Source organism: Crinia signifera, chromosome 7, assembly GCF_055691185.1.
Source record: "Crinia signifera chromosome 7, ASM5569118v1, whole genome shotgun sequence".
Taxonomy (NCBI): domain Eukaryota; kingdom Metazoa; phylum Chordata; class Amphibia; order Anura; family Myobatrachidae; genus Crinia; species Crinia signifera.
In genome coordinates, this window is record NC_139223.1 from 93,200,730 (window position 1) to 93,272,818 (window position 72,089).

The following is a 72,089-nucleotide window of genomic DNA, read 5'->3' on the forward strand; positions in this document are numbered from 1 at the left end:
CTCTTTGTCCATTTTAAACACCGCTAAGTTGAAGGCTACAGTATGTCTTTGTCTAGGGATTTCCTCCTGGTATATGCTAAAAAAAAAAACAGTAATTGACAATGATAAACAGAAGTTGCCGTGGGTCAATCATTTTTGAACAGTTAGCACAGGTATCAATAGAGCTGCAAAAAATCATTGGAAGATGATTCAAACTGATAAAACACTTCATTTGGGGAACACTGATATTATGCCATGCTATACGTGTGGTCGTAATATACGTGATTTAGTCATGAAGACCGATGTTGCTAAATTGCGTTCAACTGGAAGTGAGCAACTTCTGGGGTTAAAACCGGGTTGCTTTCGCTGTCTGCATTGCACAACTTGCAGTGCATTAACTGCTGTGGATTCATTCTGCCATCCCTTTAGTAGTAAACATTACCAGATTAGACATAGGGTAACGTGTACAACGCACTTTATTATCTATATGATTACGTGTCCCTGCGGATTACATTATATTGGGAAGACAGAGAGAACGTTGAGGGAGAGGATGTCGGGTCACAGGTCGGCTATTAAGAAAGCACTGGAAATGGGGCAGGGTGATCAGCCCATGGCCCGCCATTTCCTTCAAGTTAAGCATACAATTCCCATGTTAAAGTACATTATAATTGACCACATACCCAAAGATATCAGGAGGGGCAATCGTCCTTTATGACTGGTTAGACGTGAAGCAGAGTGGATACAGAGAATGAATACATTGGCACCACGGGGACTCAATGAGTCAGCCGGGTTACATGTATTCCTGTAATTTTCTGAATCCCCTTTCAGAGAGGATCTGGTGGTATCTGGTATGATGTATATTTATTATAGAGCTTTCTATAATTATACTTTGACTCCTGTCTTTCCTTTTATGTATTAATATGCTTGGTTCAATTGCTATAAAGTCACGAGTGCTATAATATAAGATAACACTAGCAGTCTCTGGGAGTATTTGACCCCATCAGTGAGCCTTCATTGATGTTGTTACTAATGGTTGTCTGCACTGCATGGATATTTGTTATTGTAACATTGTAAAATATTTAGTATTTTCTGTATTTTGCCAGCACATTACTTTAGCCCGTGATACGGGAATTCAGGGCAGCTTCGGTTTATTTTTGTTGTTGCCGAGGTAACGGCGTGGACTCGGCGGGGCGACGTATGGATGTCATTTTATGATGCCAGTCACCTGCGCCAAGGCGTGCACGTGGGATTCCCGGGACACACGCTGTGGTGGGTATGTATAAATATTTTTTATGTGTGTATGTATACTTTTATGTCCTGATGAAGAAGCGAATATAATAAAGGCTTCGAAAAGTTGACTTATCAGATTGGACCCACAGAGCATTATTTATGTGAGTGCAGCCTATGATAGAGGAGTGTATTTGATCCCTATGCCTGGGAATACCTATGGATGGCACCAGCAATTTGTAATTGGTGAGGAGTGCTGTTAATATGGGACATTATATATATATATATATATATATATATATATATATATATATATATATATATATATGCATGCACGCAGGTCAGCCTGGCACTTTTCTACAGGGGTTCAACTGCCCCGGTGCCCTCTCACACAAATAGTATAGTAGAGATCAGAAAACACCACCTTGACAAAGGGGTTTGCTAACCCCGAAACGTTGGGACACTAAAGATTGATTTTTTTCACCTAAGACCTCTGGAGTGCCTCTGTTTGTTTCTGATCTCTACTATATATATATATATATATATATATATATATATATATATATATATATATATATATATATATATATATATATATATATGTTGAGAGGGGGTGACCTTATTGAGGAAAGAGGTTAAGTGGATCTTTAGGCTGGATACTGTAGCCCCAAAGGGCCTTAATGAATACAATTCTCTGTCTGTGTTTCTATGACTGATGTTATGAAAAATGAGGGATGGTCTGAGCAACGCTGATAACAGTGTTCTATTTTTGTATATATAATCATTTGACACACTATATGTGTGTAGATTTTTTTTTATGTATATGTCCTTGTAGATTTTTTTGTATATATTATGAGTGTTTGTGTTGTTGCATAATAATTATGGGCACTAGGTGGCAGTATTACCATGTAAGCCTATATGTATGCTTGATAATTGACCTACATTTAAATTTTACAGCTGTGATGGCTTTAGGTGACTGAAAGTTCCAGCCCTACCATGCTGCGCTATAACGAGGTGGCCCTTAGTGGTTTTAACAGTGTTATTCGCATTCTTTTATTTGATTTTTACTGTCATTAGTGATCAGCGCCGCTGTGGAGCGCACACTTCCGGGTTGTGTGCTCCACCGGCAGGAGGTGACATAGCGGTGACGCACTTCCACTGCTGGGTGCACCTTCGTGTTGGGTGCTGTCAGTAGAGTTTAGCGCCGCAGTGGAGCGCACACTTTTGGGCTGTGCGTTCCGCCGCCGGATGCACTGGTGTGTTATGTATAATGAAGCAGGAAGTGAACCTGCGTGACTAGCGCTCCATAAAGGTGTGTATTTGTTTGATTACCCGGTGTGGCAGGCGGGAATATAGGTGCAAGTATGCACTGTAAACTGGAGTAAGGCAATAGACTCTTGTATGTATATGCATTGTGACATACTTAAACTCCGGGTTTTACATGTATGGTTGGGTGCGTGACTAGACGCTGGCTGGGCTCATATAAGGCTTACATGGTATACTGCAGGTTATGCACTTTAGGAGGAGATAGTGGGGGCCTTGAAAAAGGTCTGGTGGCAGACCAAAACGTTGGCCCGTGGCCCACTGTCATGCACTTTGCACTTTTTTTTGGTGAGATGGATTAATTAAAAAGAACTTTTTGTGCTTAAGAAGACCAGTGAGTGTCCTCATTCTTGGTGGCTGTATTGGTGGACTTGACTTGTCCAGGATCTCCTGAGGTGACACCCCGGCAGTCGACTGTGGTTGGAGGAGAGTGTGATCCCTACCTCTGGATATATATATATATATATATATATATATATATATATATATATATATATATATAGGAGCAGGGGGTTAGCACTCCAACGAGCCCAAGCAAAGTAATGGCTTGATGCAAGAATCCCATAAATCCGGTGCCTTCCTAATCATGAGAGACCAGCGGGGGCCTCTCAGATGCAATAGTCAGGATGGGGGGCGGCGGCACTCAGGTAAAAGAAAACACACGAGCAGGCGGTGTTTAAACCAACGTTTCAAAACCCAGCGGGTTTTTTTATCAAGGTGTAGTGTATATATTTATATATAAACAAAAGGAGCGCTTCATGGTGCTATATAATTTTTTAATAAATCTAAATAAAAGTATCCAAAATGATTAAATATGTCTCATACCCCACTGTTCATCAGTGTGGGCTAAAATACCACATGATTTAAAATATAATAGGCCGGTGGACGTGTCCTTCTATCTCCCGTTTTTGGACTAGGATAGCTCTGCTCCTGAAGTCTAGCTCAGGTATCCCACTCCCCCTAGACCCATGGTCGTTCCTACTCGCTCATCCTTTTCCAGACTTAGACTCTTCCTTGAATAAGCTACTATCCCATATTCTAACCGCGGCCAAGTCCCTTATTGCTAAAAACTGGAAGTCCCCTGCCCCCCCCACAGAATCCGCCCTAATTAATTATGTCTGGTCCATAGCTGCAATGGAAAAGATCACCTATTACCTCCACGATTGTCCCCATACGGTATTGTCTGGGGTCCTTGGCTTCTACATATGGCCCCTGGACCTCTTCCACCTGTAACCTCTGTCCACTCCTAGTGCGTTTCTATGGCTGGAGTAGATGTCTCTGCTGTATCGAGCCGCCCATGTGCCTCCGCGGGCCTATACCTCTTTTTATACAGTAAGTTTTTCCCTTTGCTTTTGTATCCTCAAACAACTGCAATTTGTATTCTCGTCATATATACAAGGAACTGTGGTATATCTGTATCTGTCCCTAACCCTCTTCTCCCCCTTTTTCTTTCACCCCTGTCTTTCCCTTCTCCCCCCTTTCCTCCTCTTACTCCTCCCATTCCCTGTCTGTGCCCTCCCTCATGGTTTCCTACTTATTTGTTCTTGTTCTTGTTCTAATGTGAAAAAAAAGAGAATGGTATTATGTTTATATCTAATGTGATTATACTTTGTATTGATTCTCTTAGAAAATAAAGCGTTACATTTTTTTTTAATATATATATAATAGGCCACCGGCAATCAGCTAGCGTGTATCCACAGGGCCCTGCTGCGGTGTCTGTGTTAAGCTGAACACTCCCGGCACCAGCAAGCAGCTCTCCTCTCCTACACTTCCAGCTAGTCAATGCGTCTGGTGGGTGTCACACACATACTTGACTGTGACATCAGCCACCCGACTCCTGCAGACATCCTTCTGCCCGTGTACCCATGGGAATGCCTAGCATTCCCATGGGTAATTCCCGTACTCACCGTCATCCGCCCCTGACCCGCCCCGATGTTTGCAAATAGCTTGGGGACTATGCAAGTCACCAAAGCCATTCGCAAAGGAGGCCTGAATATTATACCATGCACATATGCACTACCAAAAAACATTGGGAAGGGGCCGAACTCGCAGTATTGCAAGTCAAACAGAATCACTCCACAAGTTCAGTTTCTGAGGTGACCACAGCCACAGGTGAGAGAGACAGCTGTTCCGGACTGACAATGCTGGAAGTAAGGTCACCCTCTTTGGTCTGGCACCCAACGGCATGTTGTAGGACGGAGGGCAGTGGACTGCAAACACTGGTATTTCCATCTATGGTTATAGCCCTCCCACCTCCCTGCATGGCAGCACTGGAACACATCCAATAAATATCATTGTGGCTTGTGAGTTATACAAACTTTCAGTGGATACATTTCTTTAATACATTTGCTACATTCAATAAGCAATGGATACATTGAGCTGGCTTTAATAGTGTGGACACTCATAAATATCAATAGTGGAGGATAAGTGCACGTAAATCCTTGGGTCCAATTCTTTTTAGTTTATTTCTTCCGTTTATTATAATTGTTTCTAATTTATTTGATACTTACATTTTTTATATTCATATTTGGAATTTTACGATAGGTGGCCACCGATTATCAAATATTGTGATTTATAGTCATAAATAATACATATTTTATTAAAAATGTATTAATTAAAATGTAATTGTGTCCAGTATTATTTCAGACATTCATGCACCTTTATTACAAGCGCAGTCTTATGGAATAATTTTCTGGGATTTTATTGTGTGACAAGTCTACGCAATATTGGTTTCCTCTCTTTCTTCATACATAATCAACTTTGGATGAGAAAATCACAAAGAATGAAAAAGCGTTTTGAATAATTTCAATATAAGTATATGTACATTTAGTAGACAGCGCTTTTGTATTCTACCCTCTTAGGTTCTTGTTTCTCTGTTCTCCTGTTTCTCTATTATAAAGTAATAGGCTTGGTTCAATAAACAATAAATCACATACATTTCAATAACTACTACCATTTTTCTGATTAATTATTCCCTATACTAAATTAGCAATGTCCTGAAAGCCAGATGCACACTAGAGCGATGAGAACCCAACCAACATCGCAGATGATAAACAACTGCCAATGGAGGAAGGTGACAGAGCAGCAGGTACTTTCTGCAGCATGGCATCGCTAACAATGCCTTCTACTTGTACCTGTAGTAGGGCCAACTGGAAGACATAGCTAGCAGCAGCCCATAGAAGCTTGATCATGGTCCTGCAGATAAAGCAGCCCATAGAGGCATCCTGGGGGAAGGGAAAACCTCCCAATGGGACTGCCTTATGTCGGCAAGTCCGAATTCCAATAGGAAGTCACAGCCAGTCTCAGTGAAGCCAGTGTAGTCTCATAGACAGTGGCAGATTTTACCCTGGGGGCTGCAGTCCTGCAGCCCATAGGTAAAAACCGCTGTTGGTCAGAATGATATTGAGTGAATCAGGTGATACAGTATTTCATCTAGATAGAACAGATACAGGTGCAGTTCCAGTGGACTGGAAAAGAGCAAATGTAGTTCCACTGCACAAAAGCAGAAGCAAAGAAGAAGCAAGTAACTACAGACCAGTGAGCCTTACACCAGTAGTAGGGTAATTAATGGAAATACTATTAAAAGAAAGAATAGTGGAATGTCTTAAATTAAACAATTTACAGGATCCAAAACAGCATGGTTTTACTGCAGGGAGATCATGCCAAACAAATCTTATTGACTTTTTTGACTCCGTGACCAAAATAATAGATGATGGGGGGGCTGTAGATGTGGCATATCTACACTTTAGTAAGGCATTTGACACTGTCCCTCATTGCAGACTGCTAAATAAACTTGGGTGGAAAGAGTGGAATTGGATTATAAAACAATTATATGCATAAGAACCTGGTTGCAGGATAGGAAACCGACAGTTGCAGTAAATGGAGTGCATTCTTTGGAGAGGCATGTTACCAGTGGAGTACCCCAGGGATCTGTACTGTGACCAGTGCTCTTTAATATCTTTGTTAGTGACATTGCAAATGGTATTGAAGGGGAAGTATGCCTTTTTGCAGATGACACAAAGATATGCAACATATTTACCCCTCCCCAGGAGGGAGGGGTAAATCAAATGACTGATGATCTAGGTAAACTTGAGAATTGGTCAAGAGCATGGCAACTACAGTTTAATGCTAAAAAATGCAAAATTATGCACTTGGGACACAAAACCCAAAAGCTCGATATAGTATCAAGGGTACTATAATGGAAACTACTGAGGAGAAAAGGGATCTAGGAGTCACTATTTCAAGTGACTTAAAGGCAGGAAAGCAATGTAGCAAAGCAATGAGGAAGGCTAGTCAGATGCTTGGTTGCATAGGGAGAGGAATCAGTAGCAGAAAAAATAAGTAGTAATGCCACTTTATAGGTCATTGGTATGGCCTCATCTGGAATACTGTGTCCAGTTCTGGAGACCATATCTTCAGAAGGATATAAATACATTGGAGACAAAGAAGGGCAACTAAAATGGTGCATGGCCTAAATCACAAAACTTACCTGGAAAGACTAAAAGATCTTAACATGTATAGTTTGGAGCAGAGAAGGGAAAGGGGGACATGATAGAAATCTTCAAATATATCAAGGGTTTTAACATAGCACAGGAGGGAAATTTTCTTCAAAGGAAAAGAAGTAATACAACACGAGGACATGCACTGAAACTGGAGGGAGGTAGGTTCAGGGGAAATGTTAGAAAAAATTACTTCACAGAACGGGTAGTGGATAAGTGGAATAGTCTCCCATCAGAGGTGGTAGAGGCTACGACAGTAGAACAATTTAAACATGCTTGGGATAGGCATATGAATATCCTTACAAAGAAATAATGATTAAAAACAGTTGAGATTCCCTGAAGGATAAAAATGGGCAGCCTAGATGGGCCAAATGGTTCTTATCTGCTGTCAAATTCTATGTTTCTATGTTTCTATCTAGTGTGTACCCAGCTTTACACATTAGCAGACTGTTCCAATAACGTAATACAGGTGACATATGGGGTGAAATTTAATAGGATGAGAGATTCAGAAAGTGAGAGATTTGGTAAGAAATCTCCAGGTTTTTTTTAAGTGGCAATCATTTACACTGCAAAACCAGTTTAAATGATTGCCGCTTTAAAAAAAAACTGGAGATTTCTTACCAAATCTCTCACTTTCTGAATCTCTCATCCTATTAAATCTCACCCATGATATGTCACATATCAGGAGAATGTCCCATGGAAATCAGGACAATTGAGGGGTAAGGTTTCACTGTTTTTTGCATGTAGTGCCATAGCTGATAGATTGTACCATAATCATAAACTGTGCACATATTCTATACATTTGTGGCCATTTTGCCGACAGATATGCAATAAATAGAATGCAATTCTACCACTAAGCACTTATAATGTCACTTAGACATTATTATTATTATTATTATTATTATTATTATTATTATTATTATTATTATTATGTTTTGAACCAAACAAATTTTTGGCAAAATGCTTTGTGCTTTAAAGTTGCATAATTGGGAAGGTGTAAAATTGATGGAGACTTGAAATATGCACTTTGACACTGGAGCTATAACCGGTAATATTTAATTGTCCTTCTTACTACAATTCCAAAGGTACAGTAAATTGTATTTTTTTTAAGTATAAAGACTAAATACTGTATTACAATGGTATCATAGCAACAACTCCTCGAAGTAAGCAACACTTACCTTTGTCTGTAATGTGTTTTAACTCACAAACTACTTATATCCAAGCTTTTCAATCATATAAATATCCTGCTATGCTCAATAGCTCAAGTGTTACATTTACCATAATTGTTTTAATGGCACATAATCGCTTGAAGTAGCTGTAAAGCAATTATGGGTTCATTTGTCTCTTCTAGTCTGTTGATGCATTTTATGTGTCACAAAGACAAATGGTTAAACATTAATATCAAGTATAATTCAGTTGGTAGCTGTTTACTCTCACTAATGAACAATGCAGCGAGAACATTCTTCTTTTGAATTCTTGATGGTTGTTTTTAATTTCTGTATAGACCACTGATAATCAACATATACTACCCATTAAACTGCAATGTGATTGATGTAGGAAAATTGAAGCAGAGCTACTATAAAATATGTATTTTAAGTATATAATGTAGAGAAACGGGGAGGGGGGGGGGGGATTCATAAAAATAAGTCTTTGACTTATGAGACAACAGAAGAAATTTTGCCCACAGAGGCAGCATGAATGATAGTATCAGGGATTGGCAGTGACCGCAAATAGAAAAAAAGTGTGATAGGAATTGGAACGAAGTGGTAAAGATAATCACACACTAGACCTGCTTTTCTGGTGCTGAATTGTCTGGCGCATCCAAGAAGCTCCCTTCAAACCTAAGGCATTTTAATTCGCAAACACAATCTGAAGCTATGAGATAATCAATCCAACAAATAAAGAGGCAGATGCTTCACTATCTAATGTTAGAGTGAGGAGGGCAGTGTTGCATATATAATCTTTTTAGCAGAATATAGAATCGGAGACATCTAGCAAGCCAGAGGACATTAATCAAAGTCAAATAACATTGGTCACATAAACCCATCATGAAAAACAAATGGCTGAGAAACAAAGAGAAGAGAATTGTATAGTAGATACTATAGATTTTGTGAAAGATTTTCGGAGTGGGAGTCAATCACAGGAGTATGTGCACACCTGTTAAGAATAGCCTAGTTCATTCAGAAAAGATTGATAAAAATACAATAATCTACAATAAAAAGTATTGTGAAATGACAGGCTATCACATTAAATTTAGAACCTAAAGTACAGTGTATAGAAAATGTATATCAGAAAAATATATTCTGTGATGACAACAGGGATTGGGAGCAGTTAACATGTAATACAAATATTAAAATAAAATGAATTATGCTGAGCTTAGCATTCAGAAACCTAAGTTTGAAATTAAATTTTGTTGTTTGTTCACCACAGATTTGCCGACTTTTAGGCTGTCCTCTCCGGGAGAGGACAGCAAGCAAACAGAAGCAGGGGGTGGGACCGAGCAGTCATGACAAGAAAGAGGTGGGGCGTGAGGCGGGGCTAACATACAGATGCTTGTTTTGGGGCATGTCATTGTGATTGCATCATTGTGGTCACACCCCCCACTGTGAAATGCAGGTATTATAGACATTGCACAGCAGGCCACAATGATGTGATTTGCATCATTAGGTCCCTGAAGACCCCCCCCCCCCGCTGAGTGGGTATTGCGGGAGGCTGGGGGGATTGCAGGGGACTTGCCCACCTTCCCGGGTGAAGGGGGGAAGGAGGGCAAGTCCTCTGCATTCCCCCCAGGCAAGTATGGTTCACCATAAACTAGTTTTGAACTAGAAGATTGTATGGTTCAGACAGAAAAGGCAACCAGATAAGATCTTTGTGATGGGACTGCAGTGCAAGAAAAATTATAATATTTGAGGTAACTATTACATATATTACATTTCTTACCTATGGATGCACCCCTTTTTAAAAATAAATAATGGGGCAAACAGATATTTTTGGAGTATATTTTAGTGCTACTGCACATACTCCATTTTGGCTTCTTTAGGGAGACTTCAGTCTCTGACCAAGAAGACCACTGTCTGCGTTTTTCATTGTGTTGGAGACAGATAACTCCAGAGATAACCTGCTATTACTACTAGCAGGGCTGCTATCAGAAATTGTGGTGTCGGGAATAACAAAATAGGCAGGGCCCCCCTTCCCTTTCTCGAACATCTGGAATGCCTGGTGAGTCCTGTGTCTGCACCACTGGCTGCACTACTCAACCTCTATATTGCTTCATGGGAAATGTGAACTTTATTTATGTCAAATTATACAATAGAAACTCCAGTCCTGTGCCCCTTTTCTGTCTGCACACTTTTATAAATTGAATATATGTATTTTTATGGATAGCAGTTGTAAGTTGGCGCTCTTTTTTAGGCCTTTAAGTACTAGGTCTCTATTAGCCTTTGATGAATTGTAACATGGCTAAAAGTAAAGTCCAAACTTTGTAAATATTTATTAAAAAGTCTTTAAAACAACTTGGCAGTGGTGAATATTCCAGATCATAAAAAGTTTTTCACATTAGCAAACAGATGTTTCCAACGCGTTTCGTCCCTGCAAGGGACTTCATCAGGGGTTTGCGAACTGTTTAGAAACAATTTACACGAATCTCATATGTGGGATAAATCCCCAACCAGGAATAGATAGATACACTCTTATTGGAAGACTCTCATCGAGTAGTCAATTCTGGATCAAGGACTCTGTTTCTTGTGAAGGTTATGTAGGTGAATTTGCAGCCAGATAGCAATAAAATTGATACTTCTTCAGCATCATCTGTGCTTCTTCAGCTCCTTCGTTATTCTTAATTGATATCTACCATTGGTGATTCACGTACAACATTTCTGACTTTCCAGTTTTATTGATGATCCTCAGAACTATCGATGTATATATGTATATATCCCCAGTGAGTTTTTATTAAAAAAAAAAAAAAAAAAATTTCTTCACTGTGTGGAATGTATGGTTTTCGGAATAATTCGGATAACGGATATTCGGATACGGGATACTCGACCTGTATATAATTCCAGTGTGCTGTTGCCCCTGGCTACCAGTACCTATCACAGTATATAATTCCAGTTTGCTGTTACCACTGGCAGTGTCTACCAGTATTTTATTTATTGCAGTATATAATTCTAGTCTGCTGTTGCCACTGGCTACCAGTATTTATCGCAGTATATGATTCCAGTCTGCTGTTGCCGCTGGCTAACTGGATTTATATACTGTGATAAATAATACTGTCTGCTGTTTCCACTGGCTACCAGTATTTATCGCAGTATATAATTCCAGTCTGCTGTTGCCGCTGGCTACCAGTATTATTTATCACAGTATATAAAAATCCAGTCTGCTGTTTCCACTGGCTACCAGTATTTATCGCAGTATATAATTCCAGTCTGCTGTTGCCGCTGGCTACCAGTATTATTTATCACAGTATATAAAAATCCAGTCTGCTGTTTCCACTGGCTACCAGTATTTATCGCAGTATATAATTCCAGTCTGTTGCCACTGGCTACCAGTAGTTATTGCAGTATATAATTCCAATCTGCTGTTTCCACTGGCTACCAGTACTATCAGTCCAGGGGTGCCCACATGTGTGCTGTATCCATCCAGGGGTGCACACATGTGTGCTGTATTTGTCCAGGGGTGCCCCCATGTGTCCTGTATCAGTCCTGGGGTGCCCGCATGTGTGCCGTATAATTCCAGGGGTGCCCCATGTGTCCCATATCAGACCATGGGAGCTGCCCCTTTTTTTTAACGAAAATAAAATTAAGGTGTTTTTTTTTTTTTTTACTGCAAGGGCTGTTAAATGTAATCCGCGTCCCCTCGCGGGGTGGGCTGCGCTCGCCACACTATATAAAATCAACTCCATGCCGACATGGATAGCAGGGGTATGAAAAGGTCGGAGGACGCATACCGCCGCCCCTCACGGGCTCGCTGCGCTCGCCACGCTTTGGGTTCACGTTCATAGTGGGGGTGGCGTGGGGGTGCATTTAACATTGTAAGCCCCCATTAGGGTGCTTATGCAATTTAAAATCTCATCGCATCGCATTGTATGGCATTGTATGCCATATACAATGGTATACAATTTTAAATTGTATACCATCTGGTGCCAATCGCGTCGCATCGCAGCGCATACCATCGCATGCCTTATGGTCTGCGATGCGATGGGCGCCGTGATAGTACACAAGTACCATATTTGTATATGAATGCTAGGTGTATATGTGTTTATTTACCTATAAAAGTTATAAATAAAGCACATATCATCATGAAAATATATTTAGCCAGTTAAGTATGTAAGTAAACCCCACTAGGACAGTGGTTTGGGAACCAGGGTAAATTACCCGAAATGGGGAAAAAATGGATGGTCGGGCTGCCAAGACACAGCCTGGCATGATGTGTCTCGGCAGCTGCGCTCGCCACGCTTCGGGTTCACGTTCATAGTGGGGGTGGCGTGGGGGTGTATTTAACATTGTAAGCCCCCATTAGGGTGCTTATACAATTTAAAATCACACAGCATCGCATTGTATGCCATATACAATGGTATACAATTTTTAATTGTATATCATCGGGTGCCAATCACGTCGCGTTGCATCGCATACCATCGCATGCCTTATGGTCTGTGATGCGATGGGCGCCGTGATAGTACACAAGTACCATATTTGTATATGAACGCTAGCAGGGGCGGATCCAGGAAAAAATGAAAGGGGGGGCACCATGATAGGGGAGGGGGGGGGGGTGATAGTGGTGCCAATGTGCCCTGTCAGAGAGTGGAGAGTGAGATAGAGGAGGAGAGCAGAGAGATGGTGGGAATGGGATTATAAATAGGCCCTGGCCTTTTAAGTACACAGGCCCACCTTGGCATGAAACATGAAGGGAGCAGTTGTGCGCGCGCGGTTTGAAAAAGGGGGGTGTCCTCAAGTGTAGTGTATTACACCATAGACCACTTCTACACATTATGCAAAAAATAGCATACGCAATTATAGGAAATGCCACATGGATTGAGCCAAAATTCACATAATGCCACATGAATTGAGCCAAAATTCACATAATGCCACATGGATTGAGCCAAAATTCACATAATGCCACATGAATGGAGCCAAAATTCACATAATTCCACATGGATTGAGCCAAAATTCACATAATGCCACACAGATTACATGAAAATTCATAACATGCGCAACAAAGAAGGACAATGTTCATATTCTGACACCGAGAATAAGCCAAAATTCACAATCTGACACAGAGAATATGCCAAAATTCACATTGTGACACAGAGAATAGGCCAAAATTCACATTGTGACACAGAGAATAAGCCAAAATTCACATTCTGACAGAGGCAATGAGTAAAAATTCACATTCTGACCCACGGTACCAGATAAAACACATGCCCCACAGTGCCAGATAACACACATGCCCCTACGGTGCCAGATAACACACATGCCCCCACGGTGCCAGATAACACACATGCCCCCACGGTGCCAGATAACACACATGCCCCCACGGTGCCAGATAACACACATGCCCCCACAGTGCCAGATAACACACATTCCCCCACGGTGCCAGATAACACACATGCCCCCACGGTGCCAGATAACACACATGCCCCCACGGTGCCAGATAACACACATGCCCCCACGGTGCCAGATAACACACATGCCCCCACGGTGCCAGATAACACACATGCCCGCACGGTGACAGATAACACACATGCCCCCACGGTGACAGATAACACACATGCCCCCACGGTGCCGATAACACACATACCCCCACGGTGCCAGATAATACATATGCCCCACAGTGCCAGATAACACATATGCCCCTACGGTGCCAGATAATACATATGCCCCACAGTGCCAGATAACACATATGCCCCTACGGTGCCAGATAATACATATGCCCCACAGTGCCAGATAACACATATGCCCCCATAAGATAACACACATGCCCCCACGGTGCCAGATAACATATATGCCCCCATAAGATAACACACATGCCCCCACAGTGTCAGATAACACACAGAAAAAAGCATCTTACCGCTGACAGGCACATGGAGGGTTACTTCATGCACTAGCACTGCTCCCTGATGCTGGTAACTGCAGGCCGCTCTGCCCCCTCACAGCAGCCGCTCGCCTCCCTCTGCCACCTCACAGCATGTAGCCACGCTCCCTTCCTCCCTTTTCCCACCTCCGCCGCCGCGGCCAAACCCCTTATCCCTGCACTGTGCGGGTGCGCGGTGACGTCACACGTGCACCCGCGCAATGCACTATTGGGAACGCTGAAGCCAGGAGAGGCTTCAGAAGAAAATGTGCAGTATTACCCACATTTTCTTCTGAAGCCTCTCCTGGCTTCAGCATTCGGAACGGGGGGCAGGAGGACCGGCGGCAACTTAAAAGAGAAAAAAAAAATTGTCAGAAATGACATTGAACGCTAGGTGTATATGTGTTTATTTACCTATAAAAGTTATAAATAAAGCACATATCATCATGAAAATATATTTAGCCAGTTAAGTATGTAAGTAAACCCCACCAGGACAGTGGTTTGGAAACCAGAGTAAATGACCCGAAATGGGGAAAAAATGGATGGTCGGGCTGCCAAGACACAGCCGGGCATGATGTGTCTCGGCAGCGAGACCATCCATTGCCCCAAGGAATTTAATTTAATTGCACAGAGAATCTATAGCTAAATTCTATATGTATAATCAGGGTGCCAAACTGGGGGGCAGTGACAGAACTCGGGCCGGTTGCTGCAGTGGCTGGTCGTACTGCAGCATGTAGTTCACCTCCCTGTCCCTGGGAGGAAGGCATGCTCAGCTCCCACAAGGACACTCAGTCACTCTTCCTCCATAGGAGCACTGAGTTCCTCGTGACCTGCCCAGCTCACTGAGCAGTCTGGGCCACCGACGGCTCCCTCCAATCCAGAGGTGAGGAGCCTGATGCCACATCTCTTGACCTGGAGCAGCCATTCCCTCACCCGGAACTCCAGGCTCCTGTAGAAGTAGTTTGCAGACCATCAGCAGGAAATCTGAGGACACCCAGGCTGCCTGGTCTCCCTATAGTCCCATTGTACAATGTAAGTGTGTGTATGCTCTGCATGTCTGTATATGTATGTACTGTATGTACAGTATGCTGTGTGTTTATTGTATGATATGTGTTTATAGTATGTATGTATGTATGTATGGGGAAAGAAATGTTTGTAATATAGCGGCGACCTACAGTGCCATGCAATAGTTAAAATGAGGTCTATAAATAAATCTAAAAGGTAAAAAATCTCATCAACGCTGTCTTTGGATCATGCAGACACCATTTATTTGATAGGTACAGTAGTGCCATTTTACGAGAGATTATTGTACATTGTTGATCTGGTTTCATCAAGGGGGTAACATCGGCGTATGCCGCGTATCTAAATATATTTTGGGGTAAAGGTAAAAATGTTCCCTGACCCGTGCACCAGGGTTTAGTATATTAATAGAGTTATCACTATATAATTTTTTATTTTCTATACATCATATAATAGTATATTATGCTCCTCCTATTTGCAGAATAGTATAGAGCAGACATAGGCCCTTATTGTGGTTGGTGCGGTAATATCCGCGTGCCGCCGATGTTTTGTGTCTCCGCATGTGCAGAGGCGTCTCTGCGCATGTGCGAGCGGGGCGTACGGCCAAATCCTGCATGAAATGTGAACACTCCGAACAGGGGGTGGAGAGGGGCGTGAAGGGCTATTTGGGCTCATTACCATATGCATACGCCCCGCGTTTCATGGGCGTTCCCATGCAAACGCGGGGCGTACGTATGGTAATGCAGTCGTGACGCACGTGTGGGGGGCGGACATATGACATCGCCGGATGTCAGCTGCCCGCCCAGATCCCTGCTTTTGCACGGAAACATGTCCGTGTGGTCTGGGGTTGCTGGAGCTGGTGGAGCACTCGGTCCTGCATTCGATGGTGTGCGACCATCGAATGATGGGGGAGGTTCCCTGAGATGGAGGAGGCGTATTCCATGAAAAATACACGTGCGGTCCGTTCGGCCAGCTTCTTACCGCGTGCGGACGGAGTGGGCGATCCGTATGGAAGGCAGGGTTTCGCACGCACGGTCCTGGCCGCATATTCGGATCCGGCCGCACCGATCAGAATAAGGCCCATAGTGTGCTAAACATTTTATTTTTCAATACTTCTTTGTTCTTACTAATTCTGTGACCATTACTGTACAAGACAAATCATGTATAGTGTAGATAGTGCCTGTGCCTTCAGTATGAGCTCACTGCCACTCAAATATTTAGATCTGTCATGCAAAAATAAACGGAAACATATGTGTATTTCTCTTCTAGCATCACACAGGGAAAACATACAATCATTCATTTGTTATCTGCACCACATTAGCGTAACGATTATATCAGGAAGGGGTCAGCACTTTAAGAATTTATTTATGATGTTTATCCTTTTGATCCCTGTTCCTAACTAAGCCTGATCTCCCATCTAAGGAGCAGAAGCCAGGACAATAGAGCTGTAGATCACTTCATGTGTGCTGTGGCACCTCTCTCGTTCTTTAAAGAGACTCCATTAGGAACGATCGATTGGCTCAGACGTTAGCAGCATCAGAGAATCACTTTCACTTTCTAGACAGAGCTGCTAAATCTGCTTAGAAATAGCCATTAACTGTAACTATCATCCCTAAGCACCCCACCAGCACATCAAAGGCACATAAGGCTAAATTCAGCAGCTGCTATTCAGTTTGAAAGCATTTACACAACAATGGATCTTATTACAGCCACCAATATTCATTTTTAATGAAATTGTGTGATATTTGTCATATATTGTGTATGGAATATCTATCTATCTATCTATCTATCTATCTATAGTATATAATATAATATATAAAAAGGTAAGTTTATAAATAATTATGTCCTATTTATGAAAGAAAAAAGCCATTTTCCTAAAACCTGCCCAGGTGAAGTCATTGGCAAAATGGTGCAATCGCCAAATTCCTGGAGATCTATGCATGCGCATTAAACTCTGGAACAGTGCTAAAGTCTAGTGCTAAAGTCTGTTGAGAAAAATGTGCGTCTTTCTTATCTGTCTCTTCTCTCTTTCTTTTTGCTCTGTGCACACTCTTTTAGTCATCTTTTTTCTCCCTCTCCATCTCTTTCTTTCTCCTCTCTTTTTCTGCCATCTCTCTTCTCTGTCTCCGTCTTTCTTTCTCCTCTCCTTTTCTGTAATCTCTTGTCTCCCTATCCATCTTTCTTCCTCCTCTCTTTTCTGTCATCTCTCTTCACCCTCACTGTCTCCGTGTCTCACCTCTCTTTTTCTCTATCACTGTGCATCTCTTTCTCTGTCTTTTTCTTTAGGAAATTATGGAAAGTACATATTTATCATTGATGTGTAAGTAGAATAGACCGTCTAATAACCTGGCTAACCTCTAGACTTCACTATTCACTGCTTCTTTTGTTTAATTTCTGCACAGATAAATGAATAAGATCTCTCTTGAGCCACTATGTGTAATGCTACAGATCTTGACATGGCTATTTGTCACATTACAGCAGTGTATATCCCCCTCCTAAGACATAACCACAGAGCAAGTCATTGCTGGTAAATAATATTACATCCATCAATGTTTATTTTTTAAATTATTCAGGAGCCTAAGAAATGTCAACCCAATGTGAAATGCTGAGGGAAGATGCTGTTTTCTGTGCTAATGCAGCAGACAAGCTTGTGTGTAAATTGACTGTACCAGACACCACCATGTGGCAGAAGATCAGTTTAAGGAAAATAAAAAATATAATCAAAAGTAATGTTTTTTCATTTTTGTGTTTCAAAAACTTTGTAAATTAAGATTTAGTGTAAATGTGACAGTGCTACAAAGAAACACACACACATATATATATATATATATATATATATATATATATATATATATGTAATCACATTTTTATGCGAAGAACTCAATAACATATTCAAAAGTAGTGTATTGTGCACTTTTATTAAGAACTGCTATAGGAGCAACAGTGCAATAACATTTGGTTTGCAAACACTTAGTAGAATGTGCTTATTCACAGCAGTATTTACTATTACTGTAGCATTTAAAATAATAAATTATTATTGCCATTACTTGTTTTGAACAGGTTAGATCTAAGACTGGTGCTTCACCACAGATGATGGTAATCATAAATTAAGAGGAAAGCCCAGGAATAGAGCATTGTGTCCCTACAGGAGAGGGTCATGTTGGTAGGTATGCTTTATCATCAACATTAGCATGAAATATTATATTTCTTTAGCATGTATGTAAAATAAATAGTAAAATCTAAATGTAAAACCAAAGATATTTGCCACTGGCATGGCATTAATGTTTTCTAGCTTTTTAGAGAAATGTTACCCTCCGAGTCCAGAGTCCTTGATCATAACGTAGCAGTATAAACAGTGTATGGAGCAGATGTATTAAGCCTGGAGAAGGGGCTAAAGCATACCTCCCAACATGCCCCTCTCCCGGAGGAACAGAATGCTCTATTTCTGGACTTTACTCTTAATTAATGATTGCCATCATCTGTTGTGGAACACCTTTCTTATCCATTATTAACCTGTTTAAAACTGTCACGGCTAAAGGGCTGGATGGAGTCGTGCGGTGCACAGGAACCGGAGACGGACCAGGAGGAGTAGGATTGAAACGTGCAGGTTTAATAACTGATTTCATAAATGATAAACTTCACTCAAATACTTCTTTAAGTGACAGTTGGAATAAATTAAATAGAGTCCAGCACAATACTAATAACGGGCAGGGAAATCTGGAAACGTATACTTGGTGAGCCAGAGTACATAGATGAGGATCCGGAAGGAGGTTGATTTGATGACAGAAGAAATGGATCCGGATGACTGAAAGATGATGGAATGAATGAGTTGTATGAAGGAGGACAGCGGAAAGCTGTGCAGGGTAATTCTGGGACACAAGCAGGAACAAGCACTAGGTAGGACTTGCAGCATTGGTGTCAGGAGAAAACTTCCTTGTAGCAAGATGCAGGGAGCAAGGCACCAGAGTCAGGAGAGAAAGAGCCAGGATCCGGGAATCAGCTAGGAGTTGTGAATGACTCCAAAGACTCATTGCACTGACACTGAACAGCCTAGGCAGATCCCCTATATCCCCAGGGGATGGCTGCCATTGGCTGTCAGCACAGGATGAGGAGGGAACCTCCACTCTGGGCCAATCTGTCTCCTGCCCTCAACCAAGATGGCGACGCTGGCCTCCAGGCACACTACTGCTGCCATCCCTACCCAGAGCTGCCGCTACCCGCACACCGCAGACCGGAGCCTGCACACGCTAGCCGGCGGCGGGCGCGGACGGGTGAGTACTGTACCCGCCGCGCTCCGTCGCGGCTACGTGTGACAGTACCCCCCCTTTTCAGGGTGACCCCAGGGCGCCTATGGGCCTTGTGCGGATTTCTCTGGAGAAATTGCTTTACCAGTTTTGGAGCGTGCAAATCAATGGAATCCACCCAAGAGTTCTCTTCGGGACCAAACCCAACCCATTCCACCAGATACTGGGTACGAGAATTGCGGCAACGAGAGTCTATAATGCGTCTTACCTCGAATTCAGCCCCACTTTCGGAGTTAATCTTGGGCGGTTTGGGAATCTTCTTTTGATAAGAGTTCAACCTTAAAGGCTTGAGGAGGGACACATGGAAGGAATTCGAAATCCTTAGGGAAGGAGGAAGTTGAAGTCTATAAGCGACAGGATTAATGACTTGGATGATAGGGTATGGCCCAATGAACCGGGGAGCCAGCTTCATAGAGGGCAGACGGAGGCGTATATGGCGGGTAGACAGCCATACCCGGTCTCCGACTTTTAATCTGGGCGCTGCCCTTCTTTTCCTGTCTGCCATCCTCTTGTATCGGGCGGAAGATTTAAGAAGAGCGGTGTGGACATCCGACCAGATTTTAGCAAAGCGTTGTAATGAAGTGGTTGCTGCAGGAACTTCGGAAGAGGATAATTCTGAGAAATCCGGAGATCGTGGATGTTTGCCGAATACTGTAAAGAAGGGGGTGGTTCCGGAGGAAGAGTGATAGGAGTTGTTATGCATATATTCTGCCCACGGGAGAAGATCCACCCAGTCATCTTGGGACGACGAGACAAACAGTCGGATAAAGGCCTCCAAGTCTTGATTCACCCGTTCTGTCTGGCCATTGGTCTGGGGATGAAAGGCAGTGGAAAACTTGAGTTTGACCTGTACCGCGGCACAGAGAGCTCTCCAGAACTTTGCAACGAACTGTACTCCGCGGTCGGATACAATCTCTTTGGGCAGTCCGTGAAGTTTAAAAATGATTGAGATAAATAGCTGAGCCAGTACTGGAGCAGAGGGGAGACCTTTTAGTGGGAAAAAATGGACCATTTTCGAGAATCGGTCGACCACTACCCAGATTGCGGTATGACCTTTTGAGGGAGGTAGTTCGCAAATGAAGTCCATTGACAGATGGGTCCATGGTTCTGTGGGAATGGTTAGAGGGCGGAGAGGACCAGCGGGAGTTGTTCTGGGCACCTTATGCTGAGCACATCTTACACAAGAAGCGACGAAGTTGGTTACGTCGTGGCGGATGGTTGGCCACCAATAAGAACGTGACAGGAACATCAAGGTCTTTTGTGCTCCTGCGTGCCCTGCGAAGCGGGAAGAATGTGCCCATGACAATATTTTCTTGCGGAGTTCGGGGGGAACGAACGTTTTACCTGGAGGAGGAGATGGCTGTACGGTTACTTGGGCGAAGACCAGCGGATCGAGGATTGGACGAGGAGGTGTCTCTAGGTCAGAGGTCGTCTCAAAGGAGCGGGATAGAGCGTCTGCCTTAGTATTCGTGGTTCCAGGTCGGAATTTAATTTGGAAGTCAAAGCGTTCAAAAAACATGGCCCAACGGGCTTGGCGGGCAGTAAGGCACTGAGCCTGTTTAAGAAAGGACAGATTTTTGTGGTCTGAATACACGGTGATCTTATGCCGTGCCCCCTCCAGAAGGTATCGCCACTCCTCTAACGCAGTTTTGACTGCAAGCAACTCCTGTTCCCCGATGGGGTAATTCTTCTCTGCCGGGAGGAATTTTTTGGAGAGGAAGGCACAAGGGTGTAATTCTTGATCCTCACCTTTTTGTGACAAGATGGCCCCGATCCCTTCCGAGGATGCGTCCACCTCGAGAATGAAGGGCCTGTCGAGGTCTGGTTGGAGGAGGATTGGTGCCGTTATGAATGCTCTCTTTAACTGCTGGAAGGCAGAGGATGCTTCTGGCGACCATCGGCTTGGATCAGCTCCCTTGCAAGTGAGAGCAGTGAGGGGAGCAGCGATAGTAGAGAAGTTCCGGATAAATCGCCGGTAATAGTTTGAGAACCCTAGGAATCTCTGAATTCCTTTGAGTGTTGTGGGGGCTGCCCAGTCTTGGATGGCTCTCACCTTCTCTGGGTCCATTTCTATCCCAGTGGCGGAGAGAATGTGACCCAAGAATGGAATGGACGTGACCTCAAAAACGCACTTCTCCAACTTGCAGAACAGTTGATTTTGGCGAAGACGTCGTAGGACTTCGGACACTGTCTGTCTGTGAAGTTGAAGATTTGGAGAGAAGATGAGTATATCGTCTAGATAGACTACGATGGAGTGGTACAGCAAGTCCCGAAAGATATCATTTACAAACTGTTGGAAGACGGCGGGGGCGTTACAAAGGCCGAAGGGCATCACCAGGTATTCATAGTGGCCGTCGCGCGTGTTAAAAGCCGTCTTCCACTCGTCACCTGGACGGATCCGGATCAAATTGTAGGCCCCTCGCAGGTCCAATTTAGTAAAGATTGCTGCCCCTCTGATCTTGTCGAATAGTTCTGTGATAAGGGGTAAGGGATAGCGGTTTTTAATGGTGATGTCGTTCAGGCCCCTATAGTCGATACATGGCCGAAGACCGCCATCCTTCTTTTTCACAAAGAAAAACCCGGCCCCGGCCGGAGAAGTAGATGGTCGAATGAACCCTTTGTTTAAGTTCTCTTGAATGTACGAGGACATGGCCTCAGAATTTCCCGGCCACCAGCTCTATCGGGCAGTCCCAAGGACGGTGAGGAGGCAGGGTGTCGGCACCACCTTTACTGAATACATCTGTAAATGAACGATATGGTGCGGGTATCGACAAGGGTGGAGCTGAAGAGGATGAAGGATAGTTACCCTCACGTTGTGGATGGGTCTGGTAGACCGGAAGGATCTGAGGAATGCAAGTAGACTGGCAATCTGTTCCCCAGGCCTTGACCTCCATATTGGTCCAATCGATGTGTGGGTTATGTTTGGAGAGCCAGGGAAGGCCCAGGACCATTTGGTGTGAGGACTGTGGAAGAATGAAGAATTCGAGGGTCTCTTGATGTAGAGCTCCTATGAGCAGTGTCACCGGGGTGGTCTGATGGGTGATTTGTCCACTACGAATTCGACTCCCATCCACTGCAGTGAGGACCAGCGAGTGATCCAGGGGTTGCACAGGCAGGGCATGTTGGGTGACAAAAGAAGAAGAAAGGAAGTTTCCCGCTGCTCCAGAGTCCAATAGGGCCTGAACTCTTTTTCTCCCTTGGGGACACACAAGGGTAACCGGAATGGTGGAATCAGAAGAAGAGGGAGATGGAAGCAAGACTCCTAATCGGACCTCCCTCGGGGAGATTAGGAGCGGTCGTTTCCCGGCCGCAGCGGGCAGGAAGCCAATAAGTGAGCTGAGGAGCCACAGTACATGCATAGATTCTCTCGCCGTCTTCGGGACTTCTCTTCGAGAGAGAGACGGGAGCGGTTGATTTGCATGGGCTCATCTGTTGACACCGCAGGAGGCGGGGTTGGTTTGGAAGCTGGTGCGACATTGGAAGGAAATCGAGGGCGAAGGCGATCAGAGCGATTCCTCTCAAGTTGGCGTTCTTGGAGTCGCAGATCGACTTTGTTACATAATGAAATGAGTTCAGCCAGGGTGGAAGGAGAATCGCGAGTTGCTAACTCGTCCTTGATGCGCCCGGCTAGGCCGTTCCAGAAGGCAGAAACGAGAGCCTCTTCGTTCCATCTGAGTTCGGAAGCCAGGGTTTGAAATTGTACGACATATTGTCCCACTGGGCGACTGCCCTGACGAATCCTTAGGATCTCTGTGGCTGCGGAGGACACTCTGCCAGGCTCGTCGAAGATGCGACGGAAGGAGGCCACAAACTCTTCATAGTTATTGAGGATGGGATCCGCACGCTCCCAAAGGGGGGACACCCACTCCAGGGCTGGACCCGCCAGTAGGGACACGATGTAAGCCACCCGAGTCTTGGGAGAGGGGAAATTGGAAGGCTGGAGGGTAAAATGGACGTCACATTGATTCAGGAATCCTCGACACCCCCTCGGGGACCCGTCATATTTACTGGGGGTTGACAGGTGTAGATGGTGAGGAGCAGCTGGCCCAGGGGGAGCAGCAGAGGCCGAAGCTCCGGAGGTTGGTGCTGCTGAAACTGAGGGAGCCACCTGAGGTGATGACAAGGTCTGGAGAAATTGAGCCACTTGACGCTGGGTAGTCTCTACTTGTTCCAATCGAGCCATGATGCCTTGAAGAACATCCGTCATGGAGGCCTGTGCTTCACCCGATTCCATCGGGTCAGTGCAAACTGTCACGGCTAAAGGGCTGGATGGAGTCGTGCGGTGCACAGGAACCGGAGACGGACCAGGAGGAGTAGGATTGAAACGTGCAGGTTTAATAACTGATTTCATAAATGATAAACTTCACTCAAATACTTCTTTAAGTGACAGTTGGAATAAATTAAATAGAGTCCAGCACAATACTAATAACGGGCAGGGAAATCTGGAAACGTATACTTGGTGAGCCAGAGTACATAGATGAGGATCCGGAAGGAGGTTGATTTGATGACAGAAGAAATGGATCCGGATGACTGAAAGATGATGGAATGAATGAGTTGTATGAAGGAGGACAGCGGAAAGCTGTGCAGGGTAATTCTGGGACACAAGCAGGAACAAGCACTAGGTAGGACTTGCAGCATTGGTGTCAGGAGAAAACTTCCTTGTAGCAAGATGCAGGGAGCAAGGCACCAGAGTCAGGAGAGAAAGAGCCAGGATCCGGGAATCAGCTAGGAGTTGTGAATGACTCCAAAGACTCATTGCACTGACACTGAACAGCCTAGGCAGATCCCCTATATCCCCAGAGGATGGCTGCCATTGGCTGTCAGCACAGGATGAGGAGGGAACCTCCACTCTGGGCCAATCTGTCTCCTGCCCTCAACCAAGATGGCGACGCCGGCCTCCCGGCACCACTACTGCTGCCATCCCTACCCAGAGCTGCCGCTACCCGCACACCGCAGACCGGAGCCTGCACACGCTAGCCGGCGGCGGGCGCGGACGGGTGAGTACTGTACCCGCCGCGCTCCGTCGCGGCTACGTGTGACAAAAACAGGTGATGGCAATCATAAAATAAGAGGGAAGTCCAGAAACAGAGCATTGTGTCCCTCCTGGAATGGGTCATATTGGGAGGTATGAATAAAGAAGTGATAAAGCAAGGTGGTAATGCACCGGTCAATAATTATGGATTTGACAGGAGCTGTCTGTCTGGTGCCTTATCAACCTGCACTTATCACTTCTTTATCCCTTCTTAAGACTTAGTACATCTGCTCCTATGTACAGTAGCAAGTCATACTTGCCTACCTGACCCTCTCCATGCGGGAGAAAATGCTCTGTACTGATGATGGACTCCGCTCTGTATCGACACACATTGTTCTCAACTGAATTTTCCTCTTGTTCAGAATCAGACTCTGATGAAGCAGTCAATAGGGCTAACTTTTTATTTGGTGGCTCTGATGTTGTTGCTTCCGCCGGTTTCTCTGCAGCAAACTTCTGTTCCTTGAGTAAGTTGGTGACTGAGGCCCAAACCTCACCCCTCTCAGGTCTGGGTATACACTTGAGGTCTTTGAATCTTGGATCCAATGCGCTAGCAATCTTCAGATATGCAAGGTTGGCTTTTCCCTTGTGTGTCTCCAGGTCTGTTATGAATGTAGACTTAATTTTGACCACGTAGGCAGGGTTGTCATCTGAGCATTCCATGACCTGAGGTAGATGGCGAAAAGCAGGCAGAACCTTAGAGCATGAAACATACTTTTATCCTCTCAGAAGTTCAGTCACAAACCTGCAACAGCAAAACAAATAATCAAACTCATTTTGTTGGGTATGGGAGACTGGCACTGACAATTCTCTTGGATACCGACATCGGCATCCAAAAACCAAGACAGTCCCCAGTAAGTATACTAAACCCCCCTACCCTTAACCCTCCCTGCAGGATCTTGACCGCCGGGATACCGAGAGCCAGCAACTACATTCATGCTATATTTTTTACAGAGACAGGACAGTGAGAAAACGAAATATGTGATGTATGTAAAATATACCTGCAGGGCTCCAGCAGTGTTTCCAACCTCTGCAGTTTTTCCATTTCAGCTTTAGTTGGCATGGCAACTATTTGTGTTGCCATGGTCTTGGTGTTGTGTGTGGTAAGGACATCCCTCAGTGGCTGTTCATTTCTGCAGATGCTTTTTACCATGTCCACAGTCAAACTCCATCTTGTTGGAATGTCTTGTATAAGCGACTCCATCTTTTGTCCATGTTCAATTTGTTGTTTTTCTAATTCTGCAGCATTTGATGAACTGAGTTTAAAGTGGATCACAACCTTTCTGCATTTGGCCAGGACATTGTCAAATGCACTGTTCTGTAAAGATACTGTAATAGAACGCTGGAGACTGTGTGCAGTGCAGGGAACATGTTTAAAAGGCAGATGTCTTGCAGCGGCAATCAAATTTCTGGCACTACCTGTGCAAAGTATGCTGACTTTATCTGAAATGTCCCAGGGAGATGGGTAGGCACTGCCCAACCGCCATGATACTTGGACACGTGTGCACGTGAGATGCATGTGCGTCCCAGTCCCTATCGTCGGCGAACGCCAGAGAAGGGGATCTGGCAGATGCCAGCAATCGATGGAGATGCATCTGTATGTGCTGTCATTCGTTGCGATCCTAAGAATGCTCCTGAGACCGACCTCTTTCACAATACTAATCGGCCTGCAGCTTGTAGCTATCAACTTTGTTAAGTTATTTGTTAGCTTTTCTTGCTTTTGTTTATCTATACTTCTCCCATATGTTGTATCCAACGTAGTCTGCCGAAGCCTCACTGCACTGTTTGTTTTGTTGGGTGATTTTCTGAAATCAATGCTGTGTATTGCATTTAAATTATACTTTAAACTCAAAGTGTTCCGGCGATAACACAATTCAAAGTTGCAGTGTTTACAAATATATTTGGTTTTATCAACTCTGCCATCTGGAAGAGATTTAAAATAAAAATGTCCATGTAATATTTCGGTTCCTTTCCTCATTTAGTCATTTTTGTGAGGGGTTGGGGGGGGGGGGGAAGGGACATAAGACCACTGTTACTGTATCATATAAAAAAAGTAGACTTTACACCCCAGGTTTGCTGTGCCACTGATTAATGGTTAATGTCTTGCAAGCAGGGCCCTCTTAATGTTTGACTGTCTGTAAATACCCAGTTTGTTCTATCACTATCTTCATTGTAAAGCACAATGGAATATGCTGTGCTATATAATAAGCTGTTAATAAATAAAGGGGCCCCTGTAAGCTCCTGCAGGCTACAACTTTCATGACCCCCTTTCCATACATTAACCTCAGACAATCTCTGGTAGTTTTGCACAATGCTTCCTTTGCTGCTGGTCAGTAGTTGGGGAACTATGCGTCTTGCCGGACAGCCTGCGTTGATGTCACTCTGTCCCTTCTTCAGTACTGCCACTTTCTACTTTATGCTCCAGAGGCCCTTAAATACCCACATTCAGAATCATGGCCACTTCCCTTCCACACTGTCAGGGAGCACCATTATTGCCAAAAAAAATCACTTATACAAGCATTAAACAGCATCATTAGCTATTACATATATACAGATCATCAAAGAGCTGTGTCAATCAAGATCATGGGCATATATCTCAAATAGAAGTGTAACATTACACTTAAACATAAACCTAAACCATCTAATCAGTGTCCTGGCATGCGTTCCATGCCTCTGTCTAAGTCTACACACCGGAAGTTAGTCTGCGCTGTAGATATCAGCCCTATCAGAGACATGCACATTATTGTGCGCTCCACAACCCTAAAGAACAGTTTATCGGGGGTGGTGCAGTGCTTCAAATATACACTTCATTCAGCCAGAAAAAACGTCCCTCTGTTAAAACGCTTCACCCACCACAGAGCATATGATTATGACATAATGTGTGACTATTGCGATTTTGATACCCACTGACCATCTATGGATCTGTCTATATATTACACATACCTATTCACTGAATGTGGAACATTAACGGGCCACATATAGGAGCATACTTATAAAGCATTGACCCCAATTCAAATATATACAAAACAAAAAGAAAATTATAAACCAGATCAAATAAAATTCTAAACCAGAAAAAAATTATTTCTACATGGCGTTATGGGATGCAGTTAAAATCCCGGCGGTCGGGATCCCGGTGTTCAGAATCCTGACGTCGGAATCCTGACCGCCGAAATCCTGACCGCCGAAATCCTGACACTTTCTCCCTCCGTGGGTGTCCACGACACCCCTGGAGGGAGAATAAATTAGTGTGCCGAGCGTAGCGAGGCACTGGGCCCGCTGCGTGGTGAGCGCAGTGAGCCCACAAGGGGGTGGCGATCCACGTCTCCCCCTTGTCGGGATTTCGGCGGTCGGGATTCCTGATTTTGAATGCCGGGATCCCGACCGCCGGGATTTCATACTGCTTCCGGCGTTACCAGGCTCAATAAGTAATTTCAAATATGTACTGCAAAAGAAACTCCAAACACATTTGGAGTATATCACAAAAAGACAATAAGCACATTTGATTCGTTTAAGCTCTTTGGGGCAATGGTGTCCAACTTCATAATCCATTCAGCCTCTTTCCTCAAGAGTAAGAGGCTGCGGTCTCCCCCTCTTTCCAACGGTGGTACCCAATCAATAATGATATAGGACATGGCCGAGATTTGATGCTTCAGTCAACAGCATCAACTTTTGCTGAAAATTTGATTGGACTATCCAGTCGGTTTAAGTCATCCACCATGTTTAGAAAGGACTCCTCTGTGCCCTTCCAGACCACAAACAGGTAATCAATAAACTTTTTATAATGAGCAATGTTTTCAGCATATTTACACAAAATGTGGACTTCCTCAAACTCTGCCATATACAAATTGGCGAACACCAGTTTGCATAAAATGCTCGCCCTGGTACTGGTAATGATTGAGTGTCAAGACCTTATTAATTAAGTCACAAATAAATTCAATTGGGGGGCCGCTATCGGGACCGCGTAATAACGCCCGCTGTACCGCTTGTATACCAGCAGTATTCGCTATCACGGTGTTCAGCGACGCCACCTCAAGTGTAGCCAGTACACAATCACCAGTTAAACCTGCCAAATCACGAAATCCCCCCAGGAAGTCACCCGTGTCCTTGATTTAACTTGGCTCTGCCGGAACACATGGTCGCAGATAATAATCCACCAATTGTGCTAGAGGTTGTAAGATTGATCCGCAGGCCGAAATAATGGGTCTTCCTGGGGGGTCAAGTAATGTCTTATGAATTTTTGGTAGGGAGTATATCAGGGTCACACTGGGTGTTCAACTACCAAAAACTTGAGAAGCTGCTCATCAATCCAGCCTATTAGAAGTACAGATCGTAGAAGGGTATCCACCTCCCTCGATGTGTGGCATGGGATTGAATTCAATTTTAAAGTAGGGATTGGTGTCCCCAAGTTGCCTCCTAATTTCATGATCATACTCTTTAAAGTTTTGAAGCATAATACCACCCCCTTATAGGCGCTCCTGATGACCACCGATGTATTGCTTTTCAAATCCTTCAGCGCCATTCTTTCTGCTCTTGTGAATTTAACAAAGGTGCGTGTATTAATCACCTCGACCTTCACATCCTGATCTACCATACGTAGGTATGTTTTCAGACTGGCGTTGGAGGATTGGGGGTCGAAAGTGCTAAGTTTTTTGAAACACAGAGGTGTATCAGTATTTTGAACACTCTCTTTCCCTGAGAAAAATTCTTGTAACCTCAATTTACAACCCATTTTGAAGTGATTGATTGTCCACATCATATTATTTTTTCCACAAGTAGGAACAAATTTTAAAATATTTTTCAACAGGCTCTCTTCAGCAGAAGTTAATTTATGATCACATAGATTAAAGATAAGCTGTTCTACCTCCGTTTCCTGTGCCTCCCCCTCCTCGGGTGCGGTCTCTGCCGCCTATTCGGCCTCCCACCCTGGGTCTGACGTCTGGATCTAAAAAAGATGCTGAGGGTTGTTCCCTTCCCAGGGGTGGTCGGCTGCCCCAGGAGTTGGCAGATGAGTCAGAATTGAAATTGTGAGCCAGATCCCTGGCCCCTCCTGTAATTTCTGTCTCTTAATCTAAATCTATTACTATGATTTTCTCCACTCAACCACCGGTAGACAGTGATGTTTGTACTCAGATTCGACAGTATCCCACTTTTTGCGTTTAAATGCAATCAAGTCGGTTCTGTACTTCTCCACCAGTGGTGACCAATCCTCAGTCTTATCCTTGGTTAGGGTGGATTTATGTTTCTTTTCAAAATCCTTTATTTCTGTTTTTACTTTTTTCAATTCACATCCAACCTCATGTATCACTAGAATCAACAGGTCAGCAGAACATTTTTTCAATATACCACATCATTTACTGCAGAACACTGAATTGTTGCATCCAATAGTGGAAGCGTTGCTGACCCAGAACCCGCATGGAATGCGCTTTTTTCTATAATACGCTGAGAGGAAATGTCCATGTAGGATCAGGTCCACCTCGTGTTTTTTTAGTCTGGTCAATTTATCGTGCAAATCCAATGGGGTTTCAGCTGGCAATCGATCAAAATCCACCTGATCAAATAAAACCCTCTCAGCCTCATCATCCGCGAGACTGACAAAATTACTCTCAGCCTCATTCAGTGTATTCTCATCAATAAAAACATGGTAATTGTGACATATCTTCTGAAGTCCACCTTTTGTTGACCATATGCCGGCAAACAATTGCGTTTGGTAACACACACACAAAAAAACACAAAATCTAAATAACCACAGCCGTAGTCATTTGAAGTAGTTACAAATACAGAACAAATATAGAATAGTTTTTAAACCATTCAATGAGACATCACAGCTACAGTTAATTTGCATATATATATATATATATATATATATATATATATATATATATATAGACATTGTAGGGGCTCTGCACACACTAAATTAACTGTTATTAATAAATAGTGGAGACTTACTGTAGTTCATGAATTGATCAATGCATTTAAGGCTGCAGCCCCCTTCACGGGACCCCACTTTTCTGCAGGTCCTAACACTATGTCTCAAAATGGCTATAATACACATAGCTATCACATTATTGTTTGACTCCAGGCATTCTATCTGGTCTAAAGCTCACAGCAGACTATGCTTTAAAAGGTGAGCAGTTACCAACACACCTGTCACTAATCATCTAGGAAAGTGGTTAACATAAGCTATGAAATATAGGTTAAAACAGAGAGAATGTGACCACAATAAGACTAATTAAAAAAATAATCTAATAAACAATATATACACTAAACATCGGCACTCACCTTTCCTAGTTTTGGGGTGCCCTATGGCTTGTGACCACATTGTTTAAACAGACATTGTAGGGTCTCTGCACAAACTAAATTAACTGATATTAATAAATAGTGGAGATTAAGTTCATGAACTGATCAATGCATTTAAGCCTGCAGCCCCCTTCACGCAACCCCACTTTTCTGCAGGTCCTAAACACTATCGCTCAAAATGGCTACAATACACATAGCTATCACATTAATGTTTGACTCCAGGCATGCTATCTGGTCTAAAGCTCACAGCAGACTATGCTTTAAAAGGTGAGCAGTTATCAACACACATGTCACTAATAATCTAGGGAAGTGGTTAACATAAGCTATGAAATATATATACACATAGAATGGTGCAGCACTCAGCTGTATAATAAGAAATGACAGTACAGCGTTTAATGAAATCAACATTTCAGTGCTCTGTTTATTGGCACTATCATCAGGATATAAGTGAAAAAAGCATATTACAGACCTTAAATAACGTGATGTTGCATATGGTGGAGGGAGCATCCTGCCGTGTCTCCACGCCCGGCCGGGTGACATCACAGGACCACTCCCCACCACAGGTGTATCCATACATAAAAGTGCAAAAACATATAAATGTACAAAAACATAAAAAAAGCATATATATATATATATATATATATATATATATATATATATATATATATATATATATATAAAACAGTAAATCGAAAAACCATATTATACATATACAGCATATAGCCATACTTGACCATATAGTAGATATCTAAAAAGATGAAAACAATAAATACTTGTTGAGCCCTCTCGGGGAAATGACATCTAGACAATGTATTCATTCTGCCTCCGGTTTTAATAGTAATTTACTGTGATCCCTGCTGCAATGAGGTCTAGCGACCTGTTCGATCATGCGGTAATGCAGGCCAGTGAGGGGATGATTTTTTTAAAGAAAGTGCAGCGCTATGGGTTGATCACTAACACGATTTGTAAGTGCAGCTTTGATGGTGGAACGGTGTCCAGCCATCCTGTCCTTAAACTTGCATTGTGTCTTTCCTATGTAAGTGAGGCCACAGGGGCACAGTATCTTATAAATAACATATGAACTATTGCAAGTTAAATGTTGCTTAATAAAAAAATCTCCTACCAGAATGAAGATGGTTAAAGCTGTCAACTGTCAACAAATACTGACAGGTGACACATGCGCATTTGAAACAACACAGTCGTTTAGACAGAAAATGTCCCTCAGACTGATAATTAGTAATATCTGATTTGACTAGCAAGTCACGTAAGTTGGACTGTCCGGAATAGCAAGGCATGAGGGTGGTATTACTAAAGGGTAGATGACAATCACTTTTAATGATGGGCCGTTGGTTTTTGAGGACTTTCTGTATGTTGTTGGATTGGATATTATATTTAATCTATCGCTGGAATTGGGAGGGGCACTGATTTTTTTTCAACAGCAAATTATTGCGATCTAATTTCAGCACTTTCGATTTAATATCATTCAAGAATGTACGGCCATAACCACGGGCAACAAAACGTTCAATAAGCTCATCAATTTGAATGGCTGCACCCGCATCCTCAGAATTGATCCGTCTGAGAATAAGGGAGCCCCATTTTCAATGGGATAGGATGACTATCAATATGGAGACCTAAATTGCGGTCAGTAGGTTTAATCTATCGCTGGAATTGGGAGGGGCACTGATTTTTTTTCAACAGCAAATTATTGCGATCTAATTTCAGCACTTTCGATTTAATATCATTCAAGAATGTACGGCCATAACCACGGGCAACAAAACGTTCAATAAGCTCATCAATTTGAATGGCTGCACCCGCATCCTCAGAATTGATCCGTCTGAGAATAAGGGAGCCCCATTTTCAATGGGATAGGATGACTATCAATATGGAGACCTAAATTGCGGTCAGTAGGTTTAATCTATCGCTGGAATTGGGAGGGGCACTGATTTTTTTTCAACAGCAAATTATTGCGATCTAATTTCAGCACTTTCGATTTAATATCATTCAAGAATGTACGGCCATAACCACGGGCAACAAAACGTTCAATAAGCTCATCAATTTGAATGGCTGCACCCGCATCCTCAGAATTGATCCGTTGTTGATCCGTTGTTTGTTCATGCGTATGGTAAATTTGACTGGACATGCAGTTCGATTGTGGTCATCAATGAAACAATATCAGAGCCAGACCATGCTAAAAATACATTGTCTATATATCTTATATAAGACTATATGTTTTTACTAATGGGTTGTTGACCTAAAAAAACAATCTCTTCAATATGAAACATATAAATATTCGCTAGTGCTGGCACCACTGAAGAGCCCATAGAGCAACCTTTGCACTGCAAGTAAAATGCACCATCAAACAAGATTTTTTTTTTGTTAAGATAAACTCTAAATGCATAATGAAGAAATCAATGTGTCCGATATAGTATGTCACTATCAATCCAAAAACTGTCTCACAGCTTCACAGCTTTCCTTATGCGGGATGACTGTGTATAAGTTAACGACGTCTGCACAAATCAACCAGTTGTCATCTGTTAGATTGGAAAACTCTGCAAACCGATTTAAAATTATATCTTGTCCAGCAAAAAGTTCTTATGCGTCTGCAAGAGAGGTTGTAATATTGACTCCAAATAAATGGAAATGGGCTGCAACAATGAGCCTCTTGAGGAGGTAATGGGACTCCCTGGGGGTGGATCTATGCCTTTATGGACTTTTGGGAATGTATAAAACACTGGAATGATCAGATGATCTGGGCAAAGTGATTTAGACAGATCTTCTGAAATTATTTTATTGTCCACTCCAAAGGAAAGCAAGTTTTTTAGTTCTTGTTTAAAGATACCTGTCGGATCTTTGCCCAATCGGCGGTAGGTTGATGTGTTACTCAATTGCCGCATGGCTTCAAAGATATAGGCTTCCCGATCCTGCAGGACAATAGCCCCACCATTGTCCGCAGGTCAGACAATTAAATTCTTGGACAATGATTTGATCGCCGATCGTTCAGCAACAGACAGGATCAGATGATTATGTCCGGGTCTTTTTTATTACCTCAGTAACCTCCTGCTCAATCTGTCTTGCAAACGTTTTTAAGCTAGAATTGTTAGATCTAGGTAATAACTTACGAATTTTGGATGGAATGGCAGGTTTTAACGGTGTAATAACGTTGATATCGGTAACATTTGCAGTGCTGGCGGTTTTACTATAAAACTTTTTAAGATGTCGATTTCTGTGTAGGCAAGTATGCCTTAAGAGATTTCTCAGGTAGGCAAGTATGCCTTAAGAGAATTCTGTACAGTACAGTCTAAAGTACTATATTAAATAAGCAAATTCAGAAAAACCACAAAGCATGGCTACAGTACAGTTCTGTTCAGTACAATACTGTACATAGAAAGGGACAAAATAGACAGCGCTGCGGGACTATATTTAAAACTTAAAATAAATTTTATTTATACAACACAATATACTTCATATAAAAATCTTGGTCATATATGACACAATATCACCGGCCGGTGTTTAAGTAAAAAATTATTATTTTGTGTCCTTCTCCTTCTGACACCCAATGGTAACCTAATTTCAGATAGTTCTGCACACAAGAGCATAAAAGTCAGTTCCCACAGTCCTTTAGTGCAATCGGAACTGTGTTAGTAGTTATATTGAAACTTAATACAGGCAACAGTTTCCTGCTCCTCAGAGCCCGTGCAATTGCAGTTGTTAGTAAAGCAGGCAGTCAGCTGGTTTGGAGCTGGAGCTTTGATTAGTACATTAGCAGCATAGGGTTAAGGATGCACGCGGTGCAAATCAATAGCAGTCAGCATATACTTGCTCTTTCCAAGCTGGATGGCACAGTCCCTTCTGGCTACCAGGAGCGGGTCCCCGGCTGCTAGCGCTTCCCAAATTATGCAGCCTTCTCTGGGAGTCCTCAGCTCCGGTTTCTGGGTCTCCGGCCGTGGTCCGTCTGTGCGTGTTGACGTATCCTGATGACGCGTTTCTCCGCCTTGTAAGGTAATCGGCGGCTTCCTCAGATAGTTTACACTACGTCTTGTCACGCTTTTTATTTGCTGATAGCTCCTCCTATTGGGCGTATACTTATAGCGTATGTCCGGCTTTTTTCGTGTATTTTATAAATAAAGCTCTGTTTGTATTATTGCTGGCTTTCAACCAAGCCTCGTTTTCAGATTACTCGCTTCCTGGATACCAGGATATTTGTTCAAACAGCCAGACCTCGTTTTAAACCCCATTGGTGTCGTATAAAAAACGCACAGTATAGCAACAATTTATATATATATATAAATACTGTACATCTATGAAACAATTGCTGCAACACGTTTGTTTGCGTTTATATACAGTACACTATTTTTATTAAATGATTTGCCTAGGGGACTGATGCACAAAGAAGCCTAATGCCAATGGACTATTGCTTTAAATTGTTCGTTAGCATCTGAATACACTTATTTACAGTATTTTTTTTTATGGTCTTCACCTGAAAATTGATCTGTGTGTACAGTATAGAGCACAGTAACTTTGCAGATGTCATGGTCCATTTCCCAGAGCATGTATTGTACTGTACTGTATATCCATTCACTGCCTGATTACTTGAGTATTAGTATTGCATATAAGTTACCACTGGAAATCAGTGGTAGACTTAGGCGCTAATGAACCCTTTAAAGTGAAATTATATTTCTATGATGATTAGTATGTCGTGATGATAATGAGCAGGAGCTTTCAAAAATGCACTAGTGCCAGTGCAAAAAAAAGTGTCAAGTCCGGGGCCAGGAATATTCCTGGACTCTGAACCTGCACAAAAGGATACCAATTACCCAAAGGGAATGTGAAGGCTGCGCTAATTATTAAAAATAAAAATCTGATACACCATGGAGGAGAGCGCATGTGTAGCAAAAAATGGAGACTGTTTCGGAAAGAATAATCTTATACAATTTATTTTAGTTACATAAAAATATCAGTGAATTAGGTACTTGTGTATTATAACGGTGCCCACGATATTAAGTCATACAACATATAATTGCATCGCATCACATGCCATACACCCGATGCACAGAGATTTCAAATTGTATAAGCCCCCTATACGATATTTAATTGTATAAGCACTCTAATGGGGGCTTAAAATGTTAAATACACCCCCACGCAACCCCCACTATGAACGACAACCCGAAGAGTGGTGAGCATAGCGAGCCCGCGAGGGGCGGCGGTACGCGTCCTCCGACCTTTTCATACCCCCACTATCCACGTCGGCATGGAGTTGATTTTATATAGTGTGGCGAGTGCAGCCCGCGAGGGGACGCGTATTACTTTACATGTATTCCGCGTCCGCTCGCCACGCTTTGAGCTCGGTGGCTCGCTGTGCTCGCCACACTATATAAAATCAACTCCACGCCGACATGGATAGTGGGGGTATGAAAAGGTCGGAGGACGCGTGCTCGCCACGCTTCGTGTTGGCGTTGATAGTGGGATTGCCGTTGGGGGTGCTTTTAACATAATAAGCACCCATCATGTTTAATTATGTTATAGGGGGCACTTTTAACATTGAAAAACCCATTAGGGTGTTTATACAATTTTAAATCGCATACCATTGTATATGCGATACAATGCCATACAATGCCATACAATGCAATGGTATACAATTTAAAATTGTATAACATTGCCTGCCATCGCGTAACATCGCATACCATCGCATGTCTTATGGTCTGCGATGCGATGGGCGCCATGCTAGTACACAAGTACCGTGAATTAGGTGGCCACCGATAAAAACAAAATACTAAATACTAACACAAAATATACTGATGCTTTACGTGTACACTTTAAGAGCAATGATTATAAAACACATAAAATATATCAATATTCGATGACAGTATACAGCTTTCAATTTTTGTATATAAAGAAAACTGTAAACTTGTATATATGGATGTTTTGCCAAGTTGGTATCTGTATTGTTGCCAGGCCACAACACAACAGTTTTTTAAAGGAGTATAGTGATCGCTTTGTAACGTTAAATCATTGGCAATAAATTTGTCAGGTCATGGTTATTAGATTTGCAAATACCTTGTCGACAACAGCTTGAATATTCAGTTGCATTTGACAGAAGTTCGGCGGGAACAAAATCTCATTCGTGGCTCGATCGATTGCCAAAAAAACCCCAAAAACAATTCTGTTGATCCGATCACTACCAAACTTCACAGGATTACCAGTGAAGAGTTAATCAAAATTGATCACGCCGTTTTGGAGTCCATAGGGAACATACACACTTCGATTTTTTTTATATATAGAATGTGCTGGACAACTCATATGGTTTATGACCAGTGCAGTTAAAATAAAAATAGCGACACACTGGAAAGCAGATACAAGCCCATCTAAAAATGCAATAAAGGAGGTAATCTGGGACCTATATCAAATGGAATTTCTATCAAGTATTGTGGAATAGAAACCAATAGCCTTCAGAGAAATCTGGACTCCATGGCTAACATACCATGCTCTATCTCCCCCATAACTGATAGCGAGACAAAATAAAATAAAAGTAGAGACATTAAATATGGAATAAAGACTCAAATAAAGTAAGCCAGAGAGAATGAAGCAATAAAACACCCCCCACCCCCCCTATATGTGGATCCCTCCCCTGTCGTGTAAGTTGTAGTATTGTTATGAATTTTCTCATTGTTTTTTTTTCTTTCTCTTGAGTGTAGTCGATGAAATGGAATAATAGGTATTGTCTTTGAGGTGGCATTCCAGGTGGTTCAAAAATTCAATTGGATAATTGACGGCTTGTTCTTTCCTCCATTACTGTGTCAATCAATTTGTATTTGACTGTTTTGGTGGGAAGTTTCTATTGAATTTGGTCATTGAGCTTGTTGACATCATCATTTTTTGGTGCCAAAATTGGACGTTCGCACAGCCAATCTGGATTTTTGTAGTTGGTTATTAGATTTGGAAATACCTTGTCGACAACAGCTTGAATATTCAGTTGCATTTGACAGAAGTTCGGCGGGAACAAAATCTCATTCGTGGCTCGATCAATTGCCAAAAAACCCCCCCAAAACAATTCTGTTGATCCGATCACTACCAAACTTCACAGGATTACCAGAGAAGAGTTAATCAAAATTGATCACGCCGTATTGGAGTCCATAGGGAACATACACACTTCGATTTTTTTTATATATAGAATGTGCTGGACAACTTATATGGTTTATGACCAGTGAAGTTAAAATAAAAATAGCGACACACTGGAAAGCAGATACAAGCCCATCTAAAAACGCAATAAAGGAGGTAATCTGGGACCTATATCAAATGGAATTTCTATCAAGTATTGTGGAAGAGAAACCAATAGCCTTCAGAGAAATCTGGACTCCATGGCTAACATACCATGCGCTATCTCCCCCATAACTGATAGCGAGACAAAATAAAATAAAAGTAGAGACATTAAATATGGAATAAAGACTCAAATAAAGTAAGCCAGAGAGAATGAAGCAATAAAACACCCCCCACCCCCCCTATATGTGGATCCCTCCCCTGTCGTGTAAGTTGTAGTATTGTTATGAATTTTCTCATTGTTTTTTTTCTCTTGACTGTAGTCGATGAAATGGAATAATAGGTATTGTCTTACATTATATATGAAGCGGTGATGCATAAAACAATACAAAATGACATAACAGACTATGTAGGAAAAGAAAGAAAAATAAAATAAAATGAAAATAACTGAAAAATAAAAATAATGATGATATCAAAAGAAAGGGGGAGAGGAAGAGGAGAAAAAAAGAGAGAGAAGAGGAAAAAGAGAAGGAAAAAAAAAAAGAAAGAAACAAAAAAGGGAAAAGAAATGGGGCTGTATATAGAGCAATTAAAAGAGCATACCAGAGGTCAGATTTTGAAGCTGTTCGAGAATACTTTATGGTGTCTGTGTAGAAAAACCTCTGCTACGGCTAACCCATGAATGCCCATAATGCAAACCTTCTTCCCTAAGACCTGGGCACCTTACTTACAATTCGTGAGCCTCTTAAACTTGGGGGTATAAAGTATAAGATAACGTGCCAATCCCATGTGTTAGGACAGATCTGGGATAGGGCCCTCCCCTTCTTCCCCTCCTCAATGTGTGTGTCTTTCGTGTTTGTTGGTTTATATGTATTAGTATGTTGGTATATTAGCCTATATAGGATTATAGATTAATGAGTACAGATTTATGTAAATGGCTGTATTTGTGTAAGGTTACCTGTTGCCAATATCCTGTGCATTTTTGAGGGAAATCTGAATAGCTATGTGAAATCGGTTAAGATGGTACCTTTATGACATGCGATCGATTGCCTTTGGTGATCCAATCTTGCACTTTATTCAATGTAATGTACGAATACAGACTTATAAGACTGTTCTTCTATATGGCAAAAATCAATAAAATATGATTGTAAAAAAAAAAAAGAATGTGCTGGACAACAGTTAAAATTTGTAATTGTGATTAATCACATGACAATTTTGAGATTAACTGTGATTAATCGATTGTTAGGCACATAATGGCAGTGCTGCTTACCTACAATCTAAATTGCCAGGGGTTCCATGCCTGTTACCAAGGGGGATTACATGTTTGTTGCCAAGGGGGATTGCATGCTTGTTGCCATAGGGGGTTCTATGCTCGTTGGCAGGGGATACATGTTCATTGCCAGGGGGAATTACAAGCTTATTGCCAAGGGTATATGCATGCTCGTTGCTATAGGAGGTTCCATGCTCATTGTCAGGGGTTCCATGTTCTTTTCCAGGGGAATACATGCTTGCCACCATAGGGGGTTAAATGCTCTTTGCCTAGGGGGAAATAAATATTTTAATTGCGGGGTGATAAGCGCTGTAGAGGCACAGACTCTCTGACAGCATTAGAGTCCCTGCACCCCTCCAAATATGGCCACCACTGCAAAGGAGACAGCCGCTAGAGGGGCAGGATTACTTCTAGCATGTCTTCTCTTTAGCAGCAGCAGCAGCAGCAACCATTTTTGGAGGGGTGCAGGCTCTCTGTAATACTGTCAGAGACTCTGACACCTCTACCCCTGCCACCGCACGTCCCTCCTCTAGTGTTAACAGCATTCAAATTTGAATCTACGTTAAAGTGCTAGCGATATTAATGCATTAATGTGCCCAGCACTGATATATACACACACACATACATAAATATATAAAACAGTGCCTTGAAAATAACTCAACTTCCAACACATTTCACCTTCATTAAATAAGACTGAAGTAGAATTATGTTGCAACTAATCTAAAGTGTATGGAGTACCATTTCTAATCAAACATATATTCTAAAAATGTTCTGTAAATTAGTAGAAGTGAAAAACAGAAATGATTAAATGTCAAGAGTCATTTTAACCCTTGTAATTGCAAATTAGTAATTCCCAATTAGCTTAAAAAATCTCTCAAATTGTTTATTATTTCAACCTGAGTAAGAAATTAATTGATCAGGTGGTGTCGTTATTCGTACTTTTTTTGTAGTAGCCTACAGCATGGCATGGATTCTATGAAGAAAATATGCAAAATAAATCAAAAAGCAATATAAAGATGTCAAAGATATTTTTCTAAAGTGGCACACATTTGGGGAAAGGAAGGTGCTTGGTAAGGCAATGAGCAACACTGAGCTCAGTGAACTCAACTGCAAAGTAGTGATTTAAAAAAAGTATATATAATTTCTGTTCTACCTCATTACCACATTCTTCTTTATCCTTATTCCTGCAGAGGATAAGTGGGGCTAATCTTCAGAACATATATTTAGACTGCATAGAAGAAGCCACACTTGTCCTCCATAGCGACGGCTCTGGCAAAAAAAAATAAAAAAAATCAATATCACTTGTTCTCCATCATTCCAGCGGTGGCTGTTCAATGGGAAGTAAAACCATGTAAAAACAAAAACAGATCTATACGCAACTCAATGGCATAATTGCAATAATATGCTTGCCCGTCCAGGTCTGCAAGATACATATACATAAACAAATATAGTTGTATTGGTGGAAAGTCCAGTTGACAAGTTTTCAATATGCTTTGACTGGATTAGAATAGAAGGGAATAATCACCTCTATGTCTGTGTTGTCTCTAGATTCAGTAGTATCTCTAGATTTGTACATTCAGTCACTAAATATGGGATCTTACAATATCTATAATTGCTTATAAATTCCAAGTGCTTTAATATCATGCAGGCAACTCCACACTCAATTTCTCACATTTGCCTGTAGTTGCACTCAGGAAGAAAACAGAGATCATACTTCCTAACTGTCCAGATTACAGTGTGACTGTCCCCTAGGCCGGGGGGGGGGGGGTTAGAGAGTTAGGGGATCCACTGGTTACAGAGCAGTCCAGCTGGTGCTCTCCAAATAGATAACATGTGTCTGCGCATATATTCAGTGTGAGAGGAAGCCAGGGCTGGCCAGCTGCTCAGGGAGCGCTGGCCATGCCCACCAAATGAAGCAAACATGGGGTCATGGCTCTAGGCCATGCCTACTATACCTGAAGCACCGTCCCTCCTCCTGTGGCCCCACCCTTTTTTTTCTGATGGAGCTTCCAAAGTTGGGAAGTATGCAACTCTATATGAGTTAAAAGTATGTAAGTGCTACCAGAAATTTTTAATCCAATTACTGTGTTAATAATGTAGAAGGATGGATAATTTTTAAAGTGATTATACTACAGATGTTATAATATTTATTATTTTACGCGTTCCAGCAGCTATTGGTTTCAGTGTGGACTATCCAATTAGCACTGATCACAGAGATTATGCTTCTGGTGACTCAGGCACCCAAAGAATAAACCACAATAAGGAGCTTGGATCCCCAAAACAGAAACTTTCTTCAGTCGAAATAAGAAGGCTCTAATCGGATAGTCCAATAATGACCATTACGCTGTCAGACATTTTTTTCAGGTGAAATATAGCATTTGGGCTAAGTGGATTCAAGTCTGTGCACTGTCACCCACTAAAAAAATTTTTTCATACATTACCAAAAAAGGGTATGTGTATGTTATCCGCCTACATATTTCTTGAATTTCCTTTGCACTTAAGTAAAGTATTTCATACAATATGATATAAAATATATAAAATATCAAGGGTGAATTTATTGCACACCATGGCGCTGTATGCTTTTTATTTCAATCCACTCAAGTTTCCCATGATGTTTGCAGTTAAACAAATCAGATGTCTGTAGCAATGAATCCCTAGCCATCGGTTAACCATTTACTACAATCAATTCTAGCCCATCAGTATATGAACAAAGCTTTAAAATTAGTCCTGCATTGATGGAATTATTTAATAGTGTGACATGGGACTATGTGCACAAATGTTCTTTATCCCATAGCAATCAATCAAATAATTGATTTTCCAAACTGCATTAGAAAATACTAACTAATTCTGATTGGCTATTGTAGGTTAGTGCTTTATTCAATATTGTTAAATAAAGTGTAATGCAACTCATATGTACATGTCTTACCAATGTTTCTTATATATATATATATAGGAAAAAATATGGCTCTAAGCGCTAAATGGTGTTTGTGAGACAAATAATACACCTGAAGGTGATATACAAATGAAGTGATACAGTTACCACCTTGAGGGGTTAATTTTCAAATAATAATCGCTTGTCCAATAGCTCTATAAATATAAAAGAGAGCAAAAATAGTGCAGCATGTCTTAAACATATAACAATTTAATGGGATTTTGCACTTACAAACATGGACATAAATAAAGCATTCAAAGGTTTCTCCAAGGCAAAGCAGCAACAATCCAGTGAGTCCCAGATGGAATTAGGGCAGCAGTTCTTGGTCCGGACCAAGGGGTTGCTATCACCAGGAAGCAGCAGAGTCACCAAGGAGTCCAACAAGTAAAACACGGAGGCACACTTAACGCGTTTCTGAACTTCAGTTCCTTCATCAGAAGTGTGCTGGATAGACCTCCTAAACGTGTATATATAGCAGAAATACATCTGTGTATAATTAGCATTAACTTCCTGGCCAGATCTCCGTGGCCGGAAGTAAAATGAACTTTCACATAGACAAGAAACCTGATAGGGTAGAATCCGGTCATGTGGTCGCACTGCCTGCGTCATCCGACATGGCCGTGCGTTCCACGCAGCCGGAAAGGCTTGCAGATCATATGTAGGACCAATTGAGTGTAGTTTCATGATCACATGACCGCGCGATGCGTCATCGCTAATGGCTGTGCGTTCCACACAGCCCGGACATAGCGCGGAGGGGGGCAGATTTAAATGGCTGTGCGTTCCACAGCATTACGCTGTGTGACACGCACAGTCACAGCCACAACCCATCGGAGCCAGCCACACGATCTGTAAATACAAAAAAGAAAACTATAATCATACAGAATTAGTTATAATTACAGAGCTTTTGGGTCCTCCGTATAATGGTGATTATCTATTCTTAAAGTGCACAAAGTTATTGTGCAAAACCATGCATTAATGTGCAAAAAACGCTATATATCACAAAAGTGCATAGTGTCTACAAGAAAACGATTCACCGAATACAAAAAAACACCCAAATAATAAAATTTAATAAAAACAGAATAATTAAAAAAGTATTAAAAAGGTATTAAAAAGAGTAGAAAAATGGTGGATTTTAAGAACCATTCATGTTAAAAAATGCTTCAGCTCAAAATCTATATTTAGACCATTGGGCACGATAGTATTGAGGCGATGAATCCAACGCATCTCTGTCTGTGCTAATCTTTTGTCAATATCTTTGGTCCGCCATCTTGGGGTTACTGCTTGGATCCCCCAAAAGTTGGTTAAAAAACATTCACTACTATTATGATGTGTTTTAAAATGAGCCGATAATAATTTAATACTTTTTTAATTATTCTGTTTTTATTAAATTTTATTATTTGGGTGTTTTTTTGTATTCGGTGAATCGTTTTCTTGTAGACACTATGCACTTTTGTGATATATAGCGTTTTTTGCACATTAATGCATGGTTTTGCACAATAACTTTGTGCACTTTAAGAATAGATAATCACCATTATACGGAGGACCCAAAAGCTCTGTAATTATAACTAATTCTGTATGATTATAGTTTTCTTTTTTGTATTTACAGATCGTGTGGCTGGCTCCGATGGGTTGTGGCTGTGACTGTGCGTGTCACACAGCGTAATGCTGTGGAACGCACAGCCATTTAAATCTGCCCCCCTCCGCGCTATGTCCGGGCTGTGTGGAACGCACAGCCATTAGCGATGACGCATCGCGCGGTCATGTGATCATGAAACTACACTCAATTGGTCCTACATATGATCTGCAAGCCTTTCCGGCTGCGTGGAACGCACGGCCATGTCGGATGACGCAGGCAGTGCGACCACATGACCGGATTCTACCCTATCAGGTTTCTTGTCTATGTGAAAGTTCATTTTACTTCCAGCCACGGAGATCTGGCCAGGAAGTTAACGCTAATTATACACAGATGTATTTCTGCTATATATACACGTTTAGGAGGTCTATCCAGCACACTTCTGATGAAAGAACTGAAGTTCAGAAACGCGTTAAGTGTGCCTCCGTGTTTTACTTGTTGGACTCCTTGGTGACTCTGCTGCTTCCTGGTGATAGCAACCCCTTGGTCCGGACCCAGAGGCGTAGCTAGGGTGGAGCCGGCGGAGCACAAGCTCCAGGCGCCGACATGTCACCTGGTGCCGGAGCTCTGCCGCCGGCTCCCCTGCCCTGCTCGCCCGCTCTCTGCTGTGCCCGGCATCAGGCAGTGGCATAACTATTGGCATTACTTTTGTCGTTTGGGGGAGCTAGCGCCAGCTAGCGCCAGCGGGGTCTGCAGGGCGCACTACCAGTGCAGGGAACTGGGAAGCGCATCGGGGAAGTGACATGGAGAGCGCACGCACACTGGGAGCCCAGATCTTGTGCAGGGAGACATCCACCACCCCCATCCATCCCCTCTGCTACAGCCAGTGACGTCAGAGGCTCTGCCTCTTTGCCTACCAGAAAGCCCTGCCTCCTGGAACTGACAGAAGCTCGGCTTGCCGAACGTGGTAATCCCCTGGAAGATGGCTCCTCTGTAGCTGGTTGTGATAAGGTAGGCCATCAGGGGAGCATACTGCGGCGGTGGGAGCGATGTTAGGGTGAGGCTGCACCCTGCCCTGTGCTGCTCAGTATGCTGTCCCCCGTACCTGCAATGTGACACCTACTCGCGGAGCGCTTCCGCTCAGTCGGCCCGTACAGGCGCTAGCTGCTGCAGCCCGCTCCTTGGCCGCTGTCACCACCTCTCATCCAGCTGTGTGCTGGCGGGAACACCTTCTTGCCGCACTTGCAGCCGTAATGCTGTTGTTATCAGTCCACCAGGGTGTGTTTTAAAATTAAATGGATCTTTCTTTATGTACTATAGTGCCAGGTGTGTGTAATATTAATATATATATAAATGCACAGGTCCGTGATCAGATGCAATATACAGGACATGTGAGGCACACTATGTGCATTGGGTTAGGGAATAGGCCGTGCGCACCTACTGACCGTCACCTCAGCGAGCTCATCCTCTGGGTAATGTATACAGTAGGCATGTCCTCTATTTGTAGCAAAGGTCACCAAAGTTCCTTGGGGGGGGTGAAACATGCCCTTGCTCCAGGCGCTGTGGAGCCTAGCTACACCACTGTCCGGACCAAGAACTGCTGCCCTAATTCCATCTGGGACTCACTGGATTGTTGCTGCTTTGGAGAAACCTTTGAATGCTTTATTTATGTCCATGTTTGTAAGTGCAAAATCCCATTAAATTGTTATATTAAACTTTCCTTTAATATTGGAAATGTTTGCAAGCCTGCTTTAAAGGCTTTGCCTGCTCTTAGCCTGCATCGTAAGCATGACAACAGAAGCATGAGTTTGACTGGAGTTTGGACTGGATTTGGACTTACCAATTACCATCTCTCTCAGCCTCTAAGCCGATGAAAGCTATGTATTTTCTTTGTTTACTGTCTCTTTACAATGATTTGTACCATGTACCTCCGTAACCACTGTTTGCAAAGCCTGTATGCTGTACCATCACTAGTTGCACACCCGTTGAACAACAAGCTGGCAGGGTGTGCCAGCTTTGGAAGAAAAGTGCTACAACCAGTCGAACTCATGCTTCAGTTGCCATGAAAATAATATTATTACTGCTGCCTTTGAGCAGCATGATCAAGATGGCGCCGCTGATGGCTGCCTAGGAGCTGTGCAGCTCAGCCAAATATGTTCCATGTGTGATAACTGTACTGTCTCTCTGCTTGTATTGTTACCTACCTGGCTGTTTCTGTGACCAGTGGCGCCGCTGATGGCTGCCTAGGCGCTGTTCAGCTCGGTGGGTATGTGCTCCCTATGTGATAACTGTACTTAATGTTACCTTCCTGGCTGTTGCAGCGACCAGTGGCGCCGCTGATGGCTGCCTAGGCGCTGTGCAGCTCGGTGGGTATGTGCTCCCTATGTGATAACTGTACTTAATGTTACCTTCCTGGCTGTTGCAGCGACCAGTGGCGCCGCTGATGGCTGCCTAGGCGCTGTGCAGCTCGGTGGGTATGTGCTCCCTATGTGATAACTGTACTTAATGTTACCTTCCTGGCTGTTGCAGCGACCAGTGGCGCCGCTGATGGCTGCCTAGGCGCTGTGCAGCTTGGCCAAATATGTTCCATGTGTGATAACTGTACTGTCTCTCTGCTTGTATTGTTACCTACCTGGCTGTTTCTGTGACCAGTGGCGCCGCTGATGGCTGCCTAGGCGCTGTTCAGCTCGGTGGGTATGTGCTCCCTATGTGATAACTGTACTTAATGTTACCTTCCTGGCTGTTGCAGCGACCAGTGGCGCCGCTGATGGCTGCCTAGGCGCTGTGCAGCTCGGCGGGTATGTGTTCCCCACATGTAATGTCTTAATGTAATATATGTAATGCCTTCACCCCCCCCCCACCTTCATCCCTGCTTGATGCTGCACTGTAAATCCACAAAAAATTCCTAGTGTGCGCAAGCATACATGGCCAATAAAGTTGATTCTGATTCTGATTCTGATTCTGATGTTTAAGACATGCTGCACTATTTTTGCTCTCTTTTATATTTATAGAGCTATTGGACAAGCGATTATTATTTGAAAATTAACCCCTCAAGGTGGTAACTGTATCACTTCATTTGTATATCACCTTCAGGTGTATTATTTGTCTCACAAACACCATTTAGCGCTTAGAGCCATATTTTTTCCTATATCTGTATGCATTTCAAGTGAAAGTGGGAGTTCACTTTATATGTTGCACTGAGCTGCTTATGGTTATATAATTTGCGCACTAAACCCTAAGATACTTTTTGTCTCCAATGTTTCTTATATATAAAAAAAAATTGTGTCGCTTGTTATCATTTGATTTTAAGATTAATGTTTTTTTCTGAATTAGTTGGTAATATTTATTTTTTTATTTTTAATCGTAATCCATTAAAAATGTAATTAATTTTCACAGAAAGGACTCTAGAATTCACAATTCAGTGCTAATAAACTGTGTACACAGATTTCACTGAATATGTACAGTAAATCCAATAATGTAACAACTGTGAACAAAGGATCTTATATTTATCTTAAACCGTGTACCTCACACACACAGATCTATCTGTCCAATCTGTCTGGTGTGATCACAAACCTGGCAGAGCCAAGGGATATGCAGAGTAGCAGCGAGGGGGAAAGCTGAACAAAGTGAGACAAGGGTTGACTGTCTCAGGTACTCCCAGCAGCCAGGTATGTGTCGAATATGTGCTGAGAGGAGGGGAGGCAGCAGATGACGGATAGTGCGTAATCAACTTTCCTGGCCAGCAGTTTCTATTACTAGCTTCTGAATGAGTGCAGTGGGGGCCTTCTTTCTGTTAATAAGCTGGGGTGTGTGTTTGTATGCTTTATGTATGTATATATGCTATGTCATACTTGCTGACCTGACCCTCTCCATGATGGAGAAAAAGCTCTGTTCCTGGACTTCCATGGTAATATATGATTTCTGTCATCTGTGGTGAAACACCTTTCTTATCAATTAACGGTACTTGTTTCCTAGCAGTGCGCCCAGTACTCATTTAGGGTACTGGGCTATTCTTCGTAGTGAAATCACATTGCATTGCCAGTGTGTATAGTGCTGTACGATGCATGCGATGCGATGTCCATATGAAATGCACAGGAGCACTTATACAATCAAATATCGCTATATTCTCCAAGTCCCAGCATGCGGGGGAGGCTTGCTGGGACTCATAGTTCCAGAGGAAAAAACAATAGTTTTTATTCTATTTTTTTTACACAATGATCAGCCCGGTGGCCACCACACAGGGCCACCGGGGACAGCACCAGGCTTCAGCCTGGTCAGGTAAGTCCTGGAGGGGTGTACCCCTTTATTTGGGGGGTCCCCACTCCCCCAGGACCCCTGGCCAGGCTGACCGGTCAGAATGCTTTGGCCGGGTGGACTTGTATAAAAAGTCTCCCCCCGGCTGTGGCATTACCCTGCTGGCTGGTTTGGCCTGGGGCTGGTTCTTAAAATACGGGGGACCCCTGGTCATTTTGTCCCCCGTTATTTGGGAACCAGCCCCGGACCTGGAGCCTGGGGCTGGTTTTAAAAAATCAACGAAGCCCTATTTGTCGGGTTTCCTGATTTTTTAATACCAGCCCCGGCTCTTTCAGCCTGGTGCTGGTTACGGCTGTGGGGGGACCCCACGCCGTTTTTTTTTTTTAGTCAAAGCTGGAACGCCCACATGGGCGTTCCAGCTTTGGCAGTATAGTCGCAAGGACGGCAGCATATTGGTCAAACGTGCGTACACACTGCACTTTTGTACCGATATGAGGCCGTCCAGTCGGATGAAATTGAAACAGCAAAGAACCGTCGACCTACCGAGTATGGACGGTCAAGACAGTTTTTTGCCGTTTATCGCTCTTACGGGACAGCGTACACACATATACAATTGAATGGCTATCCGACCCAGAACGAAAGAACGGCCCGACAATTGTATATATGTGTACTCAGCTTAAGTCTCTAGTGGCTAGTTTCTCCATGATCCAGTCAGACAGGCCATTCCAGAAGGCAGAATAGAGCGCCTCATCATTCCAGTGCCAGAATTTTGAACTGAATAAGATACTGTCCCAGTGTTGTAGTTCCTTGCCTTACATGAAGGATATCTGTGGCCGCTGATGTAATTCGCCCTGGTTCATTGAAGATTAGGTGGAAGGCTGATATGAAGCACTGATAGTCGGCCACTATAGGGTCAGATTTCTCCCAGAGGGATGATGCCCAATTCAAGGCAGAACCAGATTTCAGGGAGATGACGTAGGCAACCTAGATATGGTCTGATGGGAAGTATCTGGACTGTAACTATAAGTGAATCCCACACTTGTTAATAAAACCGTGACAATTCTTGGGAGTACTGCGCAGCACAGCACCCCCCAGGCAGACAGTGTTGCCCCGCATATGATAAATTCTGTAATGCATGTGGCAAGTGGAATCATTTTTCAAGGTGCTGTCGCTCCAAAGAGTCACCATACAGCTGTCCACCCCGGCAGGTCAACCAGGTAGAGACGGACCCAGGGTGCGACATAACCCGCACACCGGTCTGTGACAGAGTGGACTACTTTGATGAGAAGGGCAAATAACTCAAGACAAAGAACACAACAAAGTGGCCACCGTCAAAATAGATGCAGGAGCGAAATGCAATGTCATGTCACACAGAAAACTGCATGAAATAGATCCTGCTGCACAGATAAACCCACAGGACAAGATCAATTTAATAGCATATGGTGGCCAACTCATCCCCACAATGGGCACCATGCAGATAAAGTTCACTCGTGCTGACTTACTATTTTACATTGTGGACACACAGGTCAAATCACTACTTGGCCTCCCTGACAGTATGAGATTAGGCCTGCTCAAATTGGGGCCAGATGTGCATGCAATTCAGGTGAGCGTTCCGGAAATGAGAGACTTTCAAGACTCATTTGATTGCATCACACTTGGCAAGCTTCCGGTCACATACCACATGAGGCTAGATGACTCCATCATTCCCACTGTTTGTGACCCCCGGAGGGTCCCCATCGCAATGAAGGACAAGATCATCCAAGAAATACACAGAATGACTCAACTGGGTGTAATTGCCTCCATAGAGGAAGCAACACAATGGGTGTCTGCCATGGTGGCTGCATCAAAAAAAGATGGAACTGTATGTCTCTGCATTGACCCAGTGCACCTGAACAAAGCACTTTTACGTGCATATCACCCTCTCCGCACCATTGAGCAGGTGATTGCTGACATGCCAGGTGCCACAGTCTTCAGCACTCTGGATGCAAAGTGCGGCTTTTGTCAAATTCTTCTGTACAGAGCCTCCTCCCGGCTCACTGTTTTCATGACCCCAATAAGGCGGTATGTTTTGTTTTGCATGCCCTATGGCCTCACCACGGGCAGTGAGGTCTTCCAGCGTTGCATGGGACAGCTGTTTGCGGGCTACCTCTGTGACATCATCATTGATGACTTCCTGATCTGGGGCTGCACCATGGAAGAACATGACCTGCGTCTACGCCAGGTACTTTAATGGGCTCACGTTCTAAACCTCAAGCTCAACCCAGAGAAGTGCAAGTTCAGAGTCACAGAAGTTGCTTACGTGCACCACGTACTCACCAGCAAGGGTGTCAAGCCAGACCCGAACAAAGTCTCTGCTGTCCTACAGATGCCCCTTCCAGCAGATCAACAGACACTACCTGTCCAAGTTTGTCCCGCAATACAGTGAAACCACTGCGCCTCTACGCCAGCTACTACACCAGGACTCAGAATGGTGCTGGTTGGACACACACATGGCTGCTGTCAACTGTCTGAAGAAGCTGAGCTGCGAAGCGCGTGCCGTCTAGCGGTGCGCAGGCAGTTGTGATTGCTCTTTTCTTTATTATTTTTCATATACTGCATTTTGATTATGTGTTCCAGGAGTGACTTGTCACTCAAGCCCTTGTAAGGGCTCTAACTTCTTGGTGTGCTCCCACAGACTTACCCGGTGCTGAGACAGCCTCCAGTGGGGCTGACTCCAGGGGTCGTGGTCCCTCTGACATTTTACAGAGTGACACCCCGCTTAATATCTGTTGGAGATAACTTTGCTGTGTTTAGCTTACCAATCTGCAGATTACCATTTATGGTGGCAGTATTCGTGAGAAACAGAGTCGTGCCAAGGTAGTCTGCATTTGGGCCAACTCTTGGGGTCGAGGTACCTCTGGCAATAGACAGAGTGACACCCCATACCACTTCCATCAGGGATATTTGGGTTGATTTACCAGTGTGCACCCCACCCTACAGGGCTGCAGCATCCGTGTAACAACCCTCTACCCATCACACCTGATATATTATTAGAAGTTATTTGTGACACTTACAGTAAGTGACATTTAGGGCATGACAGCCCAGTCTATATAAGACACCCCTAACAAGGATCCAGTTAGCAGGAAGAGATTGGAGCAGAATTAAAAACTCCCAATCCATTGCACGGATCAGGGTATCCACACACTGTGTAAAACACCAAACATATCTCCGAATAAGGATTATACATAGAGCAATCCCTGCCCGCCACCCTTGTTTTATGTGTGTCATCCCAACCGTGTATGTCGATATATGTTTTTTTAATTTTCGCAGCCTTTTAAAAATGAATCAATAAAGGTTAATTTTTATTGTTTGTTTGTTAGAGGTGCACCAACAAAAGGACACTCATTTCTCTTCTTTCTTCTAATCCTGCCATGTCCATAGGTAGCACACCCCTGTTCCTAGAAGTAATAGTCACAAATGTAAAGGACAAATAAGGGGTCCGTTCACTATTTTTGTCTTGTGCGAATGACACACCCTCCCCCCGCTCAACTGTCTGAAGACCATGCTGACAAACCCACTGGTCCTGCAATACTTCAATGTGCATGACCCGGTTGTTCTGTCCGCCGATGCTTCACAGAGTGGTCTAGGGGCTGTATGCCTCCAACACCGCAGGCCTGTGGCCTTCGCTTCCAGGGGTCTCACCAACGCAGAAATCAGGTATGCACAGATCGAAAAGGAACGGTTGGCCCTCGTTTTTGCCTGCAACCATTTTCATGATTTCATTTATGGCCGTCCTGTCACAGTAGAGACTGATCATCAGCCACTCATCACAATTCTAAAAAACCAATACACTCGGCCTCCTCCCGCATCCAAAGTATGATGCTCAAGCTCCAGTGATACAACTTGGACATCATCTACAAGCCAGGCAAGGAAATGTATGTTGCTGATGCCCTATCCAGAGCCTTCCTGTCATCTACTGATGCAGGCAGTATAGAGGACAACTACAAGGTCATGGCCGTGGAGGTGCTCTCCACCAAGAAGCTGGGGGAGCTGCATGCAGCCACGCTTGCGGACAAGCTCTCCCAGCATCTTTCTGCCGTCATCCTCAATGGTTGGCCATCCTCTTCCAAGGAACTGCCCCACTGCCTGCACCCTTTTTATTGCATGAGGGATGAGCTCACCGTGTCTGATGACATTATCATGTGGGATCACCACTTTGTGATCCCGGTTGCCCTCCAGGCATCCTACACCCAGCAAATGCACCAGGGTCCTGTCGGCCACCAAGCGTAGGGCCCGAGAAACCACATTCTCTATGTATGGCGACATCGACCGTGCTGTTTCACTCATCAGCCACGCGAACCCATGCTGCTCCACTACATTCCTGACCTCCAATGGTCTATCCTAGCAGCTGACCTATTCGAATGGAGGGGGGAGAACTACATGGTGCTCGTTGACTCCTACTCAGGATGGTTCGAGATAAACAACCTGCCCAGCACCACAAGCCTCATGGTAATCTCGAAACTAAAAAGACACCTTGCAGCACACGTCACTCCACAACAGCTGATCACCAACAATGCCATGAAGTTCAAGAGCAGAGAGTTCATATACTTTACAAACACATGGGACTTCCAGCACATCATTAGCAGTCCGCAGTACCCACAGTCCAATGGGTTGGCGGAGCGTGCTGTCCGTTCTGCAAAAGACTTAATGGAAAAATGTGCACAAGATGGTTCAGACATATATCTGGCATTGCTGCATTTGAGAAACACACCCAGAGAGGGATTGCCATCCCCTGCACAGTGCTTGCTAGCACGACACACCTGCATAGCTATCTCAATGGCAAAACAGCTCTTGCAGCCCAGTGTGGAGTCATAGGTGCGGGACAGCATCAACAGGCGTAGATTGACTGCCAAGGCTTCTTATGACAGATCGGCACACCGCCTCCCACCACTGTCTCCAGGCCAGCCAGTCCGCATGCAAACCGAACAAGGATTCAACAGAATGGCAGTAGTCCAGCGCCCTGCAGAACGTCCAAACAGTTATGTAGTACAGTCTGATAATGCACTTTATGAACGCAATCATCGCCACTTGCTGAGTGTGGTTGGAGAGGACTCTGCACAGCCGGGTCCATCAGTTTCTACCACCGCTGCAACCAATGTCAGTGATGATTCGCATCATATGGACAATCCCTCCCCAGAGATCACACCGGTGACAGAGCCTTCTCAGAACACTGAGGACATTCCCATGGACTCACAGTATACCGTTTCCAGCTCGGACCAAGTGTCCAAACCCAATCCCAGGTTTCAAGAATTTATTGTTTAATCTTTCTCTTTTGTCTTGGTTCACATTGCTGTAGTAATTAATGCATGTTCGTGTACTTCCAGTTAAAAGGGGGATGTAGATGCATGCCGTGCACTCTGGGAGATGTAGTCATACCGGGTGACTCACTTCCTGTGGTACGGGGCTTCACTTGCTGTTGGTTGTTACTGCATGCTAAGTAGAGATGCACATTACTTTAATGCTACACAGGTGTCTGTGACTTCTTTACACACGCATCTACAATGGCTGTTCCCCTGTTGGAGACACAAACGATGTTTGGTGTATATGTGGAAAGGCCTGAGGCCAGTATCAGAGAGAAAACCCAGATTTGGGAGTTAGTGAGCAACAAGGCTGCATTCAGCGATGCTCACTGAGATGATAGTCTCTGAGCAAGTCTGACCAAACACCTGGAGTGGAGGTAAGTATGTCTTAAACCCTGAGTTGTGACAGTCCCTCTCTGCTTTGCTCTGAAGAGCTGTTTAAATATAATACTATTATAATGTCAAATGTCATTGTTGATTCTAACAATGTATTTTGTCTTAAATAGAATACTATAAGGTGCACCCCAGTTTTTTCTTCTGCCTCTGGATGTGTATGCGGACTATGGAGGTCATTCTGGTTCACACGCAAAGATGTGAAATTCACAGCTCTGCGTGTGCTTTAAATGCCACCCGCTGCCTGCAGGAATGCCCACCTGAAACACACAATGCAAATGTTCCGGCATGCAAGAAGGTTTTGCATAAATATCCATTTGCAGCTTTGGTGCGGGGTGGAAATCATTCAATGGTCTACAGTGCACACATATCTAAGACACTCTCTGGTGTCTTATACCTGTGTGCTCCCTGAATGGAAAGAGGGCGGGCAGCTGACATCCGCTGACGTCTACTGCCAACCCCCATGTCATCGCCGAATTACCATGGAAATGTCCAGCATTTTAATGGGAACGCCCATGAAACCCTGTGCGTTCCTATGGCCCCTCACCGCCGCCCCATGTCACCCACTTGCACTGTCCCGTGCAAATGGATCTGCGACTATGCAAGTCACTGCGTTTGTTCAACCAGGGACTCTGCACATGTGCATACATAAGTATGTGCATGCGCAGATGGAAAACAGTGCTCCCCCCTATTTTGGAAACCAGCACCGGGCCCAAACCGCCAACAGGGTAATGCCACAACTGGGGCAAACTTTTTATGCAAGTTCCCCTTGTCAAATTATTCATTCCCATGGCTGATCAGCCCAGGCAAAAACCCTTGAGGAGTGGGGATCACCCCAATAAAGGGGTCCCCCCTCCAAAGTTACCCCTGCCCAGGCTGGAGCCTGGGACTGTCCCCGGTGCACCTGGGGTGGTGGGCACCAGGCTGATAAATGGTTAATTTTGAATGAATCTAGTATGTAATAAAGTTTTACTGTTCATGTGTGTGTGTTTTGTTTGACTTTTTGTCATGTTGTGGAACTAAAAGACCCATCAGGCCCATTAATGACTCACATGCTTGGACTTGTGGTTCTCCAAGTCCCTGCATGTGGTGCAGGCTTGCTGGTACCACAATGTTCAACAACATTACACAATAGTTTAACCCAATATTAACCATTTATCAGCCTGGTGCCCACCACCCCAGGGGGGACAGCCCTGGGATTCAGCCTGGGCAGGGATAACTGTAGATGTGGACACCTCTTTATTCGGGGGGTCCCCACTCCTTCAGGGCCCCTGTCTGGGCTGACCACCTGTGGGAATGAATGCTTTGGCCAGGGGAACTTCCAAAAAAAGTTTACCCCGGTTGTTGCATTACCCTGTTGGCTGTTTGGGCCCAATGCTGGTTGCCAAATATGTCCCCTGTGTTTTGGGAACCAAGATCAGCCCTTGAGCCTGATGCTGGTTTTAGAAATCCTGGGGATCCCCTATGATTTTTGACCCCTGAATTTCTAAATCCAGGACCGGTTGTTTGAGCCTGGGGCGGGTTATACTCAGGAGGGGGAACCCCACGTGTTTTTTTTTACACAAATCATACATATGCATTCTCACATTTTCATGACTTAAAATTATGCCACATTGCACCACATCACACCATATCGCATTTTTCAGGCACTACTTCACATCCCATAAAAAAGTCGATTTGCAATTTGAAAACATGCGATAAGGTGCAATTACAGAACCTTACTAAAATCGCATCCTATTACATCACTTACTATTCCTATCTACCATAGTCTATGTACTATTTTCATCCAGTGATAACAGCTGTGTATCTATTGCTGATTTCCACTTTGTCCAGTCACTGCTTGACTTTGGTTCATAGATGTTTTGAGGTTCACAGTAAGCTATATTCGCATTATCATCGCTGATTGGCTTTTCACTCGGACAGTCTCTATTTCAGACATATTTTCTGCTGCCTGTACAATCAGCAACACCTGTACATTATCTTCTTGCTCCACTGTCTTAGTTAGTGGCGTTGTTTCCTGGAACACTATATCTCTGGATTTTAGAAGACACTTGTTTTCTGTATCCAAAACCTGTATCCTTTGCTTTCTCCGCAGTGACTGAGCATTATGTATTGTATGGATTTTGGATCTAGTTTTCTTTTTTCTCTTTGGGTATATGTGCAAATGCTTTACTTCTAAAGACACGAAGATGACTGACTCTTGACTTCTTTCCGGACCACGCTTGCAGTGGCGTTTTAACTTTTAACAGCTACTGTAGATGCACAATTCTTCTTGTAAACTGCAGTAGATATTTGTCCAGGCCAGCATCACTTAACATCATCAGTGCTCTTTCAACAATTGTGCGGTTTACCTGCTCACTCACGCCATTCTGTTTTGGTGCGTAAGCAATTGCTAGTTGATGCTTTTTACCATATTTTCGAAAGAATTCGGCTAACACTGTTGTCATACTATCAAACATTGTCGGGTCTCAGTAACTTTAACTTCAGACCCGTCTCCACTAAGATTTTGTATTCCGCAATTTTTCTGACTACTTCGCTCTTTTATTAATGAAGTAGGCATGCATCATTCTTGTGGTGTCATCGATGGGAGTCATAAAGTAGCTATAGCCACTAATTGATTCCACTTCCATCGGACCACATGTTGGTGTGCACTAGAGCTAGTGGTGTCTCTGCTCTACTAACTGACTTGGGAAATGAATTGTGGAATTGCTTCCCATTTTTGCAGCTCTTGCACACAGAACTTTCAGCATTTCTTGGTGATTCCTGTATGCATTCCATCCATCAGTTTTTGGACATTGTCATATCCCAGATAACCTATGCGTTTGTACCACAGCTAAATTGATTTGTTGTCATCAGAGGCCATCATTGCTGAACACTCCTCTGTGTCCAGGAGATACAGTTGGTTGCTGCAGCAATGACAGTCCCTCTTTTATTTTGCACAACACACTAGCCCTTTGCAAATTGGACTCTGTTACATTTTTTTTCAATGTGCTGATGGCGATGAGGTTACTTCCCAAATCTGGCACGAACAATACATCTTGGATGTCTGTAACAACTGTTTATCCTCTAATTCTTAATTGTACTGTGATTGACCCAGCATGTGATGCAGTTAGGACCTTGTTCCCGATCCCTCTAACTGTAGTGAGTACACTAGGGGTGACATTTAATAGAATGCGATTTTATCTCACTTTTGTAAATCGCACCATATCACCGCAAATCACAATTTTTGAACTCGCATTTTTCCCTTGAAATTGGCATATTTAATGGGAAGCAAATCTGTGGCTAAAAAGTGCGATGAAGTGCGAATAGATGCGATGTGGTGCGAAATTATGACACATAAAAGTGCAATTTCTCCCGCCAGTCATGTGTGAGTTTAGGGCCAACCGGAGTGCGAATTACAACACTGTCTCCGCATGACAAATAACCGCCTAACCTATTGGCCCACCTAAGTCCCCTACATTACACATGACACCTCCTTTATAAAGGGCCACTGGCGCAATTTTAATCCTTGATAGGTAGTAAGGAGCATGGAGAGGAGGTATTTGGAAAGGAGGAAGAGTGGCAGCAAGTGGTGGTGGCAGAGGGAGCAGTGGCCCACAGACATGCAGCTGCAGTGCAAGAGGAGTCAGGGGCAGAGGTAGCAGAGGAATGCTGACACCCATCACATTTAGAGGGAGAGGCAGCAGAGTGGCAGGCAGCATGGCCACAGCAAGGCCAGGCCCAGCCCGGACCCTGGAGGAGCAGGCCCTGCAGGAGGAGGTGGAGGATCTTCTTGCATCCCCATCGCATAACCTCTTCACTACCCAGTCCCAGGAGGAGCTGCAGGAGGCCCACATATCAGAGGTCAACTCTGCAGAGGGGAATGAAGATGGAGGTGAGGAGGAGGCTGACACTGCCCTGGATGAGGAGGGGACATGGCCATAGATGAGCTGGAGGAGGAGGTACAAAGTGGCCGCACACAAAGTGGCCGCACACAAAGTGGCCGGAAGGTCAGGTTTTCATATGAAGAAAATGCCACACTAGTAAGGGCAATGATCCCTGTATATGACCGGCTGTTGGGCAAAAATCACCATCGAACCACTGCACAGTGCAAGAGGGCCATGTGGAAGGACATAAAACAGGCGGTCAACGCAGTCAGCAACCATAAACGTATCGTTAGAAATGTGAAGAAACGTTTTAACAATATTAAAAGGCAGCTGAAGAACAAAATGGCCACTGAGCTGAAGCAGGTTACCCAGACTGGAGGAGGAAGCCCCAAACGTGTGTCCTACACCTCCCATGAGACCAAGTTATAGCGGATCATCCCACCAGAGGTGCTCCCTGGCCTCCATATGGAGGATACAGATAGGCCAGCAACGCCACCTCGTGCTGGTAAGTGTGCCCACAATTCATCTACAACATACATTGTAATCAGGGCCTGTGCTAGGGTGTCCGGCGCCCTCCTGCAAACCATAAATTTTGCACCCTTTCACATTGCCATTGCAGCAAGCTGCAGCTCGTTTGTGGGAGTGTATGCACTGTCCACCATCCCCGCTGCCTATGGCCTGTTGCAGGGGCATCACTTCAGCATTTCATGCAAGCCTTCGCCACCACCCACCGTCCCCGCCGCTGATGGCCTGTTGTGGGGGGGCATCGCTTAAGCATTTCATGCAAGTGGTCGAGACAATGCAGGCATGTCAGGTGGAGGGCTTCGACGGCTGGGTGACATTGCACACAATCCAACACATGGCTGGCCTGCATCTGGCTTCACAGCTACTGTAGGCTGCGCAGCCAGGATGCAGCCAATACTGTGCAAATGTTTCACTGTGTAGCAAACCACTGGCATCTCAGTGTTGTGTCTGCAAAATGTTTTTAGGCATTATTTAAAAAGTGTCTAAATTAATATTAAAAATATATATAATTATTAAAAAATATGTTATAAACATGTATAATAAAAGACTCACTGTTTTTTTGCTGTTTAAATCTTGTACAGTCCCTCCTCTTCTATCTATGTAGGCAGGACACTAAGGACACCATTTCCCCTCTTGTGACTGAGGGGGAAAGGAGGGGAGAGAAGGAAGAGATGGAAGAAGAGGGGAGGAGATAGAGGGGGCGGAGTGTTGAGGACTGGGCTTCGCTGCACACTGAGAAGAGGGAAGGAAGAGGAGGCGGCCTGTTCATCACTTGATTGACAGGCGCAGGGAGCAATGAGTAGGGGCGGACCCAGACATGACATCCAGGCATTCACAGTGTCAGTGAGTGAGGGGAGCTGCTCTTCAGGCTGCTGGCTGCCTGTCAAAATATTCGACAGGCTGCGGCAGCCAGTAGCCATGATCAAAATATATATAAAAAATATAAAGTTTAGATGAGCGCAAGGCACGCCACTGGCTGCACAGGCTGTACAGAGACTGGGCGGGGGAGAAACAAGCACTGCCACACCGCACAGTCACTGTCGCTCTTTGTTATTACAGCGCTGCCTGCCACAGCACAAGAGTCTGACGACCTTCCGTTGAGGAAGAGGGGGCAAGAGGAGGACTTTGGAGGACAGACATAGTGTGTGTGTGTGTGTGTGTGTGTGCACTCGGGGTGAGGGAGCAGCTTTTCATACTGCCACCCACTATTAGACAGGCGCTGCAGTGGGCGTGCAGGCAGTGACAGTGAGGGCTGAGGTAGCTTTAGCAGAGCAGGGAGAGAGCACCTTTTCAGCATGGCGCCTCCCTGCTTTGCAGGAGCTGCTGAGTGGGTAGCGCCGGCCCTGATTGTAATGTTTTTACATGTAATGTTCTCTTGTAATGTCAGCATAACTATAGTGCTGCTGTGGAACTACATATCCCAGCAAGGTAATTCTACATTAATTGCATGTTCATAGATAGAATTTGTTCATGATGCTGGGCCATGTAGTTCCACAACTGCTGGATTTGAACACAAGTTCAGCAGTGTTTCTTACAGATTAACATGACTGTGGGCCCAAACATAGGTGTCATGTTGATATAGCTGAAACACATACATACAACAGATTTGCGACCAGTTTACAGGCTAATTTTTTTTTTTATTTCATTACGTTAAAATTATAAAAATCCATTAAAATCAAAGGGGATAAAAATAGTGTTGCCCATCACCCATGTAAGTATTTATAGTTAATATATAAGAAATACACATGCTGATAATAAATGCTGTCCATGCAAAGGTGACTAATGGCTGCCCATCATTTCTTTTGCAGAAATTTGTCTGGTGCGCTACTGCACCACAGCGCACCAGACAAATAGGAGCCGATCCTGAGGCTGCAGGTAATGAAATGAAAAAAAAGCCACCATTACACATACAGTACACACACCCATGTCACATACACAATATCATACATTACATTCATCTCCTGCTGCTACATAGCAACGGGAATTAATGTTTTCAGAACAGGCATCACACTAAGTAGCAATGTAAATTTGACGTTAAGTCACAGGGTACATGTGTAAGTACATAATACCCATAGTAATGTGACATTAGCCTCATAACCCCTTAGTACCAACTCACTGCACATATATTGCACTATTATGCTTCATTACTTACCAATTTATCTGTATCCACAGGAACATCACAACTAGGGCAACAACCCACTGAATCTTCCCAAATGATGCTAGACGAAATGGATATCATTCTTGAACCAGTCGAGTCCCTTGCACCTGAGGAAGAAATCATAACAACATCACAGACTACTAAGGAAACAACTGTGGTGACACCCAACCTACCCCCACCCCAGTGGCGTAGCTACGTTTTGGGCGCCCCCCCGCCGTTAGAGGGGGGGCGCCCATACCCACCCCCCCCCGCCGCCGCTGCCCTGTCAAGCACCCCCCCCCGGCCGCCCCGTCGCCCCGCCGCCTATGTAAGTCTGCGGGGATTGGGGGGGGGTAACTATAGCACCGCACATGCACAGCGCCCCCCCGCGGTTGCGGGGGCTGCGGTGCTATAGTTACGCCCCTGCCCCACCCACACAAGCACCCTACACACCAACTACCACAGCTGAATTAGCTAACTCTGTACATAATTTTAAAAGTAAGCAGATTAAGTTTATGGCCATGCAAAGCCAGCAAATAGGAAACATACAAGGGTACATCCAAAACTTGTTTCAGCAATTCAAAAAATTGTCCACCAGTGTACGTGTTGCTGTGGGCACTCAAGTCTGCATGGCTACTACCCTTGACACCCATTTGGCAGAGATGATTAATGCCCTACGGGAACACAATACTCATATTGCCACCATTACTGAAACTCTCGTTGGCCTAAATCAAGCCAGTACTGCCAGCACAGACCAATGCCTTAATTGCTATGCAGGGTCAAATGAATCATATGGAGCTTAATTTACTAGGGGCAGCTACATCTACTGTAAGTAGTGTTTCTAGTACCCCAGTGAGTGCCTCACACCCCCCCCCCCGTCTGAGTGTTAGGACCAGGGGTGGGCTGGGGGCAGGTGCCAAGGGAGGATGTGCGCATGCTGACGCATCAAAAAAATGATTTTTGGTTTCCCTGATTTCAATTTATTTTAATAAGCACTTGTTATTTGTTGTTTCACAGACATGTAAATGTGTGGCCCACTCAAAGGTGCCTATTTCAGAAATACATCAATAAAAATGTATACACACATACCAAGGTCTCTGTGTATTATTGTATGCAAATGATTTATAATAATTCTTACATGGTGTAATGGTATTTGTTAATTACAAGATAACCTCACAAGAGCGATGTACACCCATAGGTATACATCGCTCTTGTAAGGTTATCTAAAAGTGCCTCCTCCACTAAAAGTGCCTCCTCCACTGCCTTCCACCCACCCAGTCCTGGCTGCCTAACCTGCCCTGTGCCCCGGAGCCTCCTGGTGCAGAGCACTGTGCCGGGGATCGTCGGCCTCTCTTTTCTAGGTTACGGCCTACTCCGGCTCCAGCCGGGGACTACATTAGTGGAGCCCACTGCATCTGCTACCCTGGCGGGAGCACACGGTACCGCGGGCACCACCGAGATCAGCGGGGACCCCACCGAACAGTGGGGCACCTCACAACCCCATGCAGCCCGACTACACCCCACTGGACCTGTTTAAACGACCCTGGGGCCTCTCTCCTCACCCCTCTCAGCTCCCGGTGACCATATTGGAGATGGCAGACTCCAGATAATTGAGTCACCCATGCTGCCTACCACCTCCAGCTGCTGCTGGACATCCCCTGCTGCTCTGCTTGACCTCTGCCCCCCCTCCCCCCTGTTTCCCTTGTGTCCCTTGTCATTGGTCGCAGGCGGTCAAGGAGTCGGATTGCCTGTTTCCATGTGCTTGCGGATTGCGGCCTGCCCGTGTCCCTATGGCTGGGACCTGGGGTGTCAGTGCGGACCCGGATGCCCCACGCTGGATACCCACCTGCCCAGGCTTAGCATCAACAGCTCCTGCCAGCCTGGAGAGGACGTTGTGGGCCCCACCTGCCTAACAGACCTCTAGTACTACTGCTGACCAGGTACAAAAAGGACACACTACTTAATAATCTCAAACCGATTGTGCACTTATACAGTGGTACTCTGCCAGCACTTCACATTTGCAGCTATACACTGCACACTTATGCTTATAACTAAACTTAGGTGTCACAGCAACCCTCTACTACCGGGCTATACACCCCGCCCATACCCCACAATGTGATTATGTCACAAGTGTTCCTCCACCCATGCTGACTGTTCCCATACTTGTTCATACGTAAATATAGAGCTTCGTAACTGTTTCCAATACTAAGAGTGCAGGGGTTTACCCCATCTCCTTCCTCAAGGAGTTTGCTGTAGTTATGCCTCCCAAATGCCCTAAGGGAGCTCTTCCTCCCAGGGAGATGTTCCCATCCAAAAAATTGCCCGCTACTGCCTCTTCACCATCTGGCACAATGGCACAATGGCCACATACTTCAATACAAAAGATCAAAGCCCTCTCTTCCCTCCACTTACAGTCAAAACTCTTTGTAAAGTCCTAGAGGCCTTCAAAGCAGATCTGACCAGAGATCTCATGTCCTCGATATGAGAGGTCCAAACTGAGCTATTGGCGATTGGAGACCGCATCGACCAATTGGAGAAAAAAATAAAGGAGCTAGTTGCATCCCACAACGACCTCATCTCTGCTCATGACCTCCATTAATCCGAACTCGACACTTATAAAACTAAATTAGCAGACCTGGAGGACCATTCCAGAAGGAACAATATAAAAATCAGGGGCATCCCAGTCTTTGTGGCTAATTCTGAACTGGAAGGCTTTGCCCTAGCTCTCTTTCACAAGCTTTTACCCAATACAGAGGAAAAAGACCTGCTGATTGACGGCATCCATCACCTCCCGAAACCTTGTACAGTACCCTCCTGAGGGTGCATTTCTACACAACCAAAGAAAGAACCCTTAGGGCGGCAAGAACTGCAGGAGATTCAGATTTATTGGGTGGTCTTCAGATTTTCCCAGACATCTCTGCTCTGTACCACTGGGGACTCCCGGTGTAACCTACGAGGACAGCACCTACACTATTTCATCCCTGGATGCGGTGTTGCTGGACTGGGATATCTCAGTTAAAGCAGCCCCATAAGATAAACGGAAGTCGACCTCCCACACAGAGTGGGAGGCCACTTGAAAAATTGCTGGACAGTTCCAAATTTGGGTCCCCGTCTCTGACTGGATCTAAGTCTAGGGTCCTGCAAGCCTAGAAGCTGAGTATATATCTATCTTGTTATTTGCTATTGTTCTTCTTTTTTGCTATTGTTGAATACTGTTCTAATGGCATGTCCTTACTTGTTGTACACCCTGACCTATAACTCTTTAATACTGATGTGTGTCGACTGAGTTTAGCTCCATTTTCCTATGTTATGTCAACCACTCTTTAGCTTTGTCTTTCTATTCAACCTTTGTTAAATTTTTAGAAGCAGTTACATTCTCTTCCGCTTCAAGATCCATGTATTCCAATTGCGACTAGTCCCATACTTATTCTTTTTTTCTGGAAAAGTGGAATCAAAGTGGGGCGCTCCAAAAATTCTGCTGCCTTTATTTCCAAACCCGTGGATCAATCCCTATTGATCCATTGATACAAGTGACAAAATGCGGGGGTGGGGTTTTGAAAAAAGTGGCGCTGAATGAAAAAAGAATTAAATACTTATCTTCTCATGGAAATCTCTTTCGACTTCTGATACTTCCTTAATCGTCTCTCAATGGAGAAGATAACATGAAAAGATAAGATTTTGACAAAAAAAAGAGGGATGTGATGGTCTGCTCTTTTGTAAAGGGTGTTTAGAAAAACATCCACCGTCAGCAAGGGGGCGTACCTTACTTACAGTGAGATGTTGTAAGGTACATATATAAAGGTATCTTTTCCAAATGATGGGTGCGTACCCGTACTCACGAAGTATTAGGCGATGACACTCCTTGAAAGGTTTCTTTCAATTATCCTCATTCATGTAGAAGAAAAGGTGGTGTGCACTTCTCTTATGATAAGTATAAATTTATTTTATAAGTAGCATACATCCAAAAGTTTTAAAAAAATGGTTTTACATTAAAATATATATAACTCCTTTATTCTTTCGGTGAAATGAGGGAGGTAAGGAGATCCGGTCTCGATCCACAGTGTAATACCGGTATACACCCAGATGTTGTGTGGTGGGATCTTACCTTTTCTCCAACCTTCACCTCACTCACTTGCAGATAAAAAGGCAATGTCCTCCTGCCAACGCGTTTCGAGCTGTGGCTCTTTATCAAGGCATGGAGGTAATGCTGTTTGACATCGTATTTATAGGGTATCTTAAAAATGGCCGAACTTCCTGTTCCTGTCTAATGATTAACTATGCTTTTTCTAATTTCCCTTTTTATACACATTATTAACATTTAAAAATCCTTAAATAATTATTTTTAGCAGTATATCGCAAAAAAGAAATGTGAAATAAGAGCTTATTACAAGATTAGCGTCTTTTTCCCGCCAAAATACAAAAGTTCCGTCCGGGGTATGTGGGAAATGTAGTCATTTGGCGAGGGAACTAGATTTTGCATTAATCTCGCCCGCCGTGCGGTTTTACTGGGCGCCGGGAATCCTGGGTGATGTAGTTTCCTTGATGTATATTATGTCTCCGTGACCGGAAGTGGTCACGGAGCTCCGTTCGTGCTGTAACACAAGAATCTTGCAGTGTTGCCGGAAACGCGTCACTCGTTTCGGCATTCTGGGAGTTGTAGTCTTGTTTATATGATCAGGAGGGTTCCGTTCTTTCATTCACGGACACGTCTGAACCTCCCGGAAGTCGTCATCACTTTGCCCGCGTGTGCTTCTGGGTAATGTAGTTTTATCGGCGCCATGGATGTTCTAACAATTCCTCACAATTGTAATATATGCGCCAGAGTTCTTTATAGATGAAAAAATGAAATCAATGTTTAGGGGCACTATGAAGAAAGATAAAAGTAAGAATAAAATGGTGATATTCCGTTTCTGGATTTACGTTTTTTTTCCCCTTAAAAACATAAACATGAGGTTGTCATGGTTACCCCTCCAGGATTATATCATTAATCCATATGTCCTTTTTTATTTGTTTTTTAATTGTTTTTGCTCTGAAAAAAAGGGACAAGAGTGTTGGGTATCAATTAATACAATAAATATATGTATAAATATATAAAAAATCTTTATAATAATGAAATCCATAAAAATAGGAAGAAACATTTTTGCAACAAAAACATTTTTATGAAAAAGAGGGGAAGAGATTAAAAGGATTAATACGTCTTATAAAAACCATTTTAACTCAAAATCGTTGTTTAAACCTGAGGGCTTTAGAGTTTTTAAATCAAAAATCAGTCTCATTTCTGTCTTCGCAAGGTTTGATTCAATGTTTTTATCTCTCCAAGTGCTTTTAATATGTCTCAGGCCAACGAATTTTTTGATATGTTCAGGTCCGCAGTTATGGGTTGATCTGAAATGATTGGACAAATGATGGGTTTGAAGTCCTTTTCGGATGTTTCGCAGGTGTTCCGATAGTCTTATCTTTAATGCCCTCGTTGTTCTGCCAATGTAGCTTAGACCACATGAGCATTCTATCAGATAGATGACATTTTGTGTGTCACATGTGATGAAGTCTTTGATTTTGATTTTAGTATTATTCACTGTGACTTCTGTATATTTAGAGGTGGAGTCCTTTATATTTCTGCAACCCAAACACATGCCACATCTGTAGAATCCTTTCGATCTGATAAGATTTCTTGTGGTTGTTGGGAGTGCACTGCGTACTAAGGAGCTTTTGAGGTTTTTTGACCTCCTGTAAATGAACGATGGTTTTTTGGGGATGATTTCTTTCAAAACGGGGTCTCTGGTTAGTAGGTGCCAATTTTTTTATATTATTTGTTCCATTTGTTTAAACTGGGTATCGTAACCTGTAATTAGAGCCCACTTTGCTTTCTCTTTGTTGTGTTGAAGTTTTTTCTTATCTTTATTATCCCCTTTTAACAGATCTTCTCTCTCTCTTCCCATTACTTCTTCCATGATGGGTACAAGATCTTCATCTTTGTATCCTTTTTCTATAAAATTATCCTTCATTTCTGACATCTGTTGTCTGCACACTTAAAGGGGGGTGAGTTTCATTCGCACAAGACAAAAATTTTTTTGTATTACGGACCCCCAATATATCCTCCAAATTATATCAATTTCTGGGGAGCAGGGGTGTGCTACCCTTGGACACAATGTATTGACAAGCACAAAAAAGAAGAAAAAGAGTGTCCTTTAGGTGGGTGCACCTTGAATAATAGTCAGTTTAAAAATTAACCTTTATTGTTTATTTGTTAAAAGGCTGCGAAAAGTTTTAAAAACACATTCATAAACATATACGGTGGGGATGACACACATAAAACGAAGGTGGCGGGCAGGAATTGCTCTAATTGAATCTTTATTGACAAATATAATATGTGACGTTCAGCAGTGTTTCAGACTGTTGGCTCTGTGCATTGGGTTGGTAGTATAAATGCTGATGCCAATCTCTTCAAATGCCAGAATCTCTATTTCTGAACTGGGTAATCGTCTCCCAGTATATCACGGTTTAACTCGTAGACTATATGTAAGCGTGAAAGAATAATCCTACGTGACACCAATTATGGTGGGATATTCGCAGGTATGATAACCCGGTTCTCCCAGTTAGGGATAGGATAGAGACTGTAGGATCTCTATGGTAGATTTTATGGGTGGTCTGTAGGCTAGTTAGCTTAAACAGAATCAATCAAATGAATATAGAACACATTGACACCTGCCGGTAATCTGCCGAGCGTCAGTGATCTATATGGATGATAGGTGGGGTGTCGCTCTGTATAATCTCAGAGAGACCTCGACCCCTTAAAAATAGAGACTATCTCAATACTGGGTAAACCACAATGTATCACCTTGTTCCTCTATCCACTGCCACCACAATGGTAATCTGCAGCTGGGTAAGAGTACTGAGGGATAGAACACTGGGGGTGTCCCACTGAGAGGTGTCAGGAGAGTCTTAGGATAAGGCTCTTGCCAGGGACACGCTGCAAAGTAAGAGCCCTAAAAAGGGCTTCAGTGATAAATCACCGCTGGAACGTACAGTCAATCAAAATGCATTGTATGAAAAGTAATAAAAAGAGCAATAATAACTGCCCGCGCACCGCTAGCCGGCACGCGCTTCGCAGTTCAGCTTCCTCAGGGCCAACCTGCCTACCTGTCTGAGGGGTTTATATACCTGTATAATAAAGGTATGGTCCAATCGTGGCTCAGGTACAGGGCGCGCCTCCGGAAACACTTCCGGAAGGTCGTGACGCCCATTATTCAATAGTAATCAGGCACACCTATTCCCAAAGAATAAGAATATCGTCGATATATCTATACCATTTTTATCATCAAAAATGGTATAGATATATCGACGATATTCTTATTCTTTGGGAAGGACAAGAAACTGAACTAAACGAATTTTTGAACACCATAAACATTAATGATTGAATGTTAAAATTAATGATTTTAACATTCAATTAACAGCAACCATCAGCAATGTACAAACCAATTTTTTGGATCTAACCATTTACATCAATAATAATCAGATCAATACAAAAATATATCAAAAACCTACCGATACCAACACGTACATCTCAACAGATAGTCAACACCATGCGACGTGGTTGAAAGGTGTTCCGAAAGGACAATTTCTGCGAGTCAAAAGAAACTGCAGTGACCAACAAGTGTGCAGACAACAGATGTCAGAAATGAAGGATAATTTTATAGAAAAAGGATACAAAGATGAAGATCTTGTACCCATCATGGAAGAAGTAATGGGAAGAGAGAGAGAAGATCTGTTAAAAGGGGATAATAAAGATAAGAAAAAACTTCAACACAACAAAGAGAAAGCAAAGTGGGCTCTAATTACAGGTTACGACACCCAGTTTAAACAAATGGAGAAAATAATATCAAAAAATTGGCACCTACTAACCAGAGACCCCGTTTTGAAAGAAATCATCCCCAAAAAACCATCGTTCATTTACAGGAGGTCAAAAAACCTCAAAAGCTCCTTAGTACGCAGTGCACTCCCAACAACCACAAGAAATCTTATCAGATCGAAAGGATTCTACAGATGTGGCATGTGTTTGGGTTGCAGAAATATAAAGGACTCCACCTCTAAATATACAGAAGTCACAGTGAATAATACTAAAATCAAAATCAAAGACTTCATCACATGTGACACACAAAATGTCATCTATCTGATAGAATGCTCATGTGGTCTAAGCTACATTGGCAGAACAACGAGGGCATTAAAGATAAGACTATCGGAACACCTGCGAAACATCCGAAAAGGACTTCAAACCCATCATTTGTCCAATCATTTCAGATCAACCCATAACTGCGGACCTGAACATATCAAAAAATTCGTTGGCCTGAGACATATTAAAAGCACTTGGAGAGATAAAAACATTGAATCAAACCTTGTGAAGACAGAAATGAGACTGATTTTTGATTTAAAAACTCTAAAGCCCTCAGGTTTAAACAACGATTTTGAGTTAAAATGGTTTTTATAAGACGTATTAATCCTTTTAATCTCTTCCCCTCTTTTTCATAAAAATGTTTTTGTTGCAAAAATGTTTCTTCCTATTTTTATGGATTTCATTATTATAAAGATTTTTTATATATTTATACATATATTTATTGTATTAATTGATACCCAACACTCTTGTCCCTTTTTTTCAGAGCAAAAACAAATAAAAAACAAATAAAAAAGGACATATGGATTAATGATATAATCCTGGAGGGGTAACCATGACAACCTCATGTTTATGTTTTTAAGGGAAAAAAAAACGTAAATCCAGAAACGGAATATCACCATTTTATTCTTACTTTTATCTTTCTTCATAGTGCCCCTAAACATTGATTTCATTTTTTCATCTATAAAGAACTCTGGCGCATATATTACAATTGTGAGGAATTGTTAGAACATCCATGGCGCCGATAAAACTACATTACCCAGAAGCACACGCGGGCAAAGTGATGACGACTTCCGGGAGGTTCAGACGTGTCCGTGAATGAAAGAACGGAACCCTCCTGATCATATAAACAAGACTACAACTCCCAGAATGCCGAAACGAGTGACGCGTTTCCGGCAACACTGCAAGATTCTTGTGTTACAGCACGAACGGAGCTCCGTGACCACTTCCGGTCACGGAGACATAATATACATCAAGGAAACTACATCAACCAGGATTCCCGGCGCCCAGTAAAACCGCACGGCGGGCGAGATTAATGCAAAATCTAGTTCCCTCGCCAAATGACTACATTTCCCACATACCCCGGACGGAACTTTTGTATTTTGGCGGGAAAAAGACGCTAATCTTGTAATAAGCTCTTATTTCACATTTCTTTTTTGCGATATACTGCTAAAAATAATTATTTAAGGATTTTTAAATGTTAATAATGTGTATAAAAAGGGAAATTAGAAAAAGCATAGTTAATCATTAGACAGGAACAGGAAGTTCGGCCATTTTTAAGATACCCTATAAATACGATGTCAAACAGCATTACCTCCATGCCTTGATAAAGAGCCACAGCTCGAAACGCGTTGGCAGGAGGACATTGCCTTTTTATCTGCAAGTGAGTGAGGTGAAGGTTGGAGAAAAGGTAAGATCCCACCACACAACATCTGGGTGTATACCGGTATTACACTGTGGATCGAGACCGGATCTCCTTACCTCCCTCATTTCACCGAAAGAATAAAGGAGTTATATATATTTTAATGTAAAACCATTTTTTTAAAACTTTTGGATGTATGCTACTTATAAAATAAATTTATACTTATCATAAGAGAAGTGCACACCACCTTTTCTTCTACATGAATGAGGATAATTGAAAGAAACCTTTCAAGGAGTGTCATCGCCTAATACTTCGTGAGTACGGGTACGCACCCATCATTTGGAAAAGATACCTTTATATATGTACCTTACAACATCTCACTGTAAGTAAGGTACGCCCCCTTGCTGACGGTGGATGTTTTTCTAAACACCCTTTACAAAAGAGCAGACCATCACATCCCTCTTTTTTTTGTCAAAATCTTATCTTTTCATGTTATCTACTCCATTGAGAGACGATTAAGGAAGTATCAGAAGTCGAAAGAGATTTCCATACTTATTCTTACCCACTTATAACTAGGCATAATGCATGGGTGGAGGCCCTAGGACACTAACCCCCCAATACCCCTTAGTACACAACTGCAAGTTCCGTTGTTCCCCGCAGTAGTTATGCAGACCCATTATACTGGGTCATTTTGCTTTCCCCTTCTCTTGTTTTTTTCCTACCCACCCCTTCTTTTATTTAACTTTTTCTATATTTGGTTGTTTACCTAAGGTCCTTAGGGTCCCTCTGGCCCCAAAATACTCCAGAATTTGACACTATGTTTAGGTGCAAGTTGATAAGCAAGCTAGGTTTACCTCTACCATGCCTAAGTTTCTTTCATTGAATGTTACGGGGTTGAACTCCCCAAATAAGTGTAGAATAGCTTTGTCCTTTTTTGCCAACCACTGAGCAGATGTAATTGCTCTAGAAGAAATGCATTTCTCCTCTGTGAACCCCCCACTGTTTAAAGATAAACATTACCCTTTGGGTTATTACACAAACAGCCCCTTTAAATGGAATGGGACAACCCTTCTATTCAGTAAACATGTTTCTTTCACTCTACATACACAAATTGCTGATAAGGCAGGTAGATAGTTCTGACTGGTATGTTGGATAACACGCTGGTTACGCTAGTCTCTGTATATGCACCGAATTCAAATCAAGTACCATTCCTTCGCAAGTTGTGCACATTAATTCGTGCCTCTGCTAAGGGTTCGCTAATTGGGATGGACGATTTCAACCTAGTCCTCAACCCTTCCCTTGACAAATCCCGTAGCCCTAAATCCTCCGGCAGGCACAATCTTAAGGGTCCATCATCTGCCTTTACTAACCTGTTATCGGAATTCGACTTGTATAACATATGGAGAACACACAACCCGACCGGCTGGGAATACACTTATTACCCCCCAGTCCATAACACTTATTCCAGGATAGACTTGGTGTTGGGTGACAAATGGATGCTCCAATACACCAAAAAATGGACATCCTCCCCATCACATGGTCCGATAATGCCCCTGTCATATGGCTCTGGCAGATCAAATACCGTAACGTACATCCCCATCCCTGGTGACTATCTCCCCATCTCTTGTCTAATCCCCTTTCTAAAAAAATTATCTCTGACAACCTCAATAATTACATAGCCACTAACTCCCCCCAAGACACCTCACCAGCATCTCAGTGGTGTGCCCTCAAGGTCGTCACTCGTGGTGCCGGCATTCAAGCAGGTGCTATCCTTAAAGAAATCCCCATCAAAGTGCCCTAGAAACCAAAATCAGAGAACTAGATGCAAAAAATAGAGTGTCCCCATCCCTGTCTCTTCGTAAAGAACTATCAGAAGTTCGCAGCCAACTTCAAAATATGCTATTGATTAAGACGCAAACTGCTCTAAATAGGCTGCGACAGAGATTTTACCTTTTTGGTAATTGATCGGGCAAAATGTTAGCCCGCAAGCTACGGATGAAGCAAGTCAAAAATAGGATATCAAATATCTTCTCTCCATCCAATGTTAAGTTATTAAATCCTAAAGATATATCGAATCAGTTTGCTACCTACTACTCAAATCTTTATAACCTATCACACCTCAGCCATGCCCAGCTTAAATCAACTCCTTTTTAGACTCTGTAAATTTGCCCTCACTAACTGAAGAACAATTAGCCGCTCTTAATACCACGTGGTCCGCTGGCAATATAGAGCTAGCTATTAAGTCTCTACCCAAGGGGAAGGCTCCAGGCCCT